The sequence below is a fragment of the Diplotaxodon limnothrissa genome, linkage group LG9 (genome assembly GCF_057381915.1).
Source record: "Diplotaxodon limnothrissa isolate DT_005_m linkage group LG9, D_limnothrissa_male_GT1.1, whole genome shotgun sequence".
NCBI classification, from domain to species: Eukaryota; Metazoa; Chordata; class Actinopteri; order Cichliformes; family Cichlidae; genus Diplotaxodon; species Diplotaxodon limnothrissa.
The window spans coordinates 31,297,947-31,370,035 of NC_140604.1; the positions used below are offsets into that span (position 1 = coordinate 31,297,947).

The window sequence follows — 72,089 nt, forward strand, 5'->3', positions numbered from 1 at the left end:
ATTTTGGTATGGACAACCCACTTTTGTAGTTTTCTCTGAGCTCTGTGTCTCTGAAAAGTAACGTTTCCATCCTAAAGAAATCCAGACTGTGTTACAGATCTACTGACCTTGTAGGAATTCTTTTCTTTCCTCTGAACTACATCTGCTAACCATATCAGTGTCCTGGAGGAAGCACGTAAAGGCTTTGAACAAGAAGCTTGACTTCATGACAGGCTTCATGCTTCTTTGTAGTTGGCAGGTGTAGACACTGCACCAGATTTCTGAGTTTTAACAAATTTATGCATTTCAACAATACTTTCGACTGACTTCAGCTGTTGTTAGAATGTATTTAATATTGATTTCTAGTATCATCTGATGTTTGCTGGAGCCACAGCTGTAAAAGCTGCTGGTCATGATATTGGTTTGGTTAGTTGGTGAGAGGGAAACATGAAGATGAAACCAGGAGATGTCCTTACTGAATCACCAGAGCTGAACAGGTGATGGAGAAACAGGTTTACCTTTTAGGTGACATGAATGAGTTGAACAGAAGTTCTGAACTGTTTCTGAGAGACAAATAACACCAGCTGACAGCTGGTAACTGTGCAGGGGCGGGTCTAGCAAAGTTTTGCGAGGGGGGCCAGGTAAGGCATTAACAGGGAAAGGGGGGCACAAAGAAATACTTATTCTCATTTAAAATGTCTAGCTTTTAAAAAAATAATTATCTGAATCTTACAACAAACGATTGATGGATTGATGCATATATACATCAGAAAAGTGCACATCACTGTCACAACAGCGTTTGTTTTCATTCAAAGGCTTTATGATTTATTTTTTTTTCCTATAATGGTGGGCCGGTCGATTTATTTTTTTTTTTAAATTTTATTTATTTAATTTTTTTGTCCCAGTCCAGCCGCGTATGTTGTTCATCTGCAGTCTGGTGTTACCTACATCTTCCTATTCGGAAGGCAGAATTTTCGAGTTCTGAGTACAATTGAAAGCACCATGACTGCAGTTTTCGTGTTGGATGTAAAAAGCGCACATGACACTGTGACGTAGGCTAGAATCATGGCAGCGGTCAACGGCGGTCCAGGCGTGGGATTTCTCTCGTGTAAATATACAGATTATTTTTATCCTTTCTATTGGTAGGTGGCACGGTGCACTTGTGGCAAGTAAGCAAGCTAGAAGACTGCCAATCTTGCTTGGTATCCAGTTACGGAAGCAACACATTAACAAGAGAATTCTGAGTAAAACCAAAAATTACTTTTCCTAGTAACTAGTTACTTTGAAAGTAACGAGTAACTTGAAGTAACTGAGTTACTTTTGATAGAAGTAACTAGTAATGTAACTAAGTTAATAATTTAAAGTAACTTACCCAACACTGGTCAAGAAACATGAAAGGAACATTTAAATTGGCCGTCAGATAAAATTTACATTAAACCTGATATGCTGCCAGTGCCAGCTAGTTTCCATGTTAGAAAAATACAGTTGACGCAGAAGTCCTTTAAATTTCTCTGAAAACCACCAGCATGTGGTTTCACAATCAGACCTCCACGCATCATATTTCTGCCATGTTGTTTTTGAAACCAGTATTTCAAAAATCCTCATCTTGAGGCTCCAGAATGACCATTGACCAATAAATGGGGGCTGTAACAGTAGCTACAACCAACTTTATGCTGTCTAGGCTAGAACCTGATACTATCATCTCAATCATCGTTATTAGAAAGCATCATTTAGAACATCTGGTAACAAATTTATCTTTTTAACCACCAATGTCTCAAGAACAGAAAGTGTAATCTCCCAGATACAGTGCGGCAAAAAAGTATTTAGTCAGCCATCGATTGTGCAAGTCCCCCCACCTAAAATGATGACAGAGGTCAGTAATTTGCACCAGAGGTACACTTCAACTGTGAGAGACAGAATGTGAAAAAAAAAAATCCATGAATCCACATGGTAGGATTTGTAAAGAATTTATTCGTAAATCAGGGTGGAAAATAAATATTTGGTCAATAACAAAAATACAACTCAATACTTTGTAACATAACCTTTGTTGGCAATAACAGAGGTCAAACGTTTACTATAGGTCTTTACCAGGTTTGCACACACAGTAGCTGGTATTTTGGCCCATTCCTCCATGCAGATCTTCTCGAGAGCAATGATGTTTTGGGGCTGTCGCCGAGCAACACGGACTTTCAACTCCCGCCACAGATTTTCTATGGGGTTGAGGTCTGGAGACTGGCTAGGCCACTCCAGGACTTTCAAATGCTTCTTACGGAGCCACTCCTTTGTTGCCCGGGTGGTGTGTTTTGGATCATTGTCATGTTGGAAGACCCAGCCTCATTTCATCTTCAAAGTTCTCACTGATGGAAGGAGGTTTTGGCTCAAAATTTCATGATACATGGCCCCATTCATTCTGTCCTTAACACGGATCAGTCGTCCTGTCCCCTTAGCAGGAAAAACAGCCCCATAGCATGATGTTTCCACCCCCATGCTTCACAGTAGGTATGGTGTTCTTGGGATGCAACTCAGTATTCTTCTTCCTCCAAACACGACGAGTTGAGTTTATACCAAAAAGTTCTACTTTGGTTTCATCTGACCACATGACATTCTCCCAATCCTCTGCTGTATCATCCATGTGCTCTCTGGCAAACTTCAGACGGGCCTGGACATGCACTGGCTTCAGCAGCGGAACACGTCTGGCACTGCGGGATTTGATTCCCTGCCGTTGTAGTGTGTTACTGATGGTGACCTTTGTTACTTTGGTCCCAGCTCTCTGCAGGTCATTCACCAGGTCCCCCCGTGTGGTTCTGGGATCTTTGCTCACCGTTCTCATGATCATTTTGACCCCACGGGATGAGATCTTGCGTGGAGCCCCAGATCGAGGGAGATTATCAGTGGTCTTGTATGTCTTCCATTTTCTGATGATTGCTCCCACAGTTGATTTTTTCAACTTAGCAAAAAAGCTATAGGTATATTACTACTGCTACATTTGTTACAAGTATCATTACTGCTAAAGGAGGCTGAGGAGTAACTAAACATCTGACACAATAAGCAGGAAAGTGCAGGAGGGACAGATGAAGTAGCCATGGTGCTAACGAGTCAGCTACGAGCTAAGCTAAGCTAGCGAAACAGTACAGACACAGTGAGTGAATACTTTGGCTATAAATTAGGTAGTGAGTACATAGAAAGTGTGCTTCGGATGAAGCACATGAAGATTATACTGTGAAAAAGAATGTATTTAAAAGTTTTTTTATTAAATTGCTAATTGCAGATAAGCTACTCAGAAACACCACTGTGTTTGAGCAGGAACAGGAAGTGATACTCTACCATAGAGCGAGCAAACACCAAGTGACAGTAATCCGATTACTTTTTTTCAAGTAATGAGTAAAGTAAGGGATTACTATTGCAAAAAAGGCCATTAGATTACTGTTACTTTCCCATAAGCACGCTGCGTTACTGTGTTACTAAACCATGATTTTGTTTGCGAGAGTGTCTCATGACAATGACGTAAGCAAGTGCTACATTCGTGGCAACAGCTGTGTGCAGATAACAATGGATAATATAACTAGTGTGGGAGAGAGTATGAGCGTGCAACGTTTAAAGCGCGGAAGTACTGACCTTACTTTGAGTTTGATTCCGTAAAAAGCGGCAAAAACATTAGCGTACGTTGTTCACTGCGTGGGAAGAAAACTTCTTTTTACAGTGAAAGAGCCAGTGCCATCCATGAGTTTTCAGCCTCAATGTTTTCTTTTACTTTCACTGAGTCTCATAACATAATGAACTATAATATTTGAGTACATGCATTTTTAGAAGTCATGGAATCTTGTTTAGCCTGTCATCACAGGTGGGTGATGACAAGCTACAGGGAAAAACATAATGAGGTGACACAGAGGATGACGTGTGGAGAATGGAGAGCAGAGAGCCACAGAGGTTTATCAAATTAAACAGACAGAGTGACAACAAAAAGAGGCAAACACACACTATAAATACACACCAGGCAATGAGGAAATGACACGCGGGGTGGACACAGCTGAAACTAATGGGCATAACGAGACACAGACCTTCAATGTAAAACCGGAAACTGTTTTGAGACACAAACTCAGAGATACAAAGAGAACACCGGGAGAGGACACAGGTAGAGATATCAGAAACACTAAATACAAGAACCAAAACCCAAGGAACTAAGAAAACAAGAATGAACCCAAAACATAAGACAATACTAATACTAAACACAAAACACTGGGTCTAACGACCCAGGACCACGACAATTTTTGTTTAAACTCATGTAATTCAAATAATCTGTCAGACTTAGTCTCTTTCAGTAAATGAAAGACACAAGGTGAATTTTAGGCCTTTTATCTTAAAAACTGTGGATTTTAGAAATATTAGAATTTTGTAAAATCTGTGGATACTGTAAATATATTTTTTACATTTAAAAAAAAATACTTTCTGGGTGTTACGTCCCTCTGTAGCCTCTAATCTGCTCAGTGTGTTCAGGTGGTGCTAATTGGCCACACCTAGTCAGGTGTGGATAAAAGCATACCTGAGGCAAGCTTCCCAGGGAGCTCACTTGTCTTTGCTTTGTATGCCATTTTAAGATAAAACCTCTTCTCACCCATACTCTGGTGTTCATCTCCTTTTGTATGTTGCGGCTTTTGAGGCGGGTCGTAACATAAGTGGCGGCTCGTCCAGGATATTTGGACATTTTAGTGGAGATTGAATATCAGTTTTTTTGTATTGCTTTTAAGTGGGTGAGTGAAGGTGCTCACTGTGATTGAGTAACGTCCGTTTAGTCAGTGTGTTTCAGCTGGGTGGCTGTGCTGCCCTTCCATCAAAGCACTTGTTGTTTTGCTTTATTGTTTTAGTTTATTGTGTTTGGTGGCTATCCTGGGTGGGGGGTACGCTTCAGAGTTTGGTAGGAGACTATATCTCTGGTCTGCTGCCTGCTCTCGAGTTCGCCTTTAAAGTTGCCTCGAGCCTGGTACACCACTGAAGACTAGGGTAGGTAAAGTTAGGGTTTTGTTGTTTTTAGTGTTTTAGGCTAGTAAATCAGTTGCACCAAACTTGGTAGGAGGTTTGAGACCATTCATGATTATGGTCTTGTGGCTGAGGCAGGTAGACCATTTTGAAGTTGGCATTGTGTGTACACCATGTGTGTGCATATGTCAGTGTTGATGGATGCTAATGAGATCCTTGTGAGTTGAGTGTTTTGTGCTGTGACTTTTAGTGTTGTGGGGAATATGTATATTTTGTTGGATCCCTTGTGAGTGTTGTTGGCCAGGTGATGGCAATAACACTGTGGGGTGCTGAGCCACCCTTGATGTGATCATTGTGTGGCCATAGCTCTCCATTTTGTGGTTGGTCACTAGTGTGCTTGATTTTCTGAACTTTTTGGATTAAAGTAACTTGTTGTGGTATAGTGCCACTTGTGACTGTTTGTGTGGTGGAGACAACAGTTCACTTGTGATTATTTGTTGCTACTTTTGGTTTTGTGTTGTAGCAGATCAGGTAATCATTTTGGGTTTGTGACTGTTGTGCTCCTTTGTGTTGGTCACATGCTACTTTTTGTGTGTTCAGTGTGGCAACTTCAAATCCTCATGCTTAGGGATGCCAACTATAATGTGAACACTGTGCTTCTGTTATTCCAGGTTTGTGGGTCAAGGACCTGAAGGCTTCAGAGGGGCTTTTAATAAATTTAGGGGTCCTAGAGGAACCCTTTTAAGGGAGGAGGTCTTACGTCCCTTTGCAGCTTCTAATCTGCTCAGTGTTCAGCTGGTGCTAATTGGCCACACCTAGTCAGGTATGGATAAAAGCATACCTGAGGCAAGCTTCCCAGGGAGCTCACTTGTCTTTGCCTTGTCTTTTAGCCAACCTGCTATTCCATTTTAAGATAAAACCTCTTCTCACCCATACTCTGGTATTCATCTCCTTTTTTATGTTGCAGCTTTTGAGCCAAGTGTAACACTGGGAAATGAGAGAGAACACCATGTTTTAGAATATGTCTTGTGCATGAGAAGCTGGAAATAAAACACAAATCTGCCACCTGCAAAACTGAACTTTCCATGTGCCTCAAAATCTGACAGACTGAACATTCAAACATTTTACCGACTTTAGACGTCTATCTTTCTATGTTCTGCCACAATAGTCTATAGTATAGTCATAGTATGAAGTGGTTGATCTAAAGAATCTTGAGAAAATGGTTCTGCAGTCTGAAACAATCAGTCCTAACTCATCATGATGTAAGCACATGTCTTCAGAGGTGGACGGCACTGTAGCTGAAGTTTTGCTGTAACATTTAGATAAACTTAAAGTATTTGTCATAGTTTCAGATATACTGTGTTAGACTGGGTTGGCCATCTCTGGTGTATTATCATCATCTAATACCTAAATAAACAATATCAATCCACATTCACTCAGTTAATAATGTATTCATTAATCTGTTTTCAGTTTGAATTTGTTTGTTTAGATTCAGGAGATTTAAAATGTTCTTAACTCTTATCTTTTACACATTATTCTATTATGCTTTTATGTATTTCTCTTGTCTGTGTTTTTTAATGCCATCAATTCCTAGCATGTTTGGTACTTTGCCATGCCTTCATCTCTCTCTATTACTTACATTTGACTCTCCTATGTTAAGCACTTTGTTATACCACTGGTTTTTAAATGGGCAATATAAATAAAGTTTGCTGTTGTTGAAAAACACAACGTTGCAGGGCACGTGGTTGCTGGTGGGCTTCCCAGTCATGATCATCATTGGCTTTGTGAGCAAGCAAAGGAACAAAAATCAAAATAAGATCTTAACTTCCATGGACCCTGCTTCACCTCGAGAGCCAACTTCCTCATCAGTCTATGAAGGAGGCTCTCGATGGCTTAGGCCTCACCGTAGAGAGCATTCTTTTATTTATGTATTGTGCACCATAAACCGAATAAAGTAGACTTAAGTAAAACAGTGTGGGTAAACCTCAGTTTCCTGAGGGAGAAGGTGCCATCCTCCTGAAGGCTCTGAATTTTTCTTTGCAGCCAGGATCTCGCTTCTTGTTCAGCACTGCGCTCATTGGTTCTCTGCCCACCTTGCTCCAGGTTAGCTGCTTTAGTTCCAGAGCGGTTTCTGGTGATTGAACGACTTTCACAGCATTACCTCTACTAGACATGTCTTCAGTGGCTTCAGCTGCCATGTTCTAAATTTTTGTTTTATCAGTATATTTCACCTTAACCCGAGCTGGGAAGGGAATCTGCTGCTCTTTCAGAATCTTGGGCACATCTGTGTATTCTCTTCGTTTATTTAGAATCTGGGTGGGGGGGCATAGTCATGATTCAAACTGGGAGCTTCCAGCCTCCATGCTGCATCTGTAACATTCCCTGACAGATTGCAATACAACCCTGGTACAAACATACATGGCCATCAGCAGCATCCTACACTTTAGTTGAGCTGACTTCAGGTGTTTAGTAAGGGGAAGATTTAATAACATTGCATGTTTTATTTCAAGTCTCTGTAGTCACAGAGCAGAGAGTAGAAAAGCTGACAATAACTTTTTTTTTTCTTTAGGCTTTACTCTCAACATCAGACTTGGGACCAATAAAAGTAAACCCAACATTTAGAGTCTTAGGAAGATGAGATAATATCAGTAACCATGATGACAAATGTGGAGCACTGACTTGCGCTTACTTGCCCTCTGTCTTTCTACCTCACACACTTGTGGATTTCTGGCAGCATCCTTGAAGGGAGTCTTCCTTTGGAAGAACTTGCTGCTTGGGCTGAGGAAGCTCTTGCTAAGAAGATGAAGAACAACATCTTCGAGACTGCTAAAGCAGTTTCCTGCTCTGTCATAGAGGAGGAACAGAGTTTTGCTGTCCAGAGAAACCAGAATGGGAAACACACTGCAACAAGTGCTAGAAGAGAATGAAGCAAAGGCCAAGGTGCTCAAAGGAAGGACCGGGGGGCTGTTCTCAGACAGCCAGATAAAAACTCTTGTCCACTGACCTACAAACAGGTGAATCTTTTTCGAAGTTACTAGAACATTAGAAACTGAATTCATTTTGAATTTTGGGTACATTGTACTCATTAAATTTATTCCGTGTTCAGTCCAGATTCTTAGCATCTCAATCAGGGCGTCCCGCTTCATGTAAGTATCTCCAATTATTAAACAGAACTGTTTTCAATTCAGTCATTACCTGGGTAATTAATTTCATTTGATGAAATGTATTGATTATAATTTCAAAGAAGAAATCTATTGTGGTTTTACTGACTGTGTATCTGTCTGTGATTCTGTTTCAGGGAGCGTCCTCACTCAGCGAGCAACTGGACATCAACTTCATGAGAATGGGTGCAAATAATCAGGCCCACTATCCTGATGCTGTGGGCAATGTTGTGCCTGAACCTCAATGGATCCTCCACAACTCACCTCACCTGTTTGGCTGGTCGATGCCACCAGGCAACGGACATTATGATTGCAACACCAGTGTCTTCAGCACTGCATGAAATGTGAACAACCCTGGACTTCACAGTGCAAGTTTTTACAGAGAAAGCAGAGAGCCTTGCTAACAGTTAATGCTCCTTTATTACTAGATATTCTAAATGATGCCTTCTAGCAATGATGATTGAGCTCGTAGCATCAAGTTTTAGCCTCAACAGCATAAAGATGACTGTAGCTACTGTTACGTAGGGATGGGTATCGTTTAGTGCCAAACCGGTACTTTTGAAACTGTGCCGGTGCTTAAATGGTGCTCGAAACAGTGCTTAAAGAATGGAGAACACAAACTTTGTCCAAAAACCTCATGTTTAGCATTTCTTTTTGTAAAAAGATAACAATGTTAGCATTTTCTACAGCTATTGGCAGGGCTCTAGACTAACTTTTTGCCATGGGCACACCAGTGTGCCTAACTTGAACAATTTACGCACACCGGCACAAAAGTTAGGCACACTCAAATTTTTCAACCGCATCGCTTAACACCGCAGTGCTACATGTGCACTTTTTTGGGGGGGAATTGCAGTCCATACAGACAACATTCATTTCTAAATTATTAACTAACTGTACTGCATGCTGCTGAAAGGCAGTGGGGAGAGGGGACATTTGGGCAGTGCATTTATTGCAACATATAATGTGTTTTCTGGATACTGTGCTTTTTCAGCATTCAAAGATTGATGGCACCGTGTCAGAGCACTGGCTATGAATTTCAGACGGATCAGGCCTTATATTAACAAAAAAGTTATCAATAGTTGTTTTCATCTTTTCTTATTACCCACAGCTACATCCACTTCTGTCGGGCCTACGCTGCTCACTAGGGCTGGGTATCATCACTGATATAATCCATTCGATTCCGGTTCTCAAAGTCCTGATTTGGTTCAATTTAGCCTCAGGCAGTCAGAAATATTATAATTCTGATCATTTATCAGTACTGATATATGTGAGACTGCATCAGAATTGTGAACATCACAGCAGATGCCTGTTGTTAGCTGTCCTAAAAAACAGACTGCTCAGCCTTGGATTGTCAGAACATGCAATAGCGTGGTTCTCAAATTATCTGAATAATAGAACCCAGTGCATTAAACTTGAAGGTCTTTGTTCTAAATTTGTTGCTGTCCACAAGGGGGTGCCACAGGGCTCAGTTTTGGGTCCCCTTCTGTTCCTTTTATATATCAATGACTTGGGTCAAAATGTCTCAGACACAAATTTGCATTTTTATGCTGACGACACAGTTATTTACTGTTATGGATCATCTCTTGCTCAGGCCATTGAAACCCTACAGAAAGCCTTTGTTGCTTTCCAGCATTCACTTATTCAGCTAAAATTAGTTCTCAATGCTGACAAGACTAAGCTAATGTTGTTTTCTAAGTCAAAGAAGGTCCCGGAGCCTATTCCAGTGGTGTCCACCCTTGAAGGAAATGTCATAGAGATAGTTCATGAATATAAATACCTTGGTGTCTGGATTGATGACTCCTTCACCTTTAAACCACATATAGAGAGACTAGTAAAGAAACTGAGACTTAAACTTTGTTTTTTCTTCCGTAATAAACAGTGCTTTTCTTTTGCAGTAAAAAAACGTCTTGTCACTGCAACCTTTTTATCTGTGTTAGATTATGGTGACATTCTGTATATGAACTCTTCTTCATGTCTTCTAATATTGGACACGATGTATCATGCTTCCTTGAGGTTTATTACCAACTGTAGATATCTGACCCATCACTGTGACTTGTACTTAAGAGTAAAATGGCCTTCTTTGGCCATTAGAAGACAGGGGCATTGGTACACTTTTATTTACAAAGCTATGCTTGGATTGCTGCCTCCTTATATTTGTACTTTGGTCACAAGGACAAATAGTGGTTCTTACTCCTTGCGTTCAAATGATCAGCTGCTGCTGTCTGTTCCCCTTGTCCGCACAGAGGTGGGTAAGAAAGCCTTTGTCCACTCTGCGCCTTTTTTGTGGAACCTGTTACAGAAAGACTGGAAACTGACTGAACTGTTGTCTTTAAATGTTTTTAAAACTAAACTCAAAGGCCTACAGACTGCCTCAATAATGTGTAATTGTTTTGTGTAATTTTAACTTTGTTTGTTCGTATGTATTTGTTTTGAAATGTGCTGCCTCTTGGCCAGGACTCCCTTGAAAAAGAGGTTTTTGATCTCAACGGGACATTCCTGGTTAAATAAAGGTTAAATAAAAAAAAAAAAATTTATATTCCCCATGTAATTCATTAATATTTGGGTTGTATTTACTGATATATGTAATTTCTTAATGTTTTTTTGTTGTATCAGGGGAGAGGAATGATGTGGATGAGGCCTTGGTCAACATGGTGATAGAGGATTCCCAGCCCTTCACTATTGTGGAGGACAGTGGGTTTAGGAAGCTTGTTAAAGTTTTGAACCCTAACTATGTTCTCCCCACAAGACAGGTGTGTATCTTAAAATATGAAGCATGTTTCCATTTTGCCTTTATTTCCATATTAAGTACTTTACTTTCATTTGTTTAGGCTTGAAAAGCTATGGTGGACCAAAGATACAAAGAGTCCAAACAAAATGAAAAACTGACTGTGGCCAAGGTTTCTGCAGTTAGTTTGACATCTGATATGTGGACCTCCATTAACACAGAGGCTTACCTAGCCGTCACCTGCCATTTCATTGACTGCATTGCATTCTGTAGTGTTAGGTGTTTAGCACTTCCCTCAAGCTCATACTGCTATCAATTTGTCACAAGTAACAGCATCGCTCATGTCAGAGTGGGGCATTACAGACAAAGTTAGATGTTATGTGACTGATGGAGCAGCAAACATGGGTGCTTGTGCTAAGGAGCTTCGTTTGCGTCACAGTAATTGTGTGGCACATACATGGTCAAAACAGCTCTTGATCAACACACCACGCTGTCTGACATCCAGACTACCTGTAGGAGGATGGTGGGATATTTCAAGAGCAGTACAACTGCTAAGGTTTGTTCCATTATTTCACTACTGCTTTAAGGTGCTGCTGCAGTAACACAGCTTGAATGAATCAATTTTGTTTTGTTGGCTGTTTTTCTAGGAGAGGCTGACAGAGGTGCAGGAGCAAATGGGCCGGCCTGCACTGAAGTTAATTCAAGAGGTGGATACACGTTGGAACAACACATTCCAAATGCTTCAACGTGTTCATGAACTCAGGGAAGCTATTGGAGCATCGTTAGCTGGCCTGCACACTGATATTTGCCAACTATCCTCTGAACAGTATGACCTTATGGCAGAATGGCTTAAAATACTCTCCCCATTTAATGATGCCACCACTGAGCTGTCAGAGGAAAAGCGAGTGTCTGGATCCAAAGTAATTCCACTTCTAACAATGTTGCACCATGCACTACATGAAGAGGAAATGGGAGTTGTCCTAACTCCAGAGAGCTCCACCGTGGTTGAGAATCTAAGGAGACAATTAAAGGAGACGCTCTACACATTGCAGTCAATGAGCATCATGTCACTGGCAACATTGCTGGATCCAAGGTTTAAAAAAAATAGGCTTCTTTAGCCTAAATAAAGCAATGGATGCTGAGAAGAGACTTATTTTTGAATGTGCTGCTTTTGTGCAGCACTTGGCTCCCTTATCAGCAGCCTCATCAGCAGCAGCCTCATCATCAAAAGCTTCTCAGCCTGTGACTCAAGGTATATGAGCACATTTCGATTATTATATTGTATTTAGTTACTTACATTCTGTTTGGTAGCAAACTGTGGCATCGTTTGGACACCACTGTTCTGGAGACAAAGACCCCAAATGCTTCTGCTGATGCAACAGCTGAAGTGCAGAAATACCTCCATGAACCAAATATCGGCAGACTGGAGAATCCGCTGGAGTACTGGGCTGGACACAAATTTCTTTATCCAAACTTGTATAAACTTGCTGTGGTTTTTCTTGCAACCCCTGCTTCATCTGTGCCCTGTGAAAGGGTATTTTCAAAAGCAGGAGAAATCCTCTCAAAAAAGAGAAACTGTCTAAAGCCCAGCACTGTGGAAAAGCTGCTATTTTTGAGTAAAAACAAATGATAACTTTTCCCTAGTGTCATGAGCACTGTTATAAAGTCACAAGCACATTCACATCACAAGTCCCTCCCTTTTTGTTTCCATGTACATTCCTGTGTTAAGCTGCCAATGTATTATACACAAACATTAATATGATATTAAATATAACTAATATTTAGAGTTTAGTTAGTGGTGTCATGAACAAAAGTAATTTCTTTATTTATTCAATTTGAAGCACCACACACTAGTTTGTGTCATTATTCAGATGTACATAAGCATGATTACACAGTTACACAATCATCCCCAAAACTCTGTCTTGATAGTTTCCCCTTTTTCTTTTGTATCAGACATACTGAGCCAATATTCGGGATAAATAACCATAAAGACCAATTTATTTATTCAGTTGAGAGGTTTACACATCACATCATTATAATCATTGAGCCTGTTTCACTTGAATCGTCCACTTGATGGCGCAGTAGAGCAAATGAATCATCACAATGCTTCAAACCATGAGTTGACTGCTTGAATGGGAAGCTTCAGTTTATCACAAGGCTTCATCTCACCATCACTAGTTGCAGCCATGTTCTGTATAAAATAGAATAGAATAAATTTCAGTGTTACAGAGCTCTTACAGCAAGGGAAAATAAAAATATAAAAGGAAGACACAACGTGGTCCTAAATACATGAGCAACTGATTTCGTATATACAGGTAACAATGTACTGTACAGAATATGTATAGAAAAATTTATGGACATTTCACAGCGTACACGCTATGAAATGGTTGTGCGCAGACAGGAGAAGGACCCAAACGCAAAACTCACCATGCAGGAATTAAACTCAAAAAAATACTTTATTGCAGAACAGCATGAAAAACATAACAAAATTAAACTGGGACATGGCTAACCTGACACACAGGGGAACAAAGCCATGAGGAGAGACTACAACACTGACCAAAAGAAACACAGGGCTTAAATACAGTGAGAGATAACGAGGGAATGAGGCACAGAAGGAGAGCACAGCTGGGAGTAATCAGGCTGGACCAGACAAGGGAAGCAAAACTAGAATCACTGACATGAGACACAGAGCTTCAAAGTAAAACAGGAAACACACTGACTGAACTCTAGGAATTTAAACCTCCTCTTCCCCTTCCTGGCTAAACTGTGCATCACACTGCCCACAGGGGAGAAAAAGTGGCTTCCGTCTGCTTCAGAAGCCGATAATTTCGTGCAGGGCTTGAGGAACGAAGCTGAAGCTCAAAGGCCACAGTGACTGTCAGCTGCAAGTAAAGTGACTTGAATCCTTGCTGACTTACAGGCAATCGGACAATTACAGAGAAGACAGGCAAGCACTATATGTTTCTGTTATTTCATGGTATACTAGTTGTCACCGTCTTAACACCTAGTTCTTATGTTTCTTTGGTAATATTTTGAATTAATGTTCACTGATCCCTAGAAGGTTTGATTTATGATGGGATATATACTTATTACTCCAAAGTTAAGGTTGTATGCAGTTTCTAGGTATCAGGAGTTTGGGCTAGGATGTTGAAGTTGTTGGGGATATACTGTGGTCACCTTAGTTCAGAAATGGGACAGAAGTGGGTGGGGGGAACTATGGCTCACAGATGTGGTTGTTACACCCTGAGTTATTTTTCCTGTTTTTGTTTGCCTTGGCTGTATGTGGATTTGTTTGTTTGCTTTTTTTTGGTCATAAAAACCATATTTCAGTAAAACATATATATGGCTGGTTATAGCACCAACGATAGTACTATTAGATTTTTGTCTTGGATTGTGAAAGGCTTGAACGGTCCGGTAAAGAGATCTCGGGTTCTCAGTCACTTAAAACATCTCAATGGAGATGTCGTTTTTCTCCAGCAGACTCATTTGTGAGTCAAAGATCATAATTGACTTAAACCTCCATGGATAGGTCATATGTTTCACTCAGACATAGATAGTAGAGCCAGAGGAGTGGCAATCTTACTTAGGAATAAAATACATTTTTCTCTTACTAAATTGATTGCTGACAAAAATGGACGATATCTAATTGTTGTAGGGACCCTCATGAATAACCCAGTTGTCTTAGTGAACGTCTATGCCCCAAACTTTGTGTTGCACCAATGCCCCAAATGCTGTGTTTACTAATAATCTTTTGAGGATGATTCCTGACTTAAAGACGCACCCTCCTGATCTTCGAGGTGATTTAAACTGTGTTATTGACCCAGCTTTAGACAAATCTGCCACTGGCTCCAAAGCATCATCTGCTATGTCCAGGGCTTTCTCACACTTTATCACCCAAAATGGACACATTGATTGGAGGTTTTTTAATCCCCAAGCCAGAGAATATTATTTTTTTCAAATGTTCATCACACATATTCTCGCATCGATTACTTTTTTATAAATGGCTCCATGGCTTCTAAAGTTTGCAACTCTGAATGTATTCCAATTGTTATATCTGATCATGCTCCATTAGTCCTGCTTATGGTATTGTCCCCTAGCTATAGACCTCAGCATCCATGGAGGTTGAATTCTCTACTCTTGCCTGATTCAGCTTTCTGTGACTATATCTCATCTGCAATTGATGGTTTCTTAACTACGAATGTTTTAGAAGACATCTCAAATTCTCTACTATGGGAAACACTTAAAACTTACCTCAGAGGACAAATAATTTCCCATTCATCTCACCTATATAAATCAAAGAAAGCTAAGCAAAATGAACTTTCTGCCAAAATTCAAGCTCTAGACCGGACACACACTCAAACTCCCTAACCTAAAATATATAAGCAGTGTCTTAAACTACAATCTGAGTTCAGTCGCCTGTCAACCCCATGATGCAGAGCAATTGATATTACAGTCCCGTGGCAACTATTATGAACATGGTAATAAAGCCTCTCGTCTGCTAGCCCACCAGCTACGTCACCAATCGGCATCTTGCCAAATTTTGCAAATTAAAAATGAATCAGGAATTTTGACTTCTGATCCAACTGAAATCAACTAAATTTTTAAGCCATTTTATAGTGCTCTGTATGCATCATAGTTCCCCTCTAATTTTATAGATATGAACCAGTTTCTTAACAAATTGGACACCCCTACAATCGCAACCTCAACAGCAGCAGACAATGACGCTACCCTCACTTTACATGAGGTTACGTCATCAATCACATCCTTACAGTCTGGAAAGTTCCCTGGTCCTCATAAGCGCACCCCCCCCCCCCCCCCCCCCCCCGAATTTTATAAAAAGAAAACTGGCCCCTTTGCTGTTGTCGGTTTTTGAGTAGTCACTGAAACAAGGCTCTCTCCCTCAGACACTAAGACGGGCTTCTGTCTCATTACTGCATAAAGAAGGAAAGGATCCTACCTGTTGTAGCTCCTATCGACCAATGAGCCTTCTTAATGTAGACTTTAAAATCTTATCCAAACTGCTAGCAACCCATTTGGAAAGAGTTCTCCCTTCTATTATATCAGACGAACAGACAGGCTTTATTAAAGGAAGACATTCCTTTTTTAATATACGGTCCCTTCTTAATATAATATACTCCAAAAATCATAGCACCGTCCCTGAGGTGGTGATCTCATTGGATGCTGGAAAAGCATTCGATTGAGTGGAATTGGGGTATCTTTTTGCAGTCTTGAGGAAATTTGGTTTTGGTAACAATTTTATATCTTGGATTCATCTTTTATATACTACGCCACTGGCATCTGTTTGTACTAACACTGATTTCGGAGTATTTTACTCTCACCTTTACTTTTCACTTTAGCAATAGAGCCTCTCTCTGTGGCTCTCAGAACCTCGCCTCTGTTTCAAGGGGTTATTCGTGGTGGTACGGAACATAGGGTTGCTTTATATGCAGGTGACTTATTATTATATGTTACAAATCCAACAATTCATTTATCCTCTATAATGCAAATACTTCTACATTTTGGCTCTTTCTCTGGGTACAAGATTAATATATAAAAAAGTGAATGTTTTCCCATAAACCCAGCTGCACAAGAGCTTCTTCAGGCTTTAAAGTGCATATTACCAGTTCATTTAAAGCTTTGCAAGCAGTAAAATTTAACCCTTTGCTGACCTATGTAAAGTTGTCTTTTCAAAGAAGGGTAAACCTTCCTGTATCACTTCTTGGCACTATTATTTTCATCCCTTCCTGTTTCCCTGTTACGATTCACAGACAACCCCTTTCTAATTGGCTCTCTAAAAATATGGTATCAATTCCGGCGTCACTTCAATTCAGTCTCTGCTTCTGCTCTGACCCTAATCTGCAACAACTACCTCTTCCCCCAATCGCTGGTGGACTCCTCCTTTTGCATATGCGCAAGAAAAGGTATCAAATGTTTTTATGACTTTTGTAAAGATAACATTTTCTCAGCTTTAGTGACCTTTGTTCTTTGTATGATTTGCCCTCGTATCATTTGTTCTGCTACTTTCAAATAAGACACTGTGCATCTTCTATCTTGCCAGAGTTTCCAAGTCAGCTTCTCAAGCCTTGGTGGGAAGACTTATTCCAGTTGAAGCCTCACAGTAAGGCTCTAATATCACAAGTATATACTTTAATTATGGCATCGAGCAATTACTCAACCAAATAATTGCTTTGAGTTGGGAAAAGGAACTGGGTCTTCAGCTTCTTGAAGGTTACTGGGACAAAGTAATTGACAGAATTCATTCTTCAGCCTCATGTGCAAGACTCCCTTATTCAGTTTAAGACGGTATACAGATTACACATCTAGATTATCTAAAATATACCCCAGCATTCCTGACCTGTGCAACAGATGCAACGCCTGTTTTTTGCCTTCCCGACACTTAAGTTATACTGGACTTTTTATTTTGAAGTGCTCTCTCATGTTTTGAGCGTTACACTCCAACCATGCCCACTAGTTTGGTGTTTCTGAAGATGCCACCCTAAACCTTAGTCATAAACAGCTGGATGTTATGTTCACTTCACTGCTGGCACGACGTAGAATTTTGCTGTCTTGGAAAGCTCATCACCTTCCAGCCCGATCACGTTGGCTGGAAGATGTTATGTTCTTTTTTTAAAATGTCACGGTTCTGGGTCCGTTGGACCCAGTATTTTGAGTTTATTGTGTTTTGATTTATGTTTGCATCAGGGATTGTGTTCTTGTTCTCTTGTCGTGTTATGGTAATGTTTATGTCTATTTAGAGTTCCATGTTTCTGTTTATCTGGGTCTAAGATGTGGGTTTAGTTTCATATGTCATTTCAAGTCTGTCTCTGTCTAGTCTGTGTCTTAGTAAAGTGTGTTTTGTTTCCTGTTTTATTGTGAAGGTCTGCGTCTCATGTGAGTGTGTTCATTTTTACCTTTGTCTCGTCTTGTTGATTATTCCCAGCTGTGTCCACCACCTGTGTGTAATTCCCCTGTGGTTCTCTGTGTATTTAAGTCATGTCTTCCGTCATTGTTGTTGCTGGTCCGTCTGTGTTTCCACCCTGCGTCATCTGTGTGTTTCCCTGCCGTCACCATCTTGTACCGTCGTCCACCTTGCTTCATGTTTGAGTTCCGGTTTGTATTCAGTAGTTTAGTTGTCTCCAGTCTAGTTTAGTTCGTGCTCCATTTGCTGTTTGTCTATATTTATTTCGTGTCCAATAAACCACCTTCACTCCTCCACTACTGCCTGCAATTGGATCCTCATTTATTATTTTTATACGGCTCATCTCACTCGCCGTGACATAAAAATGGAGAAAATAAAATTCAGACTCAGAGGAAATGTTAATAAGTTCTCACAGATGTGGCAGCCTTTTATTATTTACTTCAGTTCATTGAAAACACTTCCAACAGACTAAACTTTAGTACCATGGGGTTTTCTTTTGTTCTGGTTCTGGGGGGAGTGTTTTTTTTGTTTGTTTGTTTTTGTTTGTTCTTTTTTTCTTTGCTTCTTTTGTTTTGTTCTCTGTGTGTGTTTTTCCCACTTTTTCCTTCATTTTTATTTTATTTTATTTTATTTATTTATTTATTTATTTAACTTTAATGGCCTAATCTGTATTGAGATATATCTTTGTGTCTGTGGTACCCTCTTTATTGGGCCTGATATGTCAACTTACATGTAAAAACTCTATAAATAAAGAGGGGGAGGGGCTGAGAAAGTTCAGTTTTGAATGGGTGTAAATATTTTATTTACAGTTTCTCATACAAAAGGCATATAGTATTCTTCATGTACATTCATACCAGCAGCAGGGTTAAATTCATGCTGGCCGTTGTCTGGTGGCATCGACCAGCCAAATGTCTGGGGCGAGTTGGGGAAGGTCCACTGAGGTCCAGGAGCAAAACTGTCCACAGCATGATGATAGGGGCCCTGATGGTTTCCACCATTTGGGATTGGGTTTACCTCCTGGTGCTCGGTGTACTGCTGCCTGAATGGGGGCTGTCCCTCTCCCTGAAACTGAAACACAGACAGGTGGACTGTCAGTAAAATAAGAATACTTTAAGAATACTTCAATCAATTCCCCGGATAATGACAGAATCAGAAACAGTGCTTTTTAATAATAGGAGATACTCTAATAGGAGATGTCTCTCTCCCTGAAACTGAAGGGGACAAGGGGACTGTCAGTAAAACGAGAATAGTTGTTTTAAATTATTGGCATTACACTTTTTTAAATACAGTCAATTCCCCAGATAATGACAGAATCATCATCATCATCGTTTATTTGTATAGCACTTTAAGAACACACCAGGCAGACCAAAGTGCTGAACAACACAGATCAAAACAACAACCAAATTAAAAATACCATAAAATCAAATCATAAACAATTCTGTTCAATAATAGGAGATACTTACATGAAGTGGGACATCCTGATTCACATGCTGAGGATGTGACCTCCTCCTAAACTTACTCCGTCTGTTTTGAAACCAATTTTTTACCTAAAGACGGAAGAAAACAGAAAACATTTAATCAGTACAATGGACCCAAAATTCAATTTCTTATGTTCTATTGAATTGAAAAACACTCACCTGTCTGTAGGTCAGACCTGTCATCTCTGCCAACTGTTTCATCTCCCTTGGCTCATAGTAACGTTTCAAATTAAAGTGATGGACAAGAATATTCAACTGCCTCTCCGTGAACACCACCCGGGCCTTTCCTTTAGGTTTCTCTGGAGCAGTGCTGGGAGGGTGCAGAGTGGCAGTGATGTTACCATCCTGGCTTCTTGGGAGAGCAAAATCTTGTTTCTGCTCTGAGACTGAACTGGAAACAGCCTCAGAGGTATCAGTGGTTTTTTTGCTCATCTCCATTTTTAGAGCAGTCTCTGCCCATGTAGCGAGTTCTTCCAAGGATAGACTCCCTTCAGGGCCGCTGCCTGAACTCCACGAGTCTGTGAGGGTAAAGAGACAAGAGGACAAGTAAGCACAAGTCTATATGGTCCACATGGGTCAGTTGCTGATATGTTTTGGCACGACTGACTTTCTAACAGAAAAAATTAACAAAGGTTAAATTGATGAGTCTTAAATCCCAAAAGGTCTCAGACTGAAGAAGTCACAAAACATTTCTTCCATTGAAAACATTACATCCAGGTGAACTGAATCAACCTTCAGGGATTTACTTACCTGATGACTGAGCATCAACACAATGAATCTTAAACACAAAAGTTTCCCACAAAGTATAAAAAAATAAGTCGGATATTTGTAGATTCTTTAAAACCAAAAAGAATTTAAAGTGGACTCTGTTCAACTGTGGAGGGAGAAATGGTGACTTCTGCCATCAGGACTTACAACACAGAGTAAAAGAGTATTTTTACAAGTTGACTTAGAGGTTAGCCAACTCTGTTCATATTAGCTCACCAGTCAACAATGCTGAGTACATACCTGGAGAAAAGTGCATCCCATAATCTTCCATGAAATCCCAGTGATTAAAAGAGGAAAACTGGAGAAAGTATCTCTGATGAAAGAGCTCCAAACCAAGCAGGAAGGTGACTTAAGAGCAATTCTCCTGGGCTTTTAAAGAGGTTTGTGGGTGTGGGCAGGAATGTGGGGGGGTTGAGCTTCTTCTTCGCTTTACAACCAGTCAGGTTGTTTCTACCAACTGGCATCATTTACATTTCTTTAAAATGCTGATTCTCAGGTCTGAAAAAAAAGTACAGTTAGAAAGCTGCCGTGCAAAATGAGCTTTACCAAATCTTTCCACCTCACACTTTATAAAATATGAAACACTTAATGCCTAAAATTAGCAGCTAAAATTAGCAGCTAATTACTGAAATGAACTCACTGCATGTTTGCATCAATTAACGCAGTATTAGATCACCCAAAGAACTTTCCACTCACATAGAACATTTTTGCAAAAACATCTTCACGTTATTTGACCTGCAGCCGTTCAGTTACACCTCTGTGTAAACCCCCACAGCAGCTTTTTGAGGCAAAAATGGTTTTTGTACTCACAAATGTGGCACAGAATATCACAATGACCGCTGACCACTCATTTTGTCTTTATTAACTTTAATAATTGAGTCTGAAAGTGGCAAGTGAAATTAAGTCAATTTATCAAGGTCTGCATAGTTAATCATGTGTTTAAAACGAAACAAGGTGGTCTATATAATGTGAAGAATTTATTTAATAAAACAAACAAATAAATCTAATGAGTTTAGATTGTTCTGCTTTCATGTCAACTAGATCTGTGTTAGATGATTTTGATTTAACTTCCTGCTCTGGTTGTTTCAGACAAGCAACCAGTTTGATCTTTGCACCAATGATTAATTTACTTTCTATTATCAGGAGATTTGTGCAAATAGTTTATAATTTCAAATGTATCAGAGCAAATACAGCTGCTCTTTAAATATATTTTAAACAAAATGTGTATTATTAGTATTGAAACCTGATATTTATTAAATGTTTTAAAATAAGCCAAATTGTACCAATATTACATACAAATAATGACTTAGACCTCTAATTTAGATCTTTGTAATCATGTGGAGAACATTACTGAGTTTATAAGATAGCAAATGGTAGTTTCCCCCTTCTTTGAAAAGCACCTCTAAATGTGTGAAAAGTGAAATTAAACCACCCACATAAGCCAAGGTCAACAAAAGCAAGGCTAACGATCCACATGAACGCATCTGGCCTCCTCTGGCTCATTCAGAATTCGAGACGAATTCGAGATGCACCCAGTTCACCCAGTGACCACTAAACATACGCTAATGTGTCTTTTAGAGTTCCTGTACCTGCTACCTCTGATTAATTATCAAGTCAATGCAGACAGATGGCACCAGGGCCATGAGAGATAAATGAGGGTAAAGGTGTTTGTGTTAACATGTCTTGATTTGAAGTAACTGCAAAGACACAGAAGTCATATTGTTTGCAGATGATACAAAGTTATTGTGGAAGTAACTTGGAACAACTTCTGAATGAACTAGAAAATCAATTTAGGACTTGGTTTTTCTATAATGATTTAACACTGAATCTGAGCAAAACAAATCTCATACTATTTGGGAGTCAAGCAAATTATATCATTAATAAACTGATGATAAATAACATAGAATTAGGATAATAAACCAAACCCACTTTTTAGCCTTTTTATTAAATACTCTTACATTTAAAGGCTTGACTGACCTCAGAACTCTACACATAATTTATAAAGCAACAAACAAATCTTTGACCCACAACATTTAGGACTTGATCAGGGCTTGTGTGGAACCTTCTTTAAATCTCAGTGATTCACCGAGATAGAAAACAATTTGAAAGAGTGAGTGGTGAATCAAAGAGAAGAAATTAAATAAACTTAATGCAAACTGCACAAAAGAATGTAAAACTCAGCGATACATCCAGTGAGCAGCACTTCTCTGAGCGAAACGAGCTTCTTGATGTCAGAGGTCAAAGGAGAAAGACCAGATGACTTCATGCTGATAGGAAGGCAGCAGAGACTAAAAATAACCACCCATTTAAAGCAAACTATACAGAAGACCATCTCTGAGAGCACAACATGTCAGAATTTGAAGCACATGGGCTAGAAGCAGCAGAAGACCACACTGGCTACAACAGCTGTCAGCTAAGAACAGCAAACTGAGGAAACAGACTCACAAATATTAGACAATAAGAGATTGGAGAAATGTTTCCTGGTCTGATGAGTCTCCATTTCTGCTGTGACATTCTGGGTCAGAGGTTAAACACAAGATTTCATGACTTTCACTTTTTAACATCCTCAAATATTGTAAATTATGATGTTAGAGACTCAATGAAAGCAAAACAAAAATGCAGACAGTATTTAATCATAGAAAAGTCATCACTTGTTGGAAGAAAATGGATGGCACTGACTGCAACATTTACAATATATATAAAAAGTTGACTTTATCAGTTTCCTACTCGAGCCTTCATCTGCCCCACCAACTCTGGGGAAAAGAAGGGAAAAAAGATTTACATTACATTTTAATGTTTTTCTTATTGTTTTATTTTAACTGAGATTCACTGAGTCTTATCAAAACAGCCTCTGTTTTATATTTAAATGGAAAGAAGATAGAATCTACAAGAAATAAAACAGTTAAACAGGATAAAACATGTGTGTAGCTTCCATGTTGAAAAACTGCAGATGAGTTTTAAGTCTTTTAAATCTTTGTGAAAAGCACCAGCATGTGGTTTGGCAAGACCAAGATTGAATAATAATAATGGATTACATTTATAATGTGCTTTTCAGGACCCCTCAAAGCGCTTTACAATACCACTATTCATTCACTACAGTTGTAGCCATGGCTGCCATATCGCGCCATCGGCCCCTCTGTCCATCACCAGTAGGCGGTAGGTGAAGTGTGTTGCCCAAGGACACAACAACCGAGACTGTCCGAGCCGGCAACCTTCCGATTACAAGACGAACACCCAACTCTTGAGCCATGATCACTCACGATGGAAAAAATCTTCATCTGAAGCTTTGCTGAACATAAGGATTTCTCTCAGGTCATCACGATTCAGCCTTTATCCTGATCAAGTTCTAAATGTTTTGGCCAAAGATTTGTTTGTTGCTTTATAAATTATGTGTAGAGTTCTGAGGTCAACAAAGTCTTTAAATTTAAGAGTATTTAATAAAAAGGCTAAAAAGTAAGTAGATTTTAATTTTGAGATTGGACTCTCACTTTTATAAAACTTATATATAAATATATTTATATATTAAAACAGTGCTTGGCAGTACACACAAGTTTTATAAAAGTGAGAGACATCTGAAGAGAGTTCTTAGGGGACACACTCGTCACAAAAGCGTACTCTGACCTGCAAGTCTTGGTTGAATTCATTGACAACCAGTTGCAGTACTCTGGTAGCTTCACGCGTACTGATGGATATATGCTAAATGCAGAGAACATTGACTACGCGTGAGGAAAGAGGATGTGCACTTGGTGTTGACTGAGCTGGATCCCTGAGGGGTGGCATTGAGGCACACAAGACGTCTCAGGCGAAGGCGAACTATTTTTCAAAAGGGCTGAACTTCATCTGGCACCTGTACTCCTACGGCAAACTTAAACCATATGGCATCTCAATCAATGAGAGTGTTGATGGTTTGTCGAGAAAAATAATCTGTCTTAATGCATACACAACAAATAGTAATCTGAAAGTGATCGGGGGGTGTTACGTAGAAGCGGTGCAGCGGTGTAGAGTTGCCAGAGGTGATCTTGGAACTGAAAATGGCCATGTTATAGGCTTTCAGTGTTTCCTTGTGCCCGTGGCTCCTTACGACACCTTTGAGAGTTACCTGGAGGGAGGAAGTACTTCCAATGAAAGAATTGAATACTGGTGGCATTTTCTTCACAGCCAGTGTCTGGAGTTCTGGTTATTCTTATTTGCAGACATCAGAGACAATGGGTACTTTGATGGTGGGTTTCCGGACAAAAACCTTCAGTTTGTTTTGCATGGGTCTTATCCGGGTGAGCTAATAAATTATGTTTTCTTGCATGTATGGATGCATGCATTTGTGAGTGAGAGATAAAGGGAATGGAGGAAGTGATAGAGAGGGAGTAGAAAAAGTATAGTGAGTGATGAGATGTGGACCAGATTGAGGGAATGGAGAGACTTGCAGGAAGAAAGAGACAAGAGAGGGAGAAGAGGTGGAGAGCAGCAGGGAGTAAATGAAATGAAAATTGTGTAAATACTATAATTTAGGCTTAAGAAATCGGCTACCTTAAAGAACAGTGTAACAACCAAGACTAGAGAAAGATCTGTGTTCAAGATGTTGACGTGGCATATGTAAACTTCTTATCTATAATATTAACTCTTTACAATAAACGCTATCCCCTGGTGAATAAAGCAAAGAAAACTGAAAACATGGCTAACAAACGCATGTAAGAAAAAGAATCTGTTATACAAGAACAAACTTATAAAAGGTATAAGATAAATTCATAATAATTATGAGAACGAGTAAAATAAATTACTACAGTAAACTTTTAGATAAAAAAAATATGAAAAGCGTGGACAGTACTAAATGATATTGTAAATAAAGGAACTAAAAGATTGGAATATCCCAATAACTTTCAAACACAAAATACACTGATCAGTGACATAAAACAATTTGCAAATGGTTTTAATGACTTTTTTTCTTAATGCTGGTCCTGGTTTACCTAAAGAAATTGTAAAAACTGGACACCCTTCTAAAAATAAAACATTAACTATTACTGTAGCAAACTCAGCGGGAGTAGATGAACCAAGCCAATGGTAAAGACTAATGTAAAATATCACAGCATTACAATCACAGGAGTTAGTGTGTGGAACACCTGTACGTATGAAATTAACAAAAGTACATCAATACAAAAATTCATACGATTGTTTAAAAATAATAAATTGCACAGTGGGGCAGCACAACTGACACAGCAACACACACGGGGAAACAAGGAACCAGGAGAAGATCACACCACAACCATAAATGATTAAGAAAGATGAATAAAACTCATATATATAGTTATATATATATATATAGGGCTGTTTTAATTTTATGCATTATGTGTTTTATTTCTATATTTTTGCTGTTTTCTGTTATTCTATTGTTTTTAACTTATTTTCTGTACAGCACTTTGTTCCTGTGCTGGGTATTTTAAAGTGCTTCATAAATAAAATTGGATTGGAACTTTGTGTTGACAAGATTGTTAGTTAAACAATTACAAGTCTACAAATCAGTATTGTTTGCATGGACAGCAACTTTTTTTAAAATTTGTTTATTAAGAGATTATACAAACTTATATACGTTGTATTGTATACATCTTACGTGACATATTTTATCAAACATTTCTTTCCCAATCATTTTAACGTTTTCTTGTTAAACAAAACACAAATTAAAATACAAAAAACATCATAACAACACAAGAACAGAAAATTCAGAAAAGAAAAAAAGAAGAAAAAAGTGAGTAAATTAGAAAAAATATTCAATAAATAAATTAAATTAAATTAAATTAAAAAAATTAAAATTAAACACTATATAAATACAATTTAAAAAATTAAATTAAATTAAAAAAGAATAGAAGGGGGGGGGGGAGTAAATCCTATGCCTACCTTAAAAAAAAAAAAAGAACATTTCAAATTCTTTTCAATCTATTCGGAGGGTGGGTAAATTGCATTGTTCTAAGGAAAAGATTTGAGATATTCCACAAGAATGTCCGGACAGTATTAAGCCATTGCAATGCAGATGGAAGTAAAATACAGCATCTAGCAAGAAGGGAACAAAAAGCTAAGATCTCAGTTTGCTGGGGAGTTACATTAAGAGGGATCTTTGGAACTCCAAATATGGCAACTAAAGGGTCTTCTCAGATCTGACTTCCAAGAACCCCTGACAGTATAGAAAAGAAATCAGTCCAAAATTGGTTCAAACTTGGGCAGAAGAAAAACATATAATGATAATAGATTGGATTTATATAGCGCTTTTCAAGGCACCCAAAGCGCTTTACAATGCCACTATTCATTCACTCACTGGTGGAGGCAAGCTACGGTTGTAGCCACAGCTGCCCTGGGGCAGACTGACAGAAGCGAGGCTGCCATATCGCGCCATCGGCCCCTCTGGCCATCACCAGTAGGGTAAAGTGTCTATGTGAGTGGAAAGAACTTTCCACTCACATAGACACTTTCCACTTAATCTTGCTTTCACTCACCCACTGACTGAACAAACCCACTGAACAACGCACTGAACGACCCATTGAATGACCCATTGAACGACCCATTGAACGACCCATTGAATGACCCATTGAACGACCCATTGAACGACCCACCGAACTGAATTTGGTGTTGAATTTTTTTTTTTTGCTAATTTAAGAGCAGTTAAAACGGACACTAAAGTAATGGGTAAGAGGTTAAATTGAAAGTAAAACAGTAATTTTAGGCATTACATTTTTGAGATTTTATAAAGTGTGAGGTGGAAGGATTTGGTAAAGCTCATTTGTACGGCTGCTTTCTAACTGTACTTTGTTTTCAGACCTCAGAAACAGCATTTTAAAGAAATGTAAATGATGCCAGTTGGTTGAAACTTGGTAGGGTGAAGTAACTCACAAAAGAAGAAGCTCAACCCCCCACAATCCTGCCCACACCCACAAACCTCCTTAAAAGCCCAGAATTGCTCTTAAATCAGCCTTAGGATACACAGCACTATCCTGCTTGGTTTGGAGCCCTTTCATCAGAGATACTTATTCCAGCTTTCCTGCTTTAATCACTGGGACTTCAAAGATGGAACATGGGATGCACTTTTCTCCAGGTATGTACTCAGCATTGTTGCCTGGTGAGCTACATGAACAGAGTTGGCTAACCTCTAAGACAACTTGCAAAAATACTCTTTCACTCTGTGTTGTAAGTCCTGATGGCAGAAGTGACTCTTGGTTCTGAATAATGTATAAATATCCCACTTTTTTTCTGGGAAACTTTTGTGTTTCAGACTCAGCAATTTACTTTTTAAAAACTTTTTTTCTGCTGTCTCAGAAGAGAAACAAGATTTTGCTCTCCCAAGAAGCCAGGGTGGCAACATCACTGCCACTCTGCACCATCCCAGCACTGCTCCAGAGAAACCTAAAGGAAAGGCCCGGGTGGTGTTCACAGAGAGACAGTTGAATATTCTTGTCCATCACTTTAATGCGAAACATTACTATGAGCCAAGGGAGATTAAACAGCTGGCAGAGATGACAGGACTGACCTACAAACAGGTGAGTGTTTTTCAACTTACTACAACATAAGAAATTGAATTTTGGGTCCATTGTACTGACTAAATGTTTTCTGTTTTCTTTTATCTTTAGGTAAAAACTTGGTTTCAAAACAAACGGAGTAAGTTTAGGAGGAGTTCACATTCTCAGTATGTGAATCAGGATGTCCCACTTCATGTAAGTATCTCCTATTATTAAACAGAATTGTTTCTGATTCTGTCATTATCTGGGGAATTGACTGTATTTAAAAAAGTGTAATGCCAATAATTTAAAACAACTATTCTCGTTTTACTGACAGTCCCCTTGTCCCCTTCAGTTTCAGGGAGAGAGACAGCCCCCGTTCAGGGAGCGGTACACCCAGCACCAGGTAAATTCAATGAGAATGGGTGCAGATAATCAGGCCCACTATTCTCATGCTGTGGGCAATTCTGCGGCTGGACCTCAATGGACCCTCCCCGACTCCCCTCAGATGTTTGGCTGGTCAATGCCACCAGGCAACGGGCATCACGAATACGACACAGCTGTTCAAAACCCAGCAAAAATGTCCACTATGATCGAAGCAATGGGAAGAGCTGTGAGTACTCAGACTGTTCTCATTGAACACAACATGGATAAGATCTTGGAGAAGCTCACGGCTCTTCAACAAGAAATTGACAGACCTGGTGACGAGTGACAGACATTTAGACTGTCTGTGAAATTGGAGGCACCAAACCCAAACATCGTCTCTCCCCTGCATACCGATGTCCCTGGAAAGCCCATCAAGACCTTTTTTTTTTTACTGTTACTGTTTTAGAGTTCCTTTTTTTCCTCTTGTCCCTGATGTACGAATTTTCACTGTCTTTTTGTCTTTTTGGTTTCTTCCTGGTGCGGCTACATCCGCAGCCCCAGGACACAGGAATTTCATTGCATGTTGTACTTTGTATGACTGTGTATTTGACTAATAAAATTTGATTTGAACACCAGTTCAGCACTGAATGGAATATAAACAACCCAGGACTTTTTTTAAAATTATTTTTATTGTCTTCATGTAGCTCAACAGTCTCAGATTTGATCGCTTTCAGTAAAGTGGGAGGGGGGTATTCAATATCCAATGGATTTTAGAAATATTAGAATTCAGTAGGCTCCGGCTACTGTAAATAGTCAAAATAGCCAAAATACATACTGGGATATCAGAGAAAACACCATCAGAAATTCTGCATATAAGATTAAGAGATGAATTCATCAAAATGTGTTTTGTTTCATTTTGTTGTATTTGTTGTAAAAAATATTGTACATGAAGAAAATTCTCTTCCTTGTGTGTGAGAAACTGTAAATAAAATATTAGTTTCACCCATTCAAACTGAACTTTCTACATGTCTCCAAACCTTCTGTCAGAGACTGAACATCCCCATATGGAAAAGAAATAGTAAAAACTTATATGTGATTTACTCATGAAAGTGGCCACTTTCTCATTACTTTCATATATTGTTTTAGTAAGTATCCAAAACATACAAGTTTCATTATCTAATTTTTCAAGGGATCTTATATCTGTTTTCACTCTTATATGCTTTTCATACAAGTTTCACACAAGACAGATCCAAACTTTATAAGATTTATATATATCTTTTCCATATGGGTCCAAATGTTTTAGAGACTTTAAACCTGTATCTTTCCATGTTAACTTGAGCTACAATCCTCTATATTCACAATCAAAGTATGAGACAGATAATCTAAAGAATCTGGAGCTTTCAAATGGACAAAAAGATTTTTCCAGGAATACCTCAAATAACAACCCTACCTCAGACTTCATTTTAAGAAACCTGAGACGATACAGTGGAAAGTTTTTGCCTCTGTGATTATCTTCCTAAGACTCTAAATGTTGGGTTTTATTTTAATTGTTAACAAGTCTGATGCTGATTACTTGGTAAAGCTCCAAAAACATTTTATTGTCACCTTTTCTACTCTCTGCTCTGTGACTACAGAGTCTTGAAATGAAATGTGCAATGTTATTAAATCTTCCCCTTACTGAACACCTGAAGTCAGCTCATTTAAAGTGTAGGATGCTCCTGATGGCCATGTATGTTTGTACCAGGGCTGTGTTGGGATCTGTCAAGGAATGTTACGATGGGGCATGGTGGCTGGAGGTTGCCAGGTTCTTGCTCACAGTGCCACCATGATCATGACTGGGAAGCGTACCAGAAACCAGGCGCCTTGCAGCAGGAGCACAGTGGTGTCCAGCAGAGCCTGAGTGGAGCTGTCAGAACAGCTAAGCTGCAGGAATGAAAAATCAAGTCAATAAATGAGCAGCACTGAGTCTAATAATCCATGTAATGTTGTCTTTGAGAGTTTCTGAAAAGCATTATGACATAAGGTGTTTTTCAATGTCCTGAATTTGAGCAATGAAATACAAGAGGCATACAGATTAATGAATACATCATTAACTGAGTGAATGTGGATTGATATTGTACATTCAGCTAAGTAATTTCAAAGACACAGAAGTCATATTGTTTGCAGATGACACAAAGTTATTGTGGAAGTAAATTGGAACAACTTCTAAATGAACTACAAAAAAACTAAGAAATTGAAGACTTGGTTTTTCTATAATCAATTAACACTGAATCTGAGCAAACAAAACTCATACTATTCAGGAGTCTGATGATAAATAACATAGAATTAAAATAAATTATCTGAAAGAACAAACTTCTTCCGGTGATAATAAATCACAAACCATCATGGTCATTATCAGAATCAGAATCAGAATACTTTATTGATCCCTGGGGGAAATTATTTTTTGTTACAGTGCTCCATTTTAAACCAACATTAAGACAAGACAGACAATACGCTAACTAAGAATAGTACAATATATACATATATATACATACATACATACATAAGTCACTTATAAATAAATAGTTGGAAAAATTATGAATATATCGATAACCTGTAAAACACACACAAAGTGTAATAGGGATCATAAATAAAACCACTTCAACAGAACCATCATATCCACTTTTTATTAAATACTCTTAAATTTAAAGACTTGGTTGACCTCAGAACTCTACACATGATTTATAAAGCAACAAACAAATCTTTGGCCCACAACATTTAGGACTTGATTAGGATAAAGACCAAATCATGACGACCTGAGAGAAATCCTTATGTTCAGCAAAGCTTCAGATGAGGATTTCTTCCACCTTGGTCTTGCCAAACCACATGCTGGTGGTTTTCACAAAGATTTAAAAGACCTCCATGTCATCTGCAGTTTTCAACATGGAAGCTACACACGTTTTATCCTGTTTTACAGGTTTATTTCTTGTAGATTTTATTTTCTTGCCATTTAAACATAAAACATAGGCTGTTTTGACAAGACTCAGTGAATCTCAGTTAAAGTAAAAAAAAGAAAGAAAGAATTAACATGTAATGTACGTCTGTTTTTGCTTTTTTCCTCAGAGTTGGTGCAGTAGATCAAGGCTCATGCAGGAGACTGATAAAGTCAACTTTATATATGTTGGAAATGTTTCAGTCAGTGCCATTCATTTTCTTCCAACAAATGACGACATTTCTAGGATTAAATACTGGCTCTAACATCATAATCTACAATATTTGATAGGATGTTAAAAAGTGCATGCATGTTACACTTTACAAGTCGTGAAATCTTGTGTTTAACCTCTGACCCAGAATGTCACAGCAGAAATGGAGACTCGTCAGACCAGGAAACATTTCTCCAATCTCTTATTGTCTAATATTTGTGAGTCTGTTTCCTCAGTTTGCTGTTCTTAGCTGACAGCTGTTGTAGCCAGTGTGGTCTTCTGCTGCTTCTAGCCCATGTGCTTCAAATTCTGACAGAAGACCAGTGATGGTCTTCTGTATAGTTTGCTTTTAATGAGTGGTTATGTTTAGTCACTCCTGCTTTCCTATCAGCATGAACTGGTCTGGTCTTGTTGCTCTGACCTCTGACATCAAGAAGCTTGTTTCATCCAGAGAAGTGCTGCTCACTGGATGTATCGCTGAGTTTTACATTCTTTTGTGCAGTTTGCATTAAGTTTATTTAATTTCTTCTCTTTGATTCACCACTCACTCTTTCTCGGTGAATCACTGAGATTTAAAGGAGGTTCCACACAAGCATGCCCTGATCAAGTCCTAAATCTCGTGGGTCAAAGATTTGTTTGTTGCTTTATAAATTACGTGTAGAGTTCTGAGGTCAACCAAGTCTTTAAATTTAAGAGTATTTAATAAAAAGTGGGTTTGGTGGTTCTGTTGAAGTGGTTTTATTTATGATCCTAAGTCTGTTATTTATCATCAGTTTATCAATGATAGAATTTGTACATCTCCCAAATAGCAGAGTTTTGTTTTGCTCGTATCCAGTGTTAGTTCATTATAGAACTTTGTATCGTCTGCAAACAATATGACTTCCGTGTCTTTGCAGTTACTTCAAATTAAGACATGTTAACACAAACACCTTTACCCTCACTTATCTCTCATGGCCCTGGTGCCAACTGTCTGCATTGACTTGATAATTAATCAGAGGTAGCAGGGTGTGATACAGGAACTCTAAACGACACATTAGCGTATGTTTAGTGGTCACTGGGTGAACTGGGTGCGTCTCTAATTCTGAATGAGCCAGAGGGGGCCAGATGCATGTGTCTGTGGGTTTATGACAAGCGTTGATGTGGATCGTTAGCCTTGGTATTGTTGACATTGACTTATGTGGGTGTTTTAGTGTCAGAGACTTTTACAATGTAGAGGTGCTTTTCAAAGAAGGTGAAAGCTACCATTTGCTATCTTATAAACTCCAAATGACCTCCACATGATCAAAAATATCTAAATTAGAGGTTTAATTCATTATTTGTATGTAATATTGGTATAATTTGGCTTATTTTAAAACATTTTAAACATCAGGTTTCAATACTCACTGAAATAATGCAGAACATATGCAAAAATATATTTAAAGAGCAGCTGTATTTGCTCTGAAACATTTGAAATTATAAACTATGTGCACAAATCTTCTGATAATAGAAAGTAAATTAATCATCGGTGCAAAGATCAAACTGGCTGCTTGTCTGAAACAACCAGAGCAGGAATTTAAATCAAAATAATCTAACACAGATCTAGTTGACATGAAAGCAGAACAAACTAAACTTTACTCAACTCACCAGTGAGAAATATCCATAAAGATCCTGATATACACCAGCTCACAGTCAGCAACTCAACAGGTTTGGCTTTCTTTACAAAATGAGAATTTTTCACATCATATAGTCCATCATGTATTTCAAACACATGAGTAAAGATGTGTTTATTTAATTGATTTAAGCAGATTAAGTGTTTCATATTTTATAAAGTGTGAGCTGAAAGGATTTGGTAAAGCTCATTTGTATGGCTGCTTTCTAACTGTACTTTCTTTTTTCAGACCTGGGGTCCGTTCTTCGTACCTCGCTTACTACATCCAAGATCAAATCATCACGCTAACTTTGAGCTCGCTAATCCGGTTCTCCGAACACACCTGTTGTTGACGATTAGTACAGCTGGATGTAGTAATGTGAGATCACTGGGTGGCTTAACAGGGGCTACGCATCGATAGTAGAAACATTGATCGGCAACCCTTTGATTGGTTGGCGAAAATGTCGAAGGAGCGAGTTCGGTATTTTGCGGCAGCAGAGCAAGAACTCTTGATTGAGGGATTTCAATCTGGCCAACACCAGTAGGCGGTAGGGTAAATTTATTATATTACACTATATTATATTATATTATATTACATTATATCCTCTTTCACATTAGTGCCACGACAGGACCCACTAGAACATGGGAACAAGTAAAAGTGAAATATAAGAATATTCTACAGAATGATAATATTTATCACTTATATTGCTTTTAGTCTCTTGGAAAGAGACCCTGAAATAATCTGTTTGTTTGTTTATAACAGCAACCAAGAAAAGGGCAGAGCAAAAAAAAGACAGGTGGTGGTCCTGCACCCCCTCGTCAACGAGTTGGTTAAGTAAATAATACCCTCACGGGAAAATCGATATCTCTCTATGAGCACACTGTCGCACTGAGCTAAAGGATCCTGACTATCCCGCAATATACGCTGAATTCTGAAAACTCTCCTTATCAATCTTGCACCTTCCGCAATGGGTGGCTCACGTATACGGACAGGACATTGCTGCGACAGACTTCCCAAATCCACCTTCGCTTTTATAGCCGTGGTCTCTCATCTTGATTACACGAAGTAATTTACTATTACTACTCTAAAATATGAATTACATCTGAAATAATCAAATACATGAAATAGAATGATTAATAGTACATTTCCCTTTTTTTTAGGAAATGACCTGTATGTATCTGTATGAAATCAATAAAAGGATCAAGTACTGCATTAACTTTAGTTACATTGATAATATTTATTTATGGTAAAACAGTGGTAAAATATCGCTGTTGCTTTCATATAAATGAAGCGGACATACCTGAGTGGCCGCGATCTAATCCTGTTTACATAAAGTAAGCCTGCTCCCGAGCAGGTTTACGCTTACGGATCTGTTGCTATGACAGCAAATCCCAGATGAGCTTCGGGGAACCGAACAATCCAAGATCACGCGAAATCGTCAACAATCAAATCCAGCTAACTTAGCGAGGTACGAAGAACGGACCCCTGAGAAACAGCATTTTAAAGAAATGTAAATGATGCCAGTTGGTAGAAACTGCCTGACTGCTTGCAAAGTGACCAACAAAAGAAGAAGCGCAAACCTCCACATTCCTGCCCACACCCACAAACCTCCTTAAAAGCCCAGGACAATTGCTCTTAACTCCGTCAGTCTTAAGTTCCTATCCTGCTTGGTTTGGAGCTCTTTCAGCAGAGATACTTTCTCCAGCTTTCCTGTTTTAATCACTGGGATTTCAAAGATGGAAGATTATGGGATGCACTTTTCTCCAGATATGTACTCAGCATTGTTGCCTGGTGAGCTAATATGAACAGAGTTGACTAACCTCTAAGACAACTTGCAAAAATGTTCTTTCACTCTGTGTTGTAAGTCCTGATTGCAGAAATAACCATTTCTCCCTCCACAGTTGAACAGAGAGTCCACTTTAAATCCTTTTTGGTTTTAAAGAATCTACAAATATCCGACCACTCCCCCCCCCCCCCCAAGGTTGTGTCAAACTGTTGTGTTTAAGACTCATCTATATAACCTTTGTTAATTTTTCTGTTACAAAGTCAGTTGTGCCAAAACATATCAGCAACTGACCCATGTGGACCATATAGACTTGTGATTACTTCTCTTGTGTCTTTACCCTCACAGACTCGTGGAGTTATGACAGCGGGGTTGAAGGGAGTCTTCCCTTGGAAGAACTCGCTATATGGGCAGAGAGTGCTCTACAAATGGAGATGACCAACAAAACTACTGATACCTCTGAGGCTGTTTCCATCTCAGTCTCAGAGCAGAAACAAGATTTTGATATCCTGATTGTTGCTCTGATATGTATTGTTAATCAGCACCTCAGCCTGACTGGTGGGCCTGTTTGTGCTTAACCCAACTTGCAATGTTGGTTAAAGTTAGCACCTAGTTTTCTTTAGATCTGTTTTCTCAGGATTAATAAATGGATATGGTTAAAAATTTTCCCCTGTGGCTCTGCTTTGTCTGTCCTGACTTAGCCGGGCATTTCACTATTCCACCCAGCATATACATTTCTGGTGTGGGCTTTCCCACCAGACACTGCTTCCACGGCTGATGCTGTTTGTTAGCACCTCATAAGGAGAAGCATGTCCTCACCTCACCAAAAGTGCTCTATGACCACTGGATTTAGATCAGAGCAGAGAGTTGGGGTGAGGGAGTGTTACGTCCCCCCCAAAGGGGTCTAGGCATGCGAGTGAGGGGACCAGTAACAAATTAGTCCAGAACAGTCCAGAACTCCTCAACATAGTGTCCCAAGTGACAGCCAGATGTTTTTTGAGCCATCACATATGGAGAACCCAGCGGATAGCTAGAAGGCCTTACTGAAACACTTTTCAGGCGCTTCTTTGCTAGGTCATGGCGACAGGCATGTTGGTTAGCCAGAGGTGCAGGTTGGAATGGGTGTGATACAACCAATCTGTCACACTGTAGGTCATCTGGACCTGAAAGACTGTCAACAGGTGGCGGATCACAATTAGTCGATTTCTGACAGGGACCAAATGACACCACCGAGCAATTATGCTCCAATTGTCGTCTCGGACTGGCAACTTTGTCCGTTTGTGAACCACGATTGACTCCTTTCAAAGCAGAGCCTTTTTGCTTTGAGTGGGCATTCAAACAGTTAGCAACCAGGTGGCCAGGTTTGTGGCAGAAGAAACAGAGCTGTGTTTTGGCTCTTGAAACCACACCTGTATCAGCTTTGCTAGCTCGTACACTCCTAGCCCTTTAGACTGACTGTTTCTGTTTGTAGGTCTTACAATTTGCTACTTGAAACAGAAAAACACTTTGGTTTTGCCTTGGGACGGGACACAGGTACCTCGCTCCTTGGGTACTGCACAGCTGGCACATTGCTAACCTTCACTGAGGCATCGCGTCGGTCGTGCTCAATAACACTAGTTTTATGGGTGAGGGCAAACTCATCAGCCAGTGCTGCAGCCTGCTGTAATGAGGAAACCTGTTCACTGAGGTATACTGCAATCTGCTTAGAGATACGGTTCTTAAATTCCTCCACCAACATTAATTCACGCATCAACGCCAGGTCAGTAGCTTTGCTGGACACACACCACCGATCAAAAAGCACACTTTTCTTCCTTGCAAAATCTCGGTAGGATTGATCCTGTCCCCTTTTTAATCCCCGGAAACGCTGGCTATAAGCTTCTGAGACTAGCTCATAAGATAGCAGGATGGCACTTTTCAGCTTGTCATAATTCAGACTGTCCTGAGCTGACAATGAGGAACAAACTTCCTGAGCCTTACCTACCAGCTTACATCGTAGCAAAATAGCCCAAGAATCCCGTGGCCAGTGCAAGGCTGCAGCTATATGCTCAAAGGACTCAAAATAACTGTCAACCTCGATGTCGTGAAACACTGGAACCAGACAAATGTTTTTCCCCCACATCAAATGGTGTGTCTGCCTGCCGAATGGAGGCAGTCGGAGGAAGGGAAGCCTGCTGGAGTTCCAACTGTTGCAACTTAACAGCTGTGTCCACCTTTTTCAATTCAACCTCCTTGGCTCTGGCAAGCTCTGCGTCTAAACGCTTAAGCTCCAACTCCTTTAGCTGGAACTGCCTCTCATGATCCTCCTTTTCCAACTGAAGACGAGCCAGGCGGACATGTAGCATAGCATCGTGCTTTGAACCTACGGATGACTCTATGGAGAGTGGTTCAAAGTGAGGCAGTGTCATTGGCTTGTCCTGAGGCAGCCACTGAGCAACAGGTGTAGACAGTGATGGAGCTACAGCTTGAGCTGGCACCTGCGGAACAGGCTGAGACGCTACACCATGCTCAAGTGGACTGGCAGACACTGGCAGGGCCACTATCCCTTTCTCCACCAAGCCAGACACAAGAGCAGCTTTCAGCTCAGCCTTACGTAGAGCCGTGGAGACAGAAATGCCATAAAATGATGCGACCTCATGCAAATCCATCTTCCTACAGGCGTCCAGCTGGACAAGCGAAGGGTTTTCCTTAAACACGGCAATTTCAAAGGTAGCCATTAAAACTGAAACTAAAACTACCTGAGGCTAACAGTAACAACAAAGAAGCACCACCTCCAATACACAAATGAAAAACAGGTGGGAAATGTTTGGCCACAGGTTAACCAATAAATAAAAATACCACCGACCCTCTCCCCAGACCTACCTACTAAAATCTTAGCCTAGTTAGCTTCTGGAGTGTACCAGGCTCGAGGCAACTTTAAAGGCTAAGCATCAAGTGCACAAAGCACCGACAAGCCTGCCCCCGACAGGGAACTAATCCCCACCCGGGATTACTCCGAAAATAAAAAAGGCAAAATAAAAAATGAGTGCCTGAAGGAGGAGCTTACGCTCAGCTAGACACTCCCCTTTGCTAACTGGAGAGAGAGCGTAGTAGATACCATACAACTAAACAGGCCACCAGCAAACAACTCACTAATACTCAATTGCTGTTCCTTCCATTCATATTCCGGACGAGCCCCCACATTGTTACGTCCCCCCCGAAGGGGTCTAGGCATACGAGTGAGGGGACCAGTAACAAATGAGTCCAGAACAGAATGAAAGGAAAACAAACAGGTGTTTTTAGTAAATAAAATAGTCTTTATTATAGATAATCTTAACATAAAGAGCTGGCAAGGCCTTTTTACCAATAACACTTGGAAAAAGGGAAAAAGGTTGCAACAACACAGAACACAACAACCAAACAAAAACTCCACACCACGAGGAGGCACTTCCAGGGGCCCACAAGCTCACCCTGTCACTAGCAGCAGCTAGCTTTACTGCCACCAAGGCCCACAAGCCCACACTACTCACGTAAAGCAGGCATACTGCTTACACACTATAGGCAGGACCTTCACACAACTAGCACACAAAGCGGAGACACCAGAGAAAACTCCCTTGCTCAGAGCTCATCCCCAGCTTAAATAGCCTCAGAGGTGATTGCTGACTGGATTCAGGTGGCAAACAAGGCTAACCAAGAGCAGCTGTGTCCTGGGGAGAGAGGAGAGTGAGAGAAACAGAGGGGGTAGGAGTGGCAAGAGAGGAGGAGGTGGAGAAAGACACCACGCCCACACAAGGGCAGTTTCAGGAGGCCCAGCTAGGGCTGTAACAGGGAGGTTTACAAGGAAGTGAATTGGAACAGGTACATCCTTTTGCAGTTTATGAATACATCACTGATTATCATGCCTATGTCTTCCACTCACACTGAGCTGACATCAGCATGGTTGGTTATGTTGCAAAACCTTATAGTTTAAACAGAATCTGTGCAGCCTCTGCAACAAACTACCTGCTCCAGCAGAAATACTTAAACCAGTTTTGCCTTTTAGTCTTAGAATTCTGGCAGCAGCCTTAAAGGGAGTTGTCCCCTGGTAGACCTTACTACATGGGCTGAGAATGCTCTTGATAAGGTGATTTACCATGACCCATCGAAAATGAAAGAGGTGGTAAAGATGGCAGTACTATCCAAACAGTGTTTTTATTTTTATGTTTCTAGAATACAAGTGAGAGCCAGCCCCCACTCGAAGAAATTCTACAACCAGCGCATGATAGAGGCAAACTTGAGGAGGAAAAAGGGTGGACTAATTAGAGGCATTGTGTAGTAATAACAATAATGTATACTTTATTGATCCCCGTAGGCCAATTACTCACCAAGTGAATTATGGGGCAACCACTTTACCTACTGAGCTATCCCTGCCCCAGATGACACAATCACACATGCACGCCTGTTTTGAAGTCAGACATGCATGAATCACCAATGATTTTTCTTCTAAAAAAATGAGGACTTTGGTGGAATGAAATACTGCTTCATGTGTCTATGTGAAAATCAATATTTTTTAATAAAGTGTTAAAAAGTTCATTAATCTTTCTGATTTTCTCCAGACGCCAGAAACACTCCATGTACATGGACAACAGTGACACCTACTGGTCCAACATTATATAACAAGTGTGTGTGGTCAAAGTCGCAGCAATGTCCTCACTGCACACACACACACACACACACACACACACACAAAATCAAAGCTACACTTGAACAATTAGCATCCTCATTCTCACATTTAACAAACAAAATAAAATAAAAAAATATTTGATGTACAGTGTGTTCTTCTTGCAGGTTTATACAAATTTTATGTTTTTTATTTTTTTAAAAGAGTGGGACTGCCAGCCAGGACAGAAAGAATGAAAACCAGAGAGGAGGTTCATTGATGTAGTGAAGGAGGACATGCAGAGGTTTTGTGTGACAGATGATTAACCATTGAATTCAAAAGGTTCCAGAAACACTTCATGTACATACTCAACAGTCCAGCCTAGTGGTCAAACATTAAACAAGAAGTGTGTGTAGTTGAAGTCACAGCAACAACAGATCATCTTCGTCCTCATGGCATGAAAACTCAGTGGGCAGATAAAATGAGGAAAAGAACAGGAAAAAAAGTCAATGCTTCACTTAGTTCACTTGAGCTGTTTCTCATCACACACGAACTGGATCAGGGCGTCATCCCATCGGCCTTCACTTCAGCTCCAGCAAGTGAAGGCCGATGTACTGCAGGATGGAACTGAAGTGCAACTCCTGAACGTAGACCCAATATGTGATTAAAACTGACATCATATTTAAGCTTTAAATTTGCAGTTTATCAAGCGTCACTGAGCACTTCAAATCTACCTTTAAATCTGTAACATAACAGCTGGACATCCGCTTGCAACACACTGTGTGACAAACGACACAAAAGCATTGTCAGCTCAGACATCAGCAAACGCACAACCTTTGAATTTGAAATTATCTGACTAAGGTTTGATTCATGTTACAGCAGCTCATGAGTAAATGAACACGGTGCATTAAAACAACTTTTAGAAGTACATTTTTCCAAATACATTTACTTTAATTTACTTGCGTAGGGTTAGGGGTTGCCACCTCAGCGCACAGTCAAGTTTCGATACCATCTGTGATCATTAGTGCCATGTGTGATGTGGCCTGACAAACCAGTTTTAGGTGACCCTAAAACTTAACGTTCATGGAATAAAAATACAGTCTACTGGAAATCCCTATGAAAACCAAAACAATATATTTCATCATTCAGTGATCAAGCAAGACCCAATGTTCTCTCCAAGGGATGGAAGATACAAAATAACATTTTAAAAAAACATTGCTGTAGGATGTTTTTTTCAGCCACATTACATTATCAGAAAAAGTCAATAAGCCCGTTTTTCTTCTCTTTGTCAAAACAGACTGTCTAATTCTAATTATGAGCTTGAAAGAGCATTTGACATGCCCACTTTTATTTGTCAACACTTCCATCTAATACCTCACCCAAAGTAACAACTTTTAAAAAAAGAAAAGAAAAAGAACCCACACACAAAACAAACAACCCACGATACACAAAAAAGGTTGTACTTAATTTTACTGTGGTCATAAAATAGTTACGTTAAAGACAGTCTCCGTTAAGTCAACATCAACAGAACATTAAAACGGCTTTCAGAGAAAATCCACAGAAAATCTGATACACTCAGCTCAGTCATTGTTAGTAGCCGGCGTCATTTACAATAGCTGTGATGTTTAGTGATGTTCCCTCTTATCCATGAGAGTGTAAACACTGGGAGATGTGTATAAACCACCATTTAGGTGGTTGTGTGAGTCACGGGTGAGTAACAGGTGGTACCCCTTGGGGAAGCAACGTAGAGGAAGGAGTGCCAAAGTGGCCAAATTAAACAGTTTTGAGCTGCTATTTTAAATAAAGCAGCGAGAGGCCACAAACCTTGTTCTTTTAAGCAATGTGTGGTTATTAAGAGTTTAAATTAAAAGGTCTGGTGGTATTGCAAGTACCGCCATTTAATTTGCTGCGTTCGTTTATTTTTTATGTTTATTTTATGTTTATTTAATTTTTTTATTTTTTAACATTTCGCCGCAGTTCTATATTCTCAGGTAATTTAATACATTTTATATTAATTTGCCACGCCTCTGTCTTGTCAGTACAGAGTCTGTGTGCCTTTGTAACTGGAAAACCTTTGCAATGGCTAATGTAATATTTCCTGAGGCATAACTGCACGCCCAAATGGTGTTGTCAGTACCATTTAGTTACCCTTTCCTCTTCTCCTCCTTCAGGCCACCACACTTGGGACAGTAAAAACCTGTTTCTCCTCTGTGACAGAGCTGGAAACAGCTTCAGTTTCAATCAATGAGTCAGATTGACCCAAAATTAAACATGAATTCACCTGTTTGTTGGTCAGTTCTTTCACCTCCTGTGGGTCATAATAACATTTCAGATTAAAGTGATGGACAAGAACTTTTAAGTTAAGGTTAGGGCTAAGCTAGGGCTCATATGTAGCGCTTGTCCTCTGTACACCATGCAAAGTGGCATTTTTGCTGTGGTCCTCCTTCCTTCGCACAGAGCTGGAAACAGTTCAGCAGTCTCAAAGATGTTGTTCCTCATCTCCTAATCAAGAGCTCTCTCAGCCCACATAGTGAGGTATGCCAGGGGGAGACTACCTTCAAGGCTGCTGCCAGAACTCCACAAGTCTGTGAGGATAGGAAGACACAGGCCAAGCACGTCTATATGGTCCACATGGGTCAGCATGGTTACTGATGTGTGTTGGCATGATTGACTTTAGATCAGAAAATACAAAAGTAAACCTCAGAGCTTTAAGGTTTTATTCTGGTGGCACGCTTTAAAACTTTGCCACCAAGTGTCGCCATTTTGGGGAAAAAAACAAAACAAAACCAAAACAGTGGTGGTATAATTGGAAACAGGGATAGACCCCCTTTTCTAGTCTGGAAAGTACTTCTGGGAGAACTACTGAAACATGGCCTTACAACACAGAGGGTATTTTTGTAGCAGGTCATAGGTTAGCTAACTCTGCTAATATTAGTTCATATTACCAAAGAAAAAAAAAGTCTTCCTTATAATATAAAGCACAGTGAAGTGACTGTTATTGTGATTTGGCGCTGTGTAAATAAAAAATGAACATGCATACATACTATGATGAGCCACTGGCAGACAGCTTGGCCTGGCTTTCCTTTGTATACACTGGCTGAGTCCTGGTAGTGAAACTGGCCGTCCATGGTTTGCTGCTCAGATGGGAGCTCTTCCTTGGTTCTGGCAGTAGCAGCAGCATTGTAGTACTTGGGTTCCTGTCTCCTGAGCTCCCGTGGTTCTCCTCTGGAAAGATGTGATGCAGGTAGCATTAAGCAGGATAAAAGGAAAAGCTGGTGTTACAGGAAAAATGATTCTATGTTTCTTTACCTTCTTTTAAATGTATAAAGATGCCTTTTGTCTGCCCTCTGCCTATGGTTAGATTAGTTTAGAGTTATCTTTTTAGACTTTCCCAGCAAACACATCTTGTTTCTGGGACATATTGTTTTAGATTGTTTTATCTTCCCTAGCTCTCTGCTGACGAGACTAGCACCATATATGGAGTTGTTTTATTTTATCTGTTTATTATTTGTTATCCTGTTCTCACTGTCTCTGTGCTCTGTGCCTATAAAAATTACCAAGCCACTGTGCATGGTGTGAGTTGTTCTTAGCAGCTCACCCGTGTACACGTTTGATAAAGAAAGTAACTTTGTCTCATTGTGTCTTTATTTCTCCTGGGTTTTTTACAGAGTTTTCCCCCAACAGCTGGACATCATCAGCGTCTTCCAGTCCACCAGCTTTGCAGCCGTGTATTAAAACTGGCTTCAATTTATCTGCTTGTGATCAAGCTGCAGGAAGCTCTGTGTGCTAAATTGGACATTACACTGATGTCTCTTTCCATTGAGGATTTTTTTTGTGATTTTTGTTGTTAGCACATCTAACTATGTGAAGAACAAAGTATTAAGAATATTTTAATAATTTACATTTGGGATGTCATCTTTTTGTGTTCCCTTCATTTTTGTTATTTATTTTATTTTATTTTATTTTTGAGCAGTCTATATTCACATTGGTTTTTTGGGGGGGTTGTTTTCTTAAAGCCTACTTTCTTTGTCAATTTCTTTCTTTCTGTCCACAGCATCTCACAAGTAAGGCACACACCCACATCAAGAGCTGCTCTACAGTCACAGACTCTGGTCAGGAGAAGAGATTTTCCAGTGCCTACTCTCCTGGGTTCAGTGGGTGAAGTTGAACAGGTACATCCTAATGCAGTTTATGAACACATGACTGGTTATCATGTCTTCAACTCTCACTGAGCTGACATCAGTGTGGTTGTTGATACTGCAAAACAGGATGGTTTAAACAGATGCTTCGAATCCTCAGCGACAAACCACCTGCTCCAGCAGAGATGCTTAAACCAGTTTTGTGTTCCAGTCTGTGAAGCTGCAAAAATGGCAGACTGGAAGACTCTGATGGCTTTCATCAATTTGAATCTCTCAGAATCTCAACAGGTATGTACTCAGCATTGTTGCCCAGTGAGCAATGTTCAAGTGAAATCTGGTGGCAAATTGTAGGAATGCAGCCAACGTGCAGAGTGTTTGTGTGATGCTATTCTGTATAAGAGTGAGCAATTTAGCCATTATTTAATTACTGTTTTGGTATAATTTTCTGTTCTAAAGTGACTTGTCCCAAAGCATAACAGTAAATATGCTGGCCCATGTGGACCATATAGTTATAATCATTCCTTTTTTCAGGTGAAGACTTGTTGTCAGAACTGAAGGAGGAAGTTTAGGAAAACCAGCACATGATGCAGATAAATTTCAGCACTGTGGCTCGACAGGAGCAGGTCCTGCCTTACCTGAACACCTTTGTCAGTGATGGTGAAGGCCACTTCTTCCCATGTGTTGGTGTAGCTGAAGCTGTAGAAGTTAAATATTGCACAGTTCTGTGTCAATATTTCCTACTATTGTTTGGTGCAGTTTATCCATCTAGATTATTTTGGTATGGACAACCCACTTTTGTAGTTTTCTCTGAGCTCTGTGTCTCTGAAAAGTAACGTTTCCATCCTAAAGAAATCCAGACTGTGTTACAGATCTACTGACCTTGTAGGAATTCTTTTCTTTCCTCTGAACTACATCTGCTAACCATATCAGTGTCCTGGAGGAAGCACGTAAAGGCTTTGAACAAGAAGCTTGACTTCATGACAGGCTTCATGCTTCTTTGTAGTTGGCAGGTGTAGACACTGCACCAGATTTCTGAGTTTTAACAAATTTATGCATTTCAACAATACTTTCGACTGACTTCAGCTGTTGTTAGAATGTATTTAATATTGATTTCTAGTATCATCTGATGTTTGCTGGAGCCACAGCTGTAAAGCTGCTGGTCATGATATCGGTTTGGTTATCTGGTGAGAGGGAAACATGAAGATGAAACCAGGAGATGTCCTTACTGAATCACCAGAGCTGAACAGGTGATGGAGAAACAGGTTTACCTTTTAGGTGACATGAATGAGTTGAACAGAAGTTCTGAACTGTTTCTGAGAGACAAATAACACCAGCTGACAGCTGGTAACTGTGCAGGGGCGGGTCTAGCAAAGTTTTGCGAGGGGGGCCAGGTAGGGCATTAACAGGGAAAGGGGGGCACAAAGAAATACTTATTCTCATTTAAAATGTCTAGCTTTTTAAAAAAATAATTATCTGAATCTTACAACAAACGATTGATGGATTGATGCATATATACATCAGAAAAGTGCACATCACTGTCACAACAGCATTTGTTTTCATTCAAAGGCTTTATGATTTTTTTTTTTCCTATAATGGTGGGCTGGTCGATTTATTTATTTATTTATTTTATTTTATTTTATTAATTTTTTTGTCCCAGTCCAGCCGCGTATGCAGTTCATCTGCAGTCTGGTGTTACCTACATCTTCCTATTCGGAAGGCAGAATTTTCGAGTTCTGAGTACAATTCAAAGCACCATAACTGCAGTTTTCGTGTTGGATGTAAAAAGCGCACATGACACTGTGACGTAGGCTAGAATCATGGCAGCTGTCAACGGCGGTCCAGGCGTGGGATTTCTCTCGTGTAAATATACAGATTATTTTTATCCTTTCTATTGGTAGGTGGCACGGTGCACTTGTGGCAAGTAAGCAAGCTAGAAGACTGCCAATCTTGCTTGGTATCCAGTTACGGAAGCAACACATTAACAAGAGAATTCTGAGTAAAACCAAAAATTACTTTTCCTAGTAACTAGTTACTTTGAAAGTAACGAGTAACTTGAAGTAACTGAGTTACTTTTGATAGAAGTAACTAGCAATGTAACTAAGTTAATAATTTAAAGTAACTTACCCAACACTGGTCAAGAAACATGAAAGGAACATTTAAATTGGCCGTCAGATAAAATTTACATTAAACCTGATATGCTGCCAGTGCCAGCTAGTTTCCATGTTAGAAAAATACAGTTGACGCAGAAGTCCTTTAAATTTCTCTGAAAACCACCAGCATGTGGTTTCACAATCAGACCTCCACGCATCATATTTCTGCCATGTTGTTTTTGAAACCAGTATTTCAAAAATCCTCATCTTGAGGCTCCAGAATGACCATTGACCAATAAATGGGGGCTGTAACAGTAGCTACAACCAACTTTATGCTGTCTAGGCTAGAACCTGATACTATCATCTCAATCATCGTTATTAGAAAGCATCATTTAGAACATCTGGTAACAAATTTATCTTTTTAACCACCAATGTCTCAAGAACAGAAAGTGTAATCTCCCAGATACAGTGGGGCAAAAAAGTATTTAGTCAGCCACCGATTGTGCAAGTTCCCCCACCTAAAATGATGACAGAGGTCAGTAATTTGCACCAGAGGTACACTTCAACTGTGAGAGACAGAATGTGAAAAAAAAAATCCATGAATCCACATGGTAGGATTTGTAAAGAATTTATTCGTAAATCAGGGTGGAAAATAAGTATTTGGTCAATAACAAAAATACAACTCAATACTTTGTAACATAACCTTTGTTGGCAATAACAGAGGTCAAACGTTTACTATAGGTCTTTACCAGGTTTGCACACACAGTAGCTGGTATTTTGGCCCATTCCTCCATGCAGATCTTCTCGAGAGCAGTGATGTTTTAGGGCTGTCGCCGAGCAACACGGACTTTCAACTCCCGCCACAGATTTTCTATGGGGTTGAGGTCTGGAGACTGGCTAGGCCACTCCAGGACTTTCAAATGCTTCTTACGGAGCCACTCCTTTGTTGCCTGGGCGGTGTGTTTTGGATCATTGTCATGTTGGAAGACCCAGCCTCGTTTCATCTTCAAAGTTCTCACTGATGGAAGGAGGTTTTGGCTCAAAATCTCACGATACATGGCCCCATTCATTCTGCTCTTAACACGGATCAGTCGTCCTGTCCCCTTAGCAGAAAAACAGCCCCATAGCATGATGTTTCCACCCCCATGCTTCACAGTAGGTATGGTGTTCTTGGGATGCAACTCAGTATTCGTCTTCCTCCAAACACGACGAGTTGAGTTTATACCAAAAAGTTCTACTTTGGTTTCATCTGACCACATGACATTCTCCCAATCCTCTGCTGTATCATCCATGTGCTCTCTGGCAAACTTCAGACGGGCCTGGACATGCACTGGCTTCAGCAGCGGAACATGTCTGGCACTGCGGGATTTGATTCCCTGCCGTTGTAGTGTGTTACTGATGGTGACCTTTGTTACTTTGGTCCCAGCTCTCTGCAGGTCATTCACCAGGTCCCCCCGTGTGGTTCTGGGATCTTTGCTCACCGTTCTCATGATCATTTTGACCCCACGGGATGAGATCTTGCGTGGAGCCCCAGATCGAGGGAGATTATCAGTGGTCTTGTATGTCTTCCATTTTCTGATGATTGCTCCCACAGTTGATTTTTTCAACTTAGCAAAAAAGCTATAGGTATATTACTACTGCTACATTTGTTACAAGTATCATTACTGCTAAAGGAGGCTGAGGAGTAACTAAACATCTGACACAATAAGCAGGAAAGTGCAGGAGGGACAGATGAAGTAGCCATGGTGCTAACAAGTCAGCTACGAGCTAAGCTAGCGAAACAGTACAGACACAGTGAGTGAATACTTTGGCTACAAATTAGGTAGTGAGTACATAGAAAGTGTGCTTCGGATGAAGCACATGAAGATTATACTGTGAAAAAGAATGTATTTAAAAGTTTTTTTATTAAATTGCTAATTGCAGATAAGCTACTCAGAAACACCACTGTGTTTGAGCAGGAACAGGAAGTGATACTCTACCATAGAGCAAGCAAACACCAAGTGACAGTAATCCGATTACTTTTTTTCAAGTAATGAGTAAAGTAAGGGATTACTATTGCAAAAAAGGCCATTAGATTACTGTTACTTTCCCATAAGCACGCTGCGTTACTGTGTTACTAAACCATGATTTTGTTTGCGAGAGTGTCTCATGACAATGACGTAAGCAAGTGCTACGTTCGTGGCAACAGCTGTGTGCAGATAACAATGGATAATATAACTAGTGTGGGAGAGAGTATGAGCGTGCAACGTTTAAAGCGCGGAAGTACTGACCTTACTTTGAGTTTGATTCCGTAAAAAGCGACAAAAACATTAGCGTATGTTGTTCACTGCGTGGGAAGAAAACTTCTTTTTACAGTGAAAAAGCCAGTGCCATCCATGAGTTTTCAGCCTCAATGTTTTCTTTTACTTTCACTGAGTCTCATAACATAATGAACTATAATATTTGAGTACATGCATTTTTAGAAGTCATGGAATCTTGTTTAGCCTGTCATCACAGGTGGGTGATGACAGGCTACAGGGAAAAACATAATGAGGTGACACAGAGGATGACGTGTGGAGAATGGAGAGCAGAGAGCCACAGAGGTTTATCAAATTAAACAGACAGAGTTACAAGAAAAAGAGGCAAACACACACTATAAATACACACCAGGCAATGAGGAAATGACACGCGGGGTGGACACAGCTGAAACTAATGGGCATAACGAGACACAGACCTTCAATGTAAAACCGGAAACTGTTTTGAGACACAAACTCAGAGATACAAAGAGAACACCGGGAGAGGACACAGGTAGAGATATCAGAAACACTAAATACAAGAACCAAAACCCAAGGAACTAAGAAAACAAGAATGAACCCAAAACATAAGACAATACTAATACTAAACACAAAACACTGGGTCTAACGACCCAGGACCACGACAATTTTTGTTTAAACTCATGTAATTCAAATAATCTGTCAGACTTAGTCTCTTTCAGTAAATGAATGACACAAATTAAAAACTGTGGATTTTAGAAATATTAGAATTTTGTAGTGATGGCCAAATGAAGCTTTCCGAAGCACTGAAGCTTGTATTGAAAAACGGTTCATTACTCGAAGCTTTTCAACACAGTCCTCTCCGGTGACATCTGGTGGTGAAAATTTTGAAGAGCAGCTTGAATCTGCAAAATAAAACGGACTGCTCAATTATCACTGCTCACTCAAGAGTGGAGTTCTCTCTGATATTGGGCCACCGTTCCGTTGCTTTGAACATGTAATTGGTTTTGTTTTCTCGATTGGGGGGCTGAAAAAAATGTAATGCGTATCTGCGTAATACATTTTGATCAATAAACTTTCCCTATTTAAACATGCACTATGGTGTGGCCTTTCTTTGCTCATAACTCCTTGATGTTGGTAAATACAATAAGTGAGCAATATATATAATATACATATGATAATGCACAGCACATTATGGAGTATGCCCCTGCTGTGAAGTCCTGCCTCCATCTACTTGTCGTTTAATCACTGGACAGCTGGACAGGTTCATACAAAATATTAGATTAGGCCAATTCCTATACATATTTTTGACCTAGGGGTGGGATTGATTGTGAACTGGAAAGGGAAAATGCTTAGGGGGCTGAGTACGGCTGCATCGTCACTGATTTGTAGAATCCTTTTGATTCGATACAGGATCTGATTCAATTTGATTGGAATCTGGAAAGTTTTGCCTCAGTCAGAAATATTACAATTCTGATCATTTAACAGTATATATCCATAATTTCGTATCTATTAAAAGAAAGCTGACACATGTGAGACTTAATTAGAGATGTAAACAGAGAGTTATGAAACCTGCAGCTGCAGAAGCCAGCGAAGAAAAAAGAGGCAAACACAGCGCGGACCCAACGACGCACCAAAATCTGACTCTGACGCGTCGGGTCCGCGCTCTGTGTTCACGTTTGTATGCAGAATCCGTAAACCTGCTCGCAGTTACTGTTTTAGCTGCATGGTGTTTGACGACATGTTGTGAGGTTTAACCTGAGATGCTGGCGTTTCAGGCATAATAACGTTAATTTACAAATCGACACGGGATTGTAATGAATCAATATCACTTTATTCAATTTAGCATGGATTGTAATCAGAAAAGCGATAATCAAAACCCACCCCTAATCAAGAACTTGCAAAGTAAAAACATGATCTATGTAAGGTAGCCCTTTTGTTATTTACATTTAAAAAGAGGATTAGTGTTACTGTGCGCTGGCTGAGTCTGTTTCTTTTCTTAGAAATAGTTTCTCCTGCCCTGGAGAAAATCCACTTGCATGGAACAGAAGAGGCTGTGGAGTGCAGGAACCACACTGCAAGCTGGTAGATATGCAGGTATTCCTGGGTCCTGCAGACTATCACCTAAAAACAATAAACAAAATGATTTTCTAAACTGTAGCAATGTAATGTACGTATAGTGCCAAATACATTTTTGTAGTCTTCATTAGCTTTAATTCACATGGAAGTGTTCCTAAAGTCATATGCTGTAATGATATTTACATTATGAAAACATGATTTTGGACATTTCAAGTTTTTCACTTCGGCAGATAAAATGAACTGAGCAAAATCAACTCAAAATATTTCCACACGCCATAACGTCCTCTCTTCCTCGCTGGCTCCATATCTGTCAGTGGAATGATCACCTCGTCGCTATCTGTCACCATCAACACACTCCACGAATCCCGTGGATGATTCACTTCCTTATATCCGTTTGAATCAGGTACCGAAGCAATTACGTGCGTAATGAAGCTTCAGACGTCACTGGTCACGTGACTTTTGCCAAACGAAGCAAGCCTCGACACAGTGCTTCTGAACCAGTGTGTTGTTTTTTTCGACACACGCTCCGGAGCGTCAGCTTCAAGCGGGCCATCACTACCACCCTGCGTCATCTGTGTGTTTCCCTGCCGTCACCATCTTGTACCGTCGTCCACCTTGCTTCATGTTTGAGTTCCGGTTTGTATTCAGTAGTTTAGTTGTCTCCAGTCTAGTTTAGTTCGTGCTCCATTTGCTGTTTGTCTATATTTATTTCGTGTCCAATAAACCACCTTCACTCCTCCACTACTGCCTGCAATTGGATCCTCATTTATTATTTTTATACGGCTCATCTCACTCGCCGTGACATAAAAATGGAGAAAATAAAATTCAGACTCAGAGGAAATGTTAATAAGTTCTCACAGATGTGGCAGCCTTTTATTATTTACTTCAGTTCATTGAAAACACTTCCAACAGACTAAACTTTAGTACCATGGGGTTTTCTTTTGTTCTGGTTCTGGGGGGAGTGTTTTTTTTGTTTGTTTGTTTTTGTTTGTTCTTTTTTTCTTTGCTTCTTTTGTTTTGTTCTCTGTGTGTGTTTTTCCCACTTTTTCCTTCATTTTTATTTTATTTTATTTTATTTTATTTTATTTATTTATTTATTTATTTATTTATTTATTTATTTATTTAACTTTAATGGCCTAATCTGTATTGAGATATATCTTTGTGTCTGTGGTACCCTCTTTATTGGGCCTGATATGTCAACTTACATGTAAAAACTCTATAAATAAAGAGGGGGAGGGGCTGAGAAAGTTCAGTTTTGAATGGGTGTAAATATTTTATTTACAGTTTCTCATACAAAAGGCATATAGTATTCTTCATGTACATTCATACCAGCAGCAGGGTTAAATTCATGCTGGCCGTTGTCTGGTGGCATCGACCAGCCAAATGTCTGGGGCAAGTTGGGGAAGGTCCACTGAGGTCCAGGAGCAAAACTGTCCACAGCATGATGATAGGGGCCCTGATGGTTTCCACCATTTGGGATTGGGTTTACCTCCTGGTGCTCGGTGTACTGCTGCCTGAATGGGGGCTGTCCCTCTCCCTGAAACTGAAACACAGACAGGTGGACTGTCAGTAAAATAAGAATACTTCAAGAATACTTCAATCAATTCCCCGGATAATGACAGAATCAGAAACAGTGCTTTTTAATAATAGGAGATACTCTAATAGGAGATGTCTCTCTCCCTGAAACTGAAGGGGACAAGGGGACTGTCAGTAAAACGAGAATAGTTGTTTTAAATTATTGGCATTACACTTTTTTAAATACAGTCAATTCCCCAGATAATGACAGAATCATCATCATCATCGTTTATTTGTATAGCACTTAAGAACACCCCAGGCAGACCAAAGTGCTGAACAACACAGATCAAAACAACAACCAAATTAAAAATACCATAAAATCAAATCATAAACAATTCAGTTTAATAATAGGAGATACTTACATGAAGTGGGACATCCTGATTCACATGCTGAGGATGTGACCTCCTCCTAAACTTACTCCGTCTGTTTTGAAACCAAGTTTTTACCTAAAGACGGAAGAAAACAGAAAACATTTAATCAGTACAATGGACCCAAAATTCAATTTCTTATGTTCTATTGAATTGAAAAACACTCACCTGTCTGTAGGTCAGACCTGTCTTCTCTGCCAACTGTTTCATCTCCCTTGGCTCATAGTAACGTTTCAAATTAAAGTGATGGACAAGAATATTCAACTGCCTCTCCGTGAACACCACCCGGGCCTTTCCTTTAGGTTTCTCTGGAGCAGTGCTGGGAGGGTGCAGAGTGGCAGTGATGTTGCCATCCTGGCTTCTTGGGAGAGCAAAATCTTGTTTCTGCTCTGAGACTGAACTGGAAACAGCCTCAGAGGTATCAGTGGTTTTTTTGCTCATCTCCATTTTTAGAGCAGTCTCTGCCCATGTAGCGAGTTCTTCCAAGGAAAGACTCCCTTCAGGGCCGCTGCCTGAACTCCACGAGTCTGTGAGGGTAAAGAGACAAGAGGACAAGTAAGCACAAGTCTATATGGTCCACATGGGTCAGTTGCTGATATGTTTTGGCACGACTGACTTTCTAACAGAAAAAATTAACAAAGGTTAAATTGATGAGTCTTAAATCCCAAAAGGTCTCAGACTGAAGAAGTCACAAAACATTTCTCCCATTGAAAACATTACATCCAGGTGAACTGAATCAACCTTCAGGGATTTACTTACCTGATGACTGAGCATCAACACAATGAATCTTAAACACAAAAGTTTCCCACAAAGTAGAAAAAAATAAGTCAGATATTTGTAGATTCTTTAAAACCAAAAATAATTTAAAGTGGACTCTGTTCAACTGTGGAGGGAGAAATGGTGACTTCTGCCATCAGGACTTACAACACAGAGTAAAAGAGTATTTTTACAAGTTTTCTTAGAGGTTTGCCAACTCTGTTCATATTAGCTCACCAGTCAACAATGCTGAGTACATACCTGGAGAAAAGTGCATCCCATAATCTTCCATGAAATCCCAGTGATTAAAAGAGGAAAACTGGAGAAAGTATCTCTGATGAAAGAGCTCCAAACCAAGCAGGAAGGTGACTTAAGAGCAATTCTCCTGGGCTTTTAAGGAGGTTTGTGGGTGTGGGCAGGAATGGGGGGGGGGGGGGGGGGGGGGGTTGAGCTTCTTCTTCGCTTTACAACCAGTCAGGTTGTTTCTACCAACTGGCATCATTTACATTTCTTTAAAATGCTGATTCTCAGGTCTGAAAAAAAAAGTACAGTTAGAAAGCTGCCGTGCAAAATGAGCTTTACCAAATCTTTCCACCTCACACTTTATAAAATATGAAACACTTAATGCCTAAAATTAGCAGCTAAAATTAGCAGCTAATTACTGAAATGAACTCACTGCATGTTTGCATCAATTAACGCAGTATTAGATCACCCAAAGAACTTTCCACTCACATAGAACATTTTTGCAAAAACATCTTCACGTTATTTGACCTGCAGCCGTTCAGTTACACCTCTGTGTAAACCCCCACAGCAGCTTTTTGAGGCAAAAATGGTTTTTGTACTCATGCAAACCATTCACAAATGTGGCACAGAATATCACAATGACCGCTGACCACTCATTTTGTCTTTATTAACTTTAATAATTGAGTCTGAAAGTGGCAAGTGAAATTAAGTCAATTTATCAAGGTCTGCATAGTTAATCATGTGTTTAAAACGAAACAAGGTGGTCTATATAATGTGAAGAATTTATTTAATAAAACAAACAAATAAATCTAATGAGTTTAGATTGTTCTGCTTTCATATCAACTAGATCTGTGTTAGATGATTTTGATTTAACTTCCTGCTCTGGTTGTTTCAGACAAGAAACCAGTTTGATCTTTTGCACCAATGATTAATTTGCTTTCTGTTATCAGGAGATTTGTGCAAATAGTTTATAATTTCAAATGTATCAGAGCAAATACAGCTGCTCTTTAAATATATTTTAAACAAAATGTGTATTATTAGTATTGAAACCTGATATTTATTAAATGTTTTAAAATAAGCCAAATTGTACCAATATTACACACAAATAATGACTTAGACCTCTAATTTAGATCTTTGTAATCATGTGGAGAACATTACTGAGTTTATAAGATAGCAAAAGGTAGTTTCCCCCTTCTTTGAAAAGCACCTCTAAATGTGTGAAAAGTGAAATTAAAACACCCACATAAGCCAAGGTCAACAAAAGCAAGGCTAACGATCCACATCAACACATCTGGCCTCCTCTGGCTCATTCAGAATTCGAGACGAATTCGAGACGCACCCAGTTCAGCCAGTGACCACTAAACATACGCTAATGTGTCTTTTAGAGTTCCTGTATCACACCCTGCTACCTCTGATTAATTATCAGGTCAATGCAGACAGATGGCACCAGGGCCATGAGAGATAAATGAGGGTAAAGGTGTTTGTGTTAACATGTCTTGATTTGAAGTAACTGCAAAGACACAGAAGTCATATTGTTTGCAGATGATACAAAGTTATTGTGGAAGTAACTTGGAACAACTTCTGAATGAACTAGAAAATCAATTTAGGACTTGGTTTTTCTATAATGATTTAACACTGAATCTGAGCAAAACAAATCTCATACTATTTGGGAGTCAAGCAAATTATATCATTAATAAACTGATGATAAATAACATAGAATTAGGATAATAAACCAAACCCACTTTTTAGCCTTTTTATTAAATACTCTTACATTTAAAGGCTTGACTGACCTCAGAACTCTACACATAATTTATAAAGCAACAAACAAATCTTTGACCCACAACATTTAGGACTTGATCAGGGCTTGTGTGGAACCTTCTTTAAATCTCAGTGATTCACCGAGATAGAAAACAATTTGAAAGAGTGAGTGGTGAATCAAAGAGAAGAAATTAAATAAACTTAATGCAAACTGCACAAAAGAATGTAAAACTCAGCGATACATCCAGTGAGCAGCACTTCTCTGAGCGAAACGAGCTTCTTGATGTCAGAGGTCAAAGGAGAAAGACCAGATGACTTCATGCTGATAGGAAGGCAGCAGAGACTAAAAATAACCACTCATTTAAAGCAAACTATACAGAAGACCATCTCTGAGAACACAACATGTCAGAATTTGAAGCACATGGGCTAGAAGCAGCAGAAGACCACACTGGCTACAACAGCTGTCAGCTAAGAACAGCAAACTGAGGAAACAGACTCACAAATATTAGACAATAAGAGATTGGAGAAATGTTTCCTGGTCTGATGAGTCTGCATTTCTGCTGTGACATTCTGGGTCAGAGGCTAAACACAAGATTTCACGACTTGTAAAGTGTAACATGCATGCACTTTTTAACATCCTATCAAATATTGTAAATTATGATGTTGGAGACTCAATGAAAGCAAAACAAAAATGCAGACAGTATTTAATCATAGCAAAGTCGTCACTTGTTGGAAGAAAATGGATGGCACTGACTGCAACATTTACAATATATATAAAAAGTTGACTTTATCAGTTTCCTACTCGAGCCTTCATCTGCCCCACCAACTCTGGGGAAAAGAAGGGAAAAAAGATTTACATTACATGTTAATGTTTTTCTTATTGTTTTATTTTAACTGAGATTCACTGAGTCTTATCAAAACAGCCTCTGTTTTATATTTAAATGGAAAGAAGATAGAATCTACAAGAAATAAACCTGTAAAACAGGATAAAACATGTGTGTAGCTTCCATGTTGAAAACTGCAGATGACATGGAAGTCTTTTAAATCTTTGTGAAAACCACCAGCATGTGGTTTGGCAAGACCAAGATTGAATAATAATAATGGATTACATTTATAATGTGCTTTTCAGGACCCCTCAAAGCGCTTTACAATACCACTATTCATTCACTACAGTTGTAGCCATGGCTGCCATATCGCGCCATCGGCCCCTCTGTCCATCACCAGTAGGCGGTAGGTGAAGTGTGTTGCCCAAGGACACAACAACCGAGACTGTCCGAGCCGGCAACCTTCCGATTACAAGACGAACACCCAACTCTTGAGCCACGATCACTCACGATGGAAGAAATCTTCATCTGAAGCTTTGCTGAACATAAGGATTTCTCTCCGGTCATCACGATTCGGCCTTTATCCTGATCAAGTTCTAAATGTTTTGGCCAAAGATTTGTTTGTTGCTTTATAAATTATGTGTAGAGTTCTGAGGTCAACAAAGTCTTTAAATTTAAGAGTATTTAATAAAAAGGCTAAAAAGTAAGTAGATTTTAATTTTGAGATTGGACTCTCACTTTTATAAAACTTGTGTGTACTGCCAAGCACTGTTTTAATATATAAATATATTAAAACAGTGCTTGGCAGTACACACAAGTTTTATAAAAGTGAGAGTCCAATCTCTGTTTTAATATATAAATATATTAAAACAGTGCTTGGCAGTACACACAAGTTTTATAAAAGTGAGAGACATCTGAAGAGAGTTCTTAGGGGACACACTCGTCACAAAAGCGTACTCTGACCTGCAAGTCTTGGTTAAATTCATTGACAACCAGTTGCAGTACTCTGGTAGCTTCACGCGTACTGATGGATATATGCTAAATGCAGAGAACATTGACTACGCGTGAGGAAAGAGGATGTGCACTTGGTGTTGACTGAGCTGGATCCCTGAGGGGTGGCATTGAGGCACACAAGACGTCTCAGGCGAAGGCGAACTATTTTTCAAAAGGGCTGAACTTCATCTGGCACCTGTACTCCTACGGCAAACTTAAACCATATGGCATCTCAATCAATGAGAGTGTTGATGGTTTGTCGAGAAAAATAATCTGTCTTAATGCATACACAACAAATAGTAATCTGAAAGTGATCGGGGGGTGTTACGTAGAAGCGGTGCAGCGGTGTAGAGTTGCCAGAGGTGATCTTGGAACTGAAAATGGCCATGTTATAGGCTTTCAGTGTTTCCTTGTGCCCGTGGCTCCTTACGACACCTTTGAGAGTTACCTGGAGGGAGGAAGTACTTCCAATGAAAGAATTGAATACTGGTGGCATTTTCTTCACAGCCAGTGTCTGGAGTTCTGGTTATTCTTATTTGCAGACATCAGAGACAATGGGTACTTTGATGGTGGGTTTCCGGACAAAAACCTTCAGTTTGTTTTGCATGGGTCTTATCCGGGTGAGCTAATAAATTATGTTTTCTTGCATGTATGGATGCATGCGTTTGTGAGTGAGAGATAAAGGGAATGGAGGAAGTGATAGAGAGGGAGTAGAAAAAGTATAGTGAGTGATGAGATGTGGACCAGATTGAGGGAATGGAGAGACTTGCAGGAAGAAAGAGACAAGAGAGGGAGAAGAGGTGGAGAGCAGCAGGGAGTAAATGAAATGAAAATTGTGTAAATACTATAATTTAGGCTTAAGAAATCGGCTACCTTAAAGAACAGTGTAACAACCAAGACTAGAGAAAGATCTGTGTTCAAGATGTTGACGTGGCATATGTAAACTTCTTATCTATAATATTAAGTCTTTACAATAAACGCTATCCCCTGGTGAATAAAGCAAAGAAAACTGAAAACATGGCTAACAAACGCATGTAAGAAAAAGAATCTGTTATACAAGAACAAACTTATAAAAGGTATAAGATAAATTCATAATAATTATGAGAACGAGTAAAATAAATTACTACAGTAAACTTTTAGATAAAAAAAATATGAAAAGCGTGGACAGTACTAAATGATATTGTAAATAAAGGAACTAAAAGATTGGAATATCCCAATAACTTTCAAACACAAAATACACTGATCAGTGACATAAAACAATTTGCAAATGGTTTTAATGACTTTTTTTCTTAATGCTGGTCCTGGCTTACCTAAAGAAATTGTAAAAACTGGACACCCTTCTAAAAATAAAACATTAACTATTACTGTAGCAAACTCAGCGGGAGTAGATGAACCAAGCCAATGGTAAAGACTAATGTAAAATATCACAGCATTACAATCACAGGAGTTAGTGTGTGGAACACCTGTACGTATGAAATTAACAAAAGTACATCAATACAAAAATTCATACGATTGTTTAAAAATAATAAATTGCACAGTGGGGCAGCACAACTGACACAGCAACACACACGGGGAAACAAGGAACCAGGAGAAGATCACACCACAACCATAAATGATTAAGAAAGATGAATAAAACTCATATATATAGTTATATATATATATATATATATATATATATATATATATATATATAGGGCTGTTTTAATTTTATGCATTATGTGTTTTATTTCTATATTTTTGCTGTTTTCTGTTATTCTATTGTTTTTAACTTATTTTCTGTACAGCACTTTGTTCCTGTGCTGGGTATTTTAAAGTGCTTCATAAATAAAATTGGATTGGAACTTTGTGTTGACAAGATTGTTAGTTAAACAATTACAACTCTACAAATCAGTATTGTTTGCATGGACAGCAACTTTTTTTACAATTTGTTTATTAAGAGATTATACAAACTTATATACGTTGTATTGTATACATCTTACGTGACATATTTTATCAAACATTTCTTTCCCAATCATTTTAACGTTTTCTTGTTAAACAAAAGACAAATTAAAATACAAAAAACATCATACCAACACAAGAACAGAAAATTGAGAAAAGAAAAAAAGAAGAAAAAAGTGAGTAAATTAGAAAAAATATTAAATAAATAAATTTTAAAAAATTAAAATTAAACACTATATAAATACAATTTAAAAAATTAAATTAAATTAAAAAAGAATAGAAGGGGGAGGGGGGTAAATCCTATGCCTACCTTTAAAAAAAAAAAAAAGAACATTTCAAATTCTTTTCAATCTATTCGGAGGGTGGGTAAATTGCATTGTTCTAAGGAAAAGATTTGAGATATTCCACAAGAATGTCCGGACAGTATTAAGCCATTGCAATGCAGATGGAAGTAAAATACAGCATCTAGCAAGAAGGGAACAAAAAGCTAAGATCTCAGTTTGCTGGGGAGTTACATTAAGAGGGATCTTTGGAACTCCAAATATGGCAACTAAAGGGTCTTCTCGGATCTGACTTCCAAGAACCCCTGACAGTACAGAAAAGAAATCAGTCCAAAATTGGTTCAAACTTGGGCAGAAGAAAAACATATAATAATAATAGATTGGATTTATATAGTGCTTTTCAAGGCACCCAAAGCGCTTTACAATGCCACTATTCATTCACACACTGGTGGAGGCAAGCTACGGTTGTAGCCACAGCTGCCCTGGGGCAGACTGACAGAAGCGAGGCTGCCATATCGCGCCATCGGCCCCTCTGGCCAACACCAGTAGGCGGTAGGGTAAAGTGTCTTGCCCAAGGACACAACGACCAGGACAGAGAGCCCGGGGATCGAACCGGCGACCTTCCGGTTACAAATACGCTTCCCAAACCCCTGAGCCACGGTCGCAAGGGGAGGTGTGACATCTGTCACATTGGTCTATAATTGAAGGAAACTTTAAACTGTATAAGCTGTAGCCTAGCACATGGTGTACTTGAACGCATGATGAGATTCACCTTATCCCACCATGATTCAAACAGTTCAACACCTAATTCATGCTCCCAGGCGGTTCTGATTTTACCTGATGGATTAGATTCGGTCACCATAAGCATACAATATATATTTGATAGAGGTGATTTTTGATTAGGCGTAACAGCCAGAAGGTCAACCCATGATGGATCAGCAGGGAGAATTGGGGAATTTGGAAACAGTGATGAGACACAGTCTAATTTGCAAATAGAGAAGGGGCCTGTAGGACTCACAGGCCGTAGGCTCTTTGCCTTTCTTCAGTAAAACTGAAATAGATGCCTTCGTTAAAGTGGGGGGCAGCCAGCCTTTTCTCAGTGATTCATTATATAGATCAAGAAGGAGAGGGGCTAGCTTGTCTTTAAATTTTTTTAACAACTCAGCTGGAAATCTGTCGGAGCCTGGGGCCTTACCGCTCGCATACACTTGATTGAGCCAAAAACGTCCTCTATTTTAATAGGAGCGTCGAGCTGCAACTTTTTTTTTTTTTTTTAAAGTGAACATATAAGGAGAAGCGTCCACCAAGTATTTCCTGCCATGGCATCCACGTCACCATGGTAATGGCACAGCCAGATAACAACATGAGATTTCAAAACATATGTACATTTAACGAGTTACTTTTAATGAACCTCAACATAATTACTTTTATAATTCTTTGTTATTTATCAGACTCCTGAATAGTATGAGTTTTGTTTTGCTCAGACTCAGTGTTAACTGATTATAGAAATAACCGAGAACTCAGTTAAATTGATTTTCTAGTTCATTCAGAAGTTGTTCCAAGTTACTTCCACAATAACTTTGTGTCATCTGCACATAATATGACTTCTGTGTCTTTGAAATTACTTCAAATCAAGACATGTTAACACAGAAACCTTTATTTATCTCTCATGGCCCTGGTGCCATCTGTCTGCATTGACCTGATAATTAATCAGAGGTAGCAGGGTGTGATACAGGAACTCTAAAAGACACATTAGCGTATGTTTAGTGGTCACTGGCTGAACTGGGTGCGTCTCTAATTCTGAATGAGCCAGAGGAGGCCATATCCATGTGTCCGTGGGTTTATGACGAGCGTTGTTGTGGATCGTTAGCCTTGCTTTTGTTGACATTGACTTATGTGGGTGTTTTAGTGTCAGAGACTTTTACAATGTAGAGGTGCATTTCAAAGGTGAAAGCTACCATGTGCTACCTTATAAACTCAGTAATGTTCTCCACATGATCAAAAATATCTTAATTATGTAAGTCATTAGTTGTATGTAATATTGGTATAATTTTGCTTATTTTAAAACATTTTCAAAGATGCTGAGTTCAATTGGTGTAATTTCAGTTGCCACTTTTAAACTGTTTCATTTAATAAAGTTAATGAAGACAAAACGAGTGGTCAGTGGTCATCGTGATATTCAGTGTCAGATTTTTTTAATGGTTTGTCAGAGTTTGAAAAACTTGTTTTGACCTTAAAAAGCTGCTTTGGGGGTTTACACAAAGGTGCAACTGAACACCTGGAGATCAAATTAGTGTGAGGATGCATTTGCAAAAATGATCTATGTGAGTGGAAAGTTCTTTCCACTCACATAGACACTTTCCACTTAATCTTGCTTTCACTCACCCACTGACTGAACAACCCAAAGAACGGCCAAATGAAAGACCCACTGAACAACCTACTGAACAACGCACTGAACGACCCATTGAACGACCCACCGAACTGAATTTGGTGTTGAATTTTTTTTTTTTTTTGCTAATTTAAGAGCAGTTAAAACGGACACTAAAGTAATGGGTAAGAGGTTAAATTGAAAGTAAAACAGTAATTTTAGGCATTACATTTTTGAGATTTTATAAAGTGTGAGGTGGAAGGATTTGGTAAAGCTCATTTGTACGGCTGCTTTCTAACTGTACTTTCTGTTTTCAGACCTCAGAAACAGCATTTTAAAGAAATGTAAATGATGCCAGTTGGTTGAAACTTGGTAGGGTAAAGCGACTCACAAAGGAAGAAGCTCAACCCCCCACAATCCTGCCCACACCCACAAACCTCCTTAAAAGCCCAGAATTGCTCTTAAATCAGCCTTAGGATACACAGCACTATCCTGCTTGGTTTGGAGCCCTTTCATCAGAGATACTTTTTCCAGCTTTCCTGCTTTAATCACTGGGACTTCAAAGATGGAACATGGGATGCACTTTTCTCCAGGTATGTACTCAGCATTGTTGCCTGGTGAGCTACATGAATAGAGTTGGCTAATCTCTAAGACAACTTGCAAAAATACTCTTTCACTCTGTGTTGTAAGTCCTGATGGCAGAAGTGACTCTTGGTTCTGAATAATGTATAAATATCCCACTTTTTTTCTGGGAAACTGTTGTGTTTCAGACTCAGCAATTTACTTTTTAAAAACTTTTTTTTCCTGCTGTCTCAGAAGAGAAACAAGATTTTGCTCTCCCAAGAAGCCAGGATGGCAACATCACTGCCACTCTGCACCATCCCAGCACTGCTCCAGAGAAACCTAAAGGAAAGGCCCGGGTGGTGTTCACAGAGAGACAGTTGAATATTCTTGTCCATCACTTTAATGCGAAACATTACTATGAGCCAAGGGAGATGAAACAGTTGGCAGAGATGACAGGACTGACCTACAAACAGGTGAGTGTTTTTCAACTTACTACAACATAAGAAATTGAATTTTGGGTCCATTGTACTGACTAAATGTTTTCTGTTTTCTTCTATCTTTAGGTAAAAACTTGGTTTCAAAACAAACGGAGTAAGTTTAGGAGGAGTTCACATTCTCAGTATGTGAATCAGGATGTCCCACTTCATGTAAGTATCTCCTATTATTAAACAGAATTGTTTCTGATTCTGTCATTATCTGGTGAATTGACTGTATTTAAAAAAGTGTAATGCCAATAATTGAAAACAACTATTCTCGTTTTACTGACAGTCCCCTTGTCCCCTTCAGTTTCAGGGAGAGAGACAGCCCCCGTTCAGGGAGCGGTACACCCAGCACCAGGTAAATTCAATGAGAATGGGTGCAGATAATCAGGCCCACTATTCTCATGCTGTGGGCAATTCTGCGGCTGGACCTCAATGGACCCTCCCCGACTCCCCTCAGATGTTTGGCTGGTCAATGCCACCAGGCAACGGGCATCACGAATACGACACAGCTGTTCAAAACCCAGCAAAAATGTCCACTATGATCGAAGCAATGGGAAGAGCTGTGAGTACTCAGACTGTTCTCATTGAACACAACATGGATAAGATCTTGGAGAAGCTCACGGCTCTTCAACAAGAAATTGACAGACCTGGTGACGAGTGACAGACATTTAGACTGTCTGTGAAATTGGAGGCACCAAACCCAAACATCGTCTCTCCCCTGCATACCGATGTCCCTGGAAAGCCCATCAAGACCTTTTTTTTACTGTTACTGTTTTAGAGGTCCTTTTTTTCCTCTTGTCCCTGATGTACGAATTTTCACTGTCTTTTTGTCTTTTTGGTTTCTTCCTGGTGCGGCTACATCCGCAGCCCCAGGACACAGGAATTTCATTGCATGTTGTACTTTGTATGACTGTGTATTTGACTAATAAAATTTGATTTGAACACCAGTTCAGCACTGAATGGAATATAAACAACCCAGGACTTTTTTTAAAATTATTTTTATTGTCTTCATGTAGCTCAACAGTCTCAGATTTGATCGCTTTCAGTAAAGTGGGAGGGGGGTATTCAATATCCAATGGATTTTAGAAATATTAGAATTCAGTAGGCTCCGGCTACTGTAAATAGTCAAAATAGCCAAAATACATACTGGGATATCAGAGAAAACACCATCAGAAATTCTGCATATAAGATTAAGAGATGAATTCATCAAAATGTGTTTTGTTTCATTTTGTTGTATTTGTTGTAAAAAATATTGTACATGAAGAAAATTCTCTTCCTTGTGTGTGAGAAAGTGTAAATAAAATATTAGTTTCACCCATTCAAACTGAACTTTCTACATGTCTCCAAACCTTCTGTCAGAGACTGAACATCCCCATATGGAAAAGAAATAGTAAAAACTTATATGTGATTTACTCATGAAAGTGGCCACTTTCTCATTACTTTCATATATTGTTTTAGTAAGTATCCAAAACATACAAGTTTCATTATCAAATTTTTCAAGGGATCTTATATCTGTTTTCACTCTTATATGCTTTTCATACAAGTTTCACACAAGACAGATCCAAACTTTATAAGATTTATATATATCTTTTCCATATGGGTCCAAATGTTTTAGAGACTTTAAACCTCTATCTTTCCATGTTAACTTGAGCTACAATCCTCTATATTCACAATCAAAGTATGAGACAGATAATCTAAAGAATCTGGAGCTTTCAAATGGACAAAAAGATTTTTCCAGGAATACCTCAAATAACAACCCTACCTCAGACTTCATTTTAAGAAACCTGAGACGATACAGTGGAAAGTTTTTGCCTCTGTGATTATCTTCCTAAGACTCTAAACGTTGGGTTTTATTTTAATTGTTAACAAGTCTGATGCTGATTACTTGGTAAAGCTCCAAAAACATTTTATTGTCACCTTTTCTACTCTCTGCTCTGTGACTACAGAGTCTTGAAATGAAATGTGCAATGTTATTAAATCTTCCCCTTACTGAACACCTGAAGTCAGCTCATTTAAAGTGTAGGATGCTCCTGATGGCCATGTATGTTTGTACCAGGGCTGTGTTGGGATCTGTCAAGGAATGTTACGATGGGGCATGGTGGCTGGAGGTTGCCAGGTTCTTGCTCACAGTGCCACCATGATCATGACTGGGAAGCGTACCAGAAACCAGGCGCCTTGCAGCAGGAGCACGGTGGTGTCAAGCAGAGCCTGAGTGGAGCTGTCAGAACAGCGAAGCTGCAGGAATGAAAAATCAAGTCAATAAATGAGCAGCACTGAGTCTAATAATCCATGTAATGTTGTCTTTGAGAGTTTCTGAAAAGCATTATGACATAAGGTGTTTTTCAATGTCCTGAATTTGAGCAATGAAATACAAGAGGCATACAGATTAATGAATGCATCATTAACTGAGTGAATGTGGATTGATATTGTACATTCAGCTAAGTAATTTCAAAGACACAGAAGTCATATTGTTTGCAGATGACACAAAGTTATTGTGGAAGTAAATTGGAACAACTTCTAAATGAACTACCAAAAAACTAAGAAATTGAAGACTTGGTTTTTCTATAATCAATTAACACTGAATCTGAGCAAACAAAACTCATACTATTCAGGAGTCTGATGATAAATAACATAGAATTAAAATAAATTATCTGAAAGGACAAACTTCTTCCGGTGATAATAAATCACAAACCATCATGGTCATTATCAGAATCAGAATCAGAATCAGAATACTTTATTGATCCCTGGGGGAAATTATTTTTTGTTACAGTGCTCCATTTTAAACCAACATTAAGACAAGACAGACAATACGCTAACTAAGAATAGTACAATATATACATATATATACATACATACATAAGTCACTTATAAATAAATAGTTGGAAAAATTATGAATATATCGATAACCTGTAAAACACACACAAAGTGTAATAGGGATCATAAATAAAACCACTTCAACAGAACCATCATATCCACTTTTTATTAAATACTCTTAAATTTAAAGACTTGGTTGACCTCAGAACTCTACACATGATTTATAAAGCAACAAACAAATCTTTGGCCCACAACATTTAGGACTTGATTAGGATAAAGACCAAATCATGACGACCTGAGAGAAATCCTTATGTTCAGCAAAGCTTCAGATGAGGATTTCTTCCACCTTGGTCTTGCCAAACCACATGCTGGTGGTTTTCACAAAGATTTAAAAGACTTCCATGTCATCTGCAGTTTTCAACATGGAAGCTACACACATGTTTTATCCTGTTTTACAGGTTTATTTCTTGTAGATTTTATTTTCTTGCCATTTAAATATAAAACATAGGCTGTTTTGACAAGACTCAGTGAATCTCAGTTAAAGTAAAAAAAAGAAAGAAAGAATTAACATGTAATGTACGTCTGTTTTTGCTTTTTTCCTCAGAGTTGGTGCAGTAGATCAAGGCTCATGCAGGAGACTGATAAAGTCAACTTTATATATGTTGGAAATGTTTCAGTCAGTGCCATTCATTTTCTTCCAACAAATGACGACATTTCTAGGATTAAATACTGGCTCTAACATTATAATCTACAATATTTGATAGGATGTTAAAAAGTGCATGCATGTTACACTTTACAAGTCGTGAAATCTTGTGTTTAGCCTCTGACCCAGAATGTCACAGCAGAAATGCAGACTCGTCAGACCAGGAAACATTTCTCCAATCTCTTATTGTCTAATATTTGTGAGTCTGTTTCCTCAGTTTGCTGTTCTTAGCTGACAGCTGTTGTAGCCAGTGTGGTCTTCTGCTGCTTCTAGCCCATGTGCTTCAAATTCTGACATGTTGTGCTCTCAGTGATGGTCTTCTGTATAGTTTGCTTTTAATGAGTGGTTATGTTTAGTCACTCCTGCTTTCCTATCAGCATGAACTGGTCTGGTCTTGTTGCTCTGACCTCTGACATCAAGAAGCTTGTTTCATCCAGAGAAGTGCTGCTCACTGGATGTATCGCTGAGTTTTACATTCTTTTGTGCAGTTTGCATTAAGTTTATTTAATTTCTTCTCTTTGATTCACCACTCACTCTTTCAAATTGTTTTCTATCTCGGTGAATCACTGAGATTTAAAGAAGGTTCCACACAAGCATGCCCTGATCAAGTCCTGAATGTCGTGGGTCAAAGATTTGTTTGTTGCTTTATAAATTACGTGTAGAGTTCTGAGGTCAACCAAGCCTTTAAATTTAAGAGTATTTAATAAAAAGTGGGTTTGGTGGTTCTGTTGAAGTGGTTTTATTTATGATCCTAAGTCTGTTATTTATCATCAGTTTATCAATGATAGAATTTGTACATCTCCCAAATAGCAGAGTTTTGTTTTGCTCGTATCCAGTGTTAGTTCATTATAGAACTTTGTATCATCTGCAAACAATATGACTTCCGTGTCTTTGCAGTTACTTCAAATTAAGACATGTTAACACAAACACCTTTACCCTCACTTATCTCTCATGGCCCTGGTGCCAACTGTCTGCATTGACTTGATAATTAATCGGAGGTAGCAGGGTGTGATACAGGAACTCTAAACGACACATTAGCGTATGTTTAGTGGTCACTGGGTGAACTAGGTGCGTCTCTAATTCTGAATGAGCCAGATGCATGTGTCTGTGGGTTTATGACAAGCGTTGATGTGGATCGTTAGCCTTGGTATTGTTGACATTGACTTATGTGGGTGTTTTAGTGTCAGACTTTTACAATCTAGAGGTGCTTTTCAAAGAAGGTGAAAGCTACCATTTGCTATCTTATAAACTCCAAATGACCTCCACATGATCAAAAATATCTAAATTAGAGGTTTAATTCATTATTTGTATGTAATATTGGTATAATTTGGCTTATTTTAAAACATTTTAAACATCAGGTTTCAATACTCACTGAAATAATGCAGAACATATGCAAAAATATATTTAAAGAGCAGCTGTATTTGCTCTGAAACATTTGAAATTATAAACTATGTGCACAAATTTTCTGATAATAGAAAGTAAATTAATCATCGGTGCAAAGATCAAACTGGCTGCTTGTCTGAAACAACCAGAGCAGGAATTTAAATCAAAATCATCTAACACAGATCTAGTTGACATGAAAGCAGAACAAACTAAACTTTACTCAACTCACCAGTGAAAAATATCCATAAAGATCCTGATATACACCAGCTCACAGTCAGCAACTCAACAGGTTTGGCTTTCTTTACAAAATGAGAATTTTTCACATCATATAGTCCATCATGTATTTCAAACACATGAGTAAAGATGTGTTTATTTAATTGATTTAAGCGGATTAAGTGTTTCATATTTTATAAAGTGTGAGCTGAAAGGATTTGGTAAAGCTCATTTGTATGGCTGCTTTCTAACTGTACTTTCTTTTTTCAGACCTGGGGTCCGTTCTTTGTACCTCGCTTACTACATCCAAGATCAAATCATCGCGCTAACTTTGAGCTCGCTAATCCGGTTCTCCGAACACACCTGTTGTTGACGATTAGTACAGCTGGATGTAGTAATGTGAGATCACTGGGTGGCTTAACAGGGGCTACGCATCGATAGTAGAAACATTGATCGGCAACCCTTTGATTGGTTGGCGAAAATGTCGAAGGAGCGAGTTCGGTATTTTGCGGCAGCAGAGCAAGAACTCTTGATTGAGGGATTTCAATCTGGCCAACACCAGTAGGCGGTAGGGTAAATTTATTATATTACACTATATTATATTATATTATATTACATTATATCCTCTTTCACATTAGTGCCACGACAGGACCCACTAGAACATGGGAACAAGTAAAAGTGAAATATAAGAATATTCTACAGAATGGTAATATTTATCACTTATATTGCTTTTAGTCTCTTGGAAAGAGACCCTGAAATAATCTGTTTGTTTGTTTATAACAGCAACCAAGAAAAGGGCAGAGCAAAAAAAAAAAAGACAGGTGGTGGTCCTGCACCCCCTCGTCAACAAGTTGGTTAAGTAAATAATACCCTCACGGGAAAATCGATATCTCTATGAGCACACTGTCGCACTGAGCTAAAGGATCCTGACTATCCCGCAATATACGCTGAATTCTGAAAACTCTCCTCATCAATCTTGCACCTTCCGCAATGGGTGGCTCACGTATACAGACAGGACATGGCTGCGACAGACTTCCCAAATCCACCTTCGCTTTTATAGCCGTGGTCTCTCATCTTGATTACACGAAGTAATTTACTATTACTACTCTAAAATATGAATTACATCTGAAATAATCAAATACATGAAATAGAATGATTAATAGTACATTTCCCTTTTTTTTAGGAAATGACCTGTATGTATCTGTATGAAATCAATAAAAGGATCAAGTACTGCATTAACTTTAGTTACATTGATAATATTTATTTATGGTAAAACAGTGGTAAAATATCGCTGTTGCTTTCATATAAATGAAGCGGACATACCTGAGTGGCCGCGATCTAATCCTGTTTACATAAAGTAAGCCTGCTCCCGAGCAGGTTTATGCTTACGGATCTGTTGCTATGACAGCAAATCCCAGATGAGCTTCGGGGAACCGAACGATCCAAGATCACGCGAAATCGTCAACAATCAAATCCAGCTAACTTAGCGAGGTACGAAGAACGGACCCCTGAGAAACAGCATTTTAAAGAAATGTAAATGATGCCAGTTGGTAGAAACTGCCTGACTGCTTGCAAAGTGACCAACAAAAGAAGAAGCGCAAACCTCCACATTCCTGCCCACACCCACAAACCTCCTTAAAAGCCCAGGACAATTGCTCTTAACTCCGTCAGTCTTAAGTTCCTATCCTGCTTGGTTTGGAGCTCTTTCAGCAGAGATACTTTCTCCAGCTTTCCTGTTTTAATCACTGGGATTTCAAAGATGGAAGATTATGGGATGCACTTTTCTCCAGGTATGTACTCAGCATTGTTGCCTGGTGAGCTAATATGAACAGAGTTGACTAACCTCTAAGACAACTTGCAAAAATGTTCTTTCACTCTGTGTTGTAAGTCCTGATTGCAGAAATAACCATTTCTCCCTCCACAGTTGAACAGAGAGTCCACTTTAAATCCTTTTTGGTTTTAAAGAATCTACAAATATCCGACCACTTTTTTTCCCCCCCAAGGTTGTGTCAAACTGTTGTGTTTAAGACTCATCTATATAACCTTTGTTAATTTTTCTGTTACAAAGTCAGTTGTGCCAAAACATATCAGCAACTGACCCATGTGGACCATATAGACTTGTGATTACTTCTCTTGTGTCTTTACCCTCACAGACTCGTGGAGTTATGACAGCGGGGTTGAAGGGAGTCTTCCCTTGGAAGAACTCGCTATATGGGCAGAGAGTGCTCTACAAATGGAGATGACCAACAAAACTACTGATACCTCTTAGGCTGTTTCCATCTCAGTCTCAGAGCAGAAACAAGATTTTGATATCCTGATTGTTGCTCTGATATGTATTGTTAATCAGCACCTCAGCCTGACTGGTGGGCCTGTTTGTGCTTAACCCAACTTGCAATGTTGGTTAAAGTTAGCACCTAGTTTTCTTTAGATCTGTTTTCTCAGGATTAATAAATGGATATGGTTAAAAATTTTCCCCTGTGGCTCTGCTTTGTCTGTCCTGACTTAGCCGGGCATTTCACTATTCCACCCAGCATATACATTTCTGGTGTGGGCTTTCCCACCAGACACTGCTTCCACGGCTGATGCTGTTTGTTAGCACCTCATAAGGAGAAGCATGTCCTCACCTCACCAAAAGTGCTCTATGACCACTGGATTTAGATCAGAGCAGAGAGTTGGGGTGAGGGAGTGTTACGTCCCCCCCAAAGGGGTCTAGGCATGCGAGTGAGGGGACCAGTAACAAATTAGTCCAGAACAGTCCAGAACTCCTCAACATAGTGTCCCAAGTGACAGCCAGATGTTTTTTTGAGCCATCACATATGGAGAACCCAGCCGATAGCTAGAAGGCCTTACTGAAACACTTTTCAGGCGCTTCTTTGCTAGGTCATGGCGACAGGCATGCTGGTTAGCCAGAGGTGCAGGTTGGAATGGGTGTGATACAACCAATCTGTCACACTGTAGGTCATCTGGACCTGAAAGACTGTCAACAGGTGGCGGATCACAATTAGTCGATTTCTGACAGGGACCAAATGACACCACCGAGCAATTATGCTCCAATTGTCGTCTCGGACTGGCAACTTTGTCCGTTTGTGAACCACGATTGACTCCTTTCAAAGCAGAGCCTTTTTGCTTTGAGTGGGCATTCAAACAGTTAGCAACCAGGTGGCCAGGTTTGTGGCAGAAGAAACAGAGCTGTGTTTTGGCTCTTGAAACCACACCTGTATCAGCTTTGCTAGCTCGTACACTCCTAGCCCTTTAGACTGACTGTTTCTGTTTGTAGGTCTTACAATTTGCTACTTGAAACAGAAAAACACTTTGGTTTTGCCTTGGGACGGGACACAGGTACCTCGCTCCTTGGGTACTGCACAGCTGGCACATTGCTAACCTTCACTGAGGCATCGCGTCGGTCGTGCTCAATAACACTAGTTTTATGGGTGAGGGCAAACTCATCAGCCAGTGCTGCAGCCTGCTGTAATGAGGAAACCTGTTCACTGAGGTATACTGCAATCTGCTTAGAGATACGGTTCTTAAATTCCTCCACCAACATTAATTCACGCATCAACGCCAGGTCAGTAGCTTTGCTGGACACACACCACCGATCAAAAAGCACACTTTTCTTCCTTGCAAAATCTCGGTAGGATTGATCCTGTCCCCTTTTTAATCCCCGGAAACGCTGGCTATAAGCTTCTGAGACTAGCTCATAAGATAGCAGGATGGCACTTTTCAGCTTGTCATAATTCAGACTGTCCTGAGCTGTCAATGAGGAACAAACTTCCTGAGCCTTACCTACCAGCTTACATCGTAGCAAAATAGCCCAAGAATCCCGTGGCCAGTGCAAGGCTGCAGCTATATGCTCAAAGGACTCAAAATAACTGTCAACCTCGATGTCGTGAAACACTGGAACCAGACAAATGTTTTTCCCCCACATCAAATGGTGTGTCTGCCTGCCGAATGGAGGCAGTCGGAGGAAGGGAAGCCTGCTGGAGTTCCAACTGTTGCAACTTAACAGCCGTGTCCACCTTTTTCAATTCAACCTCCTTGGCTCTGGCAAGCTCTGCGTCTAAACGCTTAAGCTCCAACTCTTTTAGCTGGAACTGCCTCTCATGATCCTCCTTTTCCAACTGAAGACGAGCCAGGCGGACATGTAGCATAGCATCGTGCTTTGAACCTACGGATGACTCTATGGAGAGTGGTTCAAAGTGAGGCAGTGTCATTGGCTTGTCCTGAGGCAGCCACTGAGCAACAGGTGTAGACACTGATAGAGCTACAGCTTGAGCTGGCACCTGCGGAACAGGCTGAGACGCTACACCATGCTCAAGTGGACTGGCAGACACTGGCAGGGCCACTATCCCTTTCTCCACCAAGCCAGACACAAGAGCAGCTTTCAGCTCAGCCTTACGTAGAGCCGTGGAGACAGAAATGCCATAAAATGATGCGACCTCATGCAAATCCATCTTCCTACAGGCGTCCAGCTGGACAAGCGAAGGGTTTTCCTTAAACACGGCAATTTCAAAGGTAGCCATTAAAACTGAAACTAAAACTACCTGAGGCTAACAGTAACAACAAAGAAGCACCACCTCCAATACACAAATGAAAAACAGGTGGGAAATGTTTGGCCACAGGTTAACCAATAAATAAAAATACCACCGACCCTCTCCCCAGACCTACCTACTAAAATCTTAGCCTAGTTAGCTTCTGGAGTGTACCAGGCTCGAGGCAACTTTAAAGGCTAAGCATCAAGTGCACAAAGCACCGACAAGCCTGCCCCCGACAGGGAACTAATCCCCACCCGGGATTACTCCGAAAATAAAAAAGGCAAAATAAAAAATGAGTGCCTGAAGGAGGAGCTTACGCTCAGCTAGACACTCCCCTTTGCTAACTGGAGAGAGAGCGTAGTAGATACCATACAACTAAACAGGCCACCAGCAAACAACTCACTAATACTCAATTGCTGTTCCTTCCATTCATATTCCGGACAAGCCCCCACATTGTTACGTCCCCCCCGAAGGGGTCTAGGCATACGAGTGAGGGGACCAGTAACATGAGTCCAGAACAGAATGAAAGGAAAACAGACAGGTGTTTTTAGTAAATAAAATAGTCTTTATTATAGATAATCTTAACATAAAGAGCCGGCAAGGCCTTTTTACCAATAACACTTGGAAAAAGGGAAAAAGGTTGCAACAACACAGAACACAACAACAAAACAAAAACTCCAC

The 72,089-nt window shown here is 39.5% G+C and overlaps 2 pseudogenes; both read left to right on the top strand.

Moving 5' to 3' along the window:
* Positions 1-7,842: 7,842 nt before the first annotated feature.
* LOC146625823 (E3 SUMO-protein ligase ZBED1-like) lies at positions 7,843-11,441 on the top strand (annotated as a pseudogene).
* Positions 11,442-11,492: 51 nt separating this feature from the next.
* LOC146625824 (zinc finger BED domain-containing protein 4-like) lies at positions 11,493-12,801 on the top strand (annotated as a pseudogene).
* The last annotated feature ends 59,288 nt before the right edge of the window (positions 12,802-72,089 follow it).